Consider the following 60,948-nt stretch of genomic DNA (forward strand, 5'->3'; position numbering starts at 1 on the left):
CTCGGCTAACTGCAACCTCCACCTCCCCGGTACAAGCAATTCTCGTGCCTCCCGAGTAGCTGGGATTGCAGGCATATGACACAACACCCAGCTAATTTTTGTATTTTTAGTAGAGTAGGGGTTTCGCCATGTTCGCCAGGCTGGTCTGGAACTCCTGGCCTCAGAGGGGTGATCCACTTCTGTCGGCCTCCCAAAGTGCTGGGATTACAGGTATGAGCCACTGTGCCCAGCCATATGTTCGAGAATATTCTTAACAGCAGTGTTGAAATTATAAAAGGACAAATTAAATCAGTTGGGGACTGATTAAATAAATTGTGGCATATTCATTAGAATATAATTCACACTTTTAAAATAATGAAGTAGATATACAAGTAGTGTAAGGATATCTGGATAAAAAAGCAAGTTGCAGAATAATGTGTTAGTTATGATACAATATGGTTAAAAAAATAATGTATGTCTGTATTTTACAACAAAAGGTATAGCAGGATAGAAACTGAATTGTTAAAAATGGTCACATCTGGCTAGGTGTGGTGGCTGATGCTTGTAATCCTCGCACTTTGGGAGGCTGAGGCAGGATGATCACTTGAGCTCAGGAGTTCAGGACCAGCCTGGGCAACATGGTGAGACCCTGTCTTTATTTTTAAAATAAAACAAACAAACAAAAAAATTAAAGAAAAAGAAAAAAAAAGGTTACATCTGAGGGAAAGTTGCAGGAAAAAGTAAAGAAACATCTTAATTTTGGTAAAATTTACTAATTTTCAACTATTATCATAAAAATATTTTTAAGTAAAAAAGATAAACTTTTATTATTTTATGTTTTATTGTACATTTTTTTGAGACAGGGTCTTGCTCTGTTACCCAGGTTGGAATGCAGTGGCACTAACTCAGCTCACTGCAGGCTTGACCACCAGGGCTCAAGTGATACTCTTGCATCACCCTCGTGAGTATCTAGGACTATAGGCAGATGCCACTGTGTCTCAGTAATTTTTGCTTTTTTTTTTTTTTTTTTTTTTGTGGAGACTGTATTTCTCCATGTTGCTCAGGCTGGTCTTGAACTCCTGGGCTCAAGCGACCGGCCTATCTCTCTCTCCCAAAGTGCTGGGGTTACAGGCGTAAGTCACCACACCCGGCCTGAGAGAAACATGTTTAAAAGTGAGAGAAATACATTCCTAAACGTGTTGCATGGATAGAAATTGATTTGAGAAAAATCTCAAGGAGATCAAGTTAAGGAGACAGAGTTGCAAACCATTTAGTCCGATTGTCTCACAGTTAAAATTCCTCCAATCTGAAGATGCTATCTTCTGTTACCTGACTTTCTCATTGAAATTATTGCAGCGTAATTTATATACAATAAATTTCAATCAGTTTGAAGAGTACAATAAGTTTTTACAAATGACAGAAACACTACTATACATTTAGTTTTAAGGCTTCTGTGTCACTCTTGCTAAGGATCTGATAACTCATTATTTCAGGCACATTTACACTTTAACAGAATTCTGTTCACATCCTTTAAACCAAAGGGATAAAACTCTTGTTAGGATTCTTCTACTGAAGCACTTTAAGTCAGGACAAACTATCCATGTGCCATAGCCCAGGCCACTCATGAAAGTAAGATACAAATAAGTATCTGTGAGATCTCTAGGGTCTAGACGAGTACTCAGATTCTAGAAGATAAATTACCCACTGGAATTCCCATTCATTTCCTATTTGTTCCCAATTCACTTGCCCCTGTCAATTCTCTATGCCCCAGCTTCTCAGTTCAGTAGCCTCAGTTTGATAGTTCACTTTTTGCTCCCTTTGATTTTGGGTAACCTGTGAACCCTCCACCTATTTGCAGTTTACACCTTGGCTGGCTTCTACAGTATTTGCTCACTTCATTCACAGTTGCATCTTCTACCCCCACCTAGCCACTTGGAATAAACTGTCTAACCCCCAGCATGAACACTTAGAACTTAGCTCAATTTTTTAAGGATAAAAAATATTTGGGGACTTTTCCCTGTCAACTCACATCATACTGTGAAGAACTCTTCTGTGTTCATGGCTAAAGCTGATCCTCTGTTCTTCCTTTTACATCTTTTAATTTTATATTTGGTTTGCTCTTAATACTGACTAGGCTCTTTGACCCAATCTCTAACTGAGCAATCTTTAAACTTAAATTCATATTTGGGGGTAGAGATATATTATTATTATCATTTCTTAGACAGGGTCTCACTCTGTTGCCTGGGCTGGAGTATAGTTGTGAGATCCTGGCTCAGTATAGCCTTGACCTCCCAGGCTCAAGCAATCCTCCAGCCTCAGCCTCTCAAGTAGCCAGGTGTGGTGTTTCACGCCTGTAGTAACCCAGTTAATTTTTTTGTATTTTTTGTAGACAGGGTTTTGCCATATTGGCTAGGCTGGTCTCGAACTTCTGGGCTCAAGTGTTCTGTCCGCCTCGGCCTCCCAAAGTGTAGGGATTGCAGATGTGAGCCATGGTACCTGGCCTAGGAAATGACATTATAAACATCTATTTCAGTTGACCTTTTTTTCCCAAGCAGCCTGCATTACTTTTGCAACTTATTGTATTAAGAAAAATCACTTTAAGACAAGAAGAGTAAGACGGAAAGTCACAGCTATTTCAAGGGAATCATTTGCCAGATCTTGACTTTATCTTCATGTGAACTGTTTCCCAAGAGATCTTTACCATGGCTCATCTCCCTCATTACAAAAGAAAGGCAAATTTCTCAATCATCCTGAACTTTACTATAATGCTTCAAGTATAAACACCTCCAGCATACAAAACGAAAGGAAAATCTGAAGTAGTAAAGTTGGCGTTGAGAAAGTGGATTATTCTAATGATAGGGTAACAATAATCTTTGCAAGTGAGGGGTTTTCCCATTCTTTTTTTTTGAAACAGAGTCTCGCTCTGTCAACCCAGATTGTGCAGTGGCACAATCTCAGTTCAATGCAACTTCCACCTCCTGGGTTCAAGGGAGCACACCTGCCTAATTTTTGTATTTTTAGTAGAGACGGGGTTTCACCATGTTGGCCAGCCTGGTCTCGAACACCTGACCTCAAGTGATCTGCCCACCTTAGCCTCCCAAGGTGCTGGGATTACAGGCATGAGCCACCATGCCCAGCTGGGTTTTCCAATTCTTTGCTTTCAGCAGAACTGGAGGAGGACATAATCTATTATGTCAGCTGACATATATTAAAAATAACTTTTTCCTTTTCTTAAAACTACATGTTAGAGTTGTGAGAAAAAAATAACTTAAGTCATTATGTGGGTTTTCTTTTTGATGCATAACTTGGAAAGACTTCAAAATGACATAGCTACAGTAAAACTTTTTACATTTGCATCTACTTATATATGTAAGCACAGTTTCTCAGGATGTAAAATATGCATATTAAAAAGTAAGAATGGAATTTATGCTGAACCTTGTCTCATTCTAGCAGCTAGTAATATTCATCAAGGTAAAATTATCCTAATTTGAAATTTAAAAAAATAGATCCACCCATCTCCTTAAGGGTGAAATTCCAATAAAAATTTAGCTTTTGTTTCTAATAATTGCATACATTTTATATACTATACTTCTCTTATGTACCAATGTATTATTTCATTGAAAACTCGAGAAAGAAACTTTAACACTCAGAGCTTCAGGATCACAAAATGTCATTTTATAATTCAATTAATATGGATATTATTGTTACAGAAAAGTATGATAGGGTGATCAAAATAACATTTTCAAGATTAAAAACTACATTAAGATAACAGTATAAAGGGAGAGTAGAATGAAAATCTGAGCTCAAAGAGAAGGAATTATGTGGTAATTACGACTGCTAAAGGGGAAATTGTTCGTTCATGTTTTTATAACACTTTTATTATGGAAAATTTCAAACATATACAAAAATAGAGAATGATATAGTAAACCCCTACCACCTGGCTTTAACAATTACTAGTATTTTGCCAATATTATTTCATCTATTCCTCCTTTGTTTTTTTGGCTGAAGTTTTAAAGGCAAATTTTAGATAACTGTTTATAATAAATCATGTATTTGTAAAGCAAATTACGATAGGTATCAATTTAGTATTATACTTTGAGTTAATTAGAAACATTACAAAAGAGTAATATTTTTTAAAGTCCATTTTTTTTTGAGACAGGGTCTCACTCTGTTACCGAGGCTGGAGTGCAGTGGTGCCATTTTAGCTCATTGAAATCTCTGCCTCCTGGGTTCAAGCAATTCTCCCACCCTAGCCTCCTGAGTAGCTGGGACTACAGTGCGCCTGGCTAATTTTTTGTAGTTTTTATTGAGACGGGGTTTCACCATGTTGGCCAGGCTGGTGTCAAACTCCTGACCTCAGGTGATCCACCTGCCTTGACTCCCAAAGTGCTGGGATTACAGGCGTGAGCCACCACACCCAGCCTAATGTCAAGATTTTTAAATGTCAATATTTAAAATATATAATATACAAAATTTACAATATACAATAATTAGACTATTTTGTTGATTCTAAGAAGGACATTAGTTAAAAAGGATAAGCATGACACATTGCTCTTCTTAAATTATTTTGCTTTTAAAAATACATATTTTGTTTTGGACATAAGTATAAATTATAACGAGAAGAATATAATATTTTGCAGCTTTAGATGCCTTGTGACATCATTATAGTCTGTCCCTTCTTTACAATTCCAAAATACAAGAATTCTGAACACTAAATTTTTCGTAAATTTAGTGTATGCTTATTGGGCAGCAGAATCTACCAGAAATGATGTGAAGTTAATTCACTTAATGTGAATATATTTTTTATTGCAAATATATTCACTATGTTTGACTAGAGAGTGCTGCCTGAGACCCTGATGGAGTATTACATGCATGATGAAAGGTAGCATATGTTTTTTAAAATGTCTGAAACATTTTTAACATGTGACCTCAAGGGTTTCAGGTAAGATGTTCTCACTTGTAAGTGGGAGCTAAACTATGAGGATGCAACGGCATAAAAATGATATAATGGACTTCGGGAACTTTGGGGGAGGGCGGAAAGGGGATGAGGGACAAAAGACTACACATTGAGTACAGTGTACAATGCCTGGGTGAAGGTGCACCAAAATCTCAGAAATCACCATGAAAGAACTTATCCAGGTGACCAAAAACCACCTGTTCCCCCAAAACTATTGAATTAAAAAAAAATTTTGGCCGGTCATGGTGGCTCACATTTGTAATCCCAACACTTTGGGTGGCCGAGGTGGGCAGATCACAAAGTCAGGAGTTCGAGACCAGCCTGGCCAATATGGTGAAACCCCATCTCTACTAAAAATACAAAAATTAGCTGGGTGCGGTGGTGGGTGCCTGTAATCCCAGCTACTCGGAAAGCTGACAGGAGAATTGTTTGATCCTGGAAGGCGGAGGTTGCAGTGAGTTGAGATCGTGCCACTGCACTCCAGCCCGGGCAACAGGGCAAGACTCTATCTCAAAAACAAAAAGCAAACAAACAAAATTTATTTTTTAAAGTTTCAGGTAACGGGTTGTGAACCTGTAGTCATATATTTAATTTAGCTGTAAAAAACTGACATGGTATATTTTCAAACCATTTATTGCATTATTTACTTTGCAGTTGGCAGTCTGCTCTCTGTTGAGTTAACGAAATGGAATATAGTATAAAGCAAATAAGCACCATATTCACATAGCCGAGGGCCACAGAAGCAGAAAGAACTATGCTTATAAGTAAAAATACTAGGATCTTTAAATGTAACTCAGCTAACACATGACAACTTTTTTTTTTTTTTTTGGTATTAAACTTATTTTGTCTAAAATATAATCAAATGCTAAAAGCCTGCATTATTATTAGAACCATTTCCATCTAGAAATAGCAACTGATTGGTGAAATCACTAAAGAAACTCCATGTTGGAAATCTTAACCATTTGAGTTATTTCTTAAACTCCTCTTTGCTTCAAATACCTCATACTTCCCAAGCCCTACAGTCCCTCCTTCAAATAATATAAATGGGACCTTTATGGCTTAAGTAAACAATGAAACACGCTTTGTCTTTTAGAAAAACGTTCTGCAGAAATTTTCCAAAATAGAAATAGTATGCCTTCTTCACATTTTGACTGTGGCAAATGTTCTATTTGTACAATCTAAAAAAAGTTTCAATTGTTCAGTGTTATATCTGACAATCTCCAAGAACCAAAACCATAGTGAGTGTCAAAAATAGGCTGGGCACAGTAGCCCACACCTGTAATCCCAGCACTTTGGAAGGCCAAGGCAGGGGGATCACCTGAGGTTAGGAGTTCAAGACCAGCCTGGCCAACATGGCGAAATCCCGTGTCTACTAAAAATACAAAAATTAGCCAGGTGTGGTGGCAGGCACCTGTAGTTCCATCTACTTGGGAGGCTGAGGTAGGAGAATTGTTTGAACCTAGGAGGCAGAGGTTGTTGCAGTGAGCCAAGATAGTGCCACTGCACTTCAGCCTGGGCAACAGGGCAAGATGTCATCTCAACAACAACAAGAAGTAATAAAATAAAATAAATAAAGCCACAGCAGTAAGCATGTGAATAACAAAAGAATCTTAAAATTTGTTAGGCCAGGCGTGATGGCTCACGCCTGCAATCCCAGCACTTTGGAAGGCTGAGGCGGGTGGATTGCTTGATTTCAGGAGTTTGAGACCAGCCTCGGCAACAGAGCAAAACCTCATCTCTACTAAAAAAAGCTAGTTGTGGTGGTGCATGCCTGTGGTCTCAGCTACTCTGGAGGTTGATGATGGAGAACTGCTTGAGCCAGGGAAGGTCAAGCCTGCAGTGAGCAGTGATTGTGCCACTGCACTCCAGCCTGGGGGACAGAGTGAGCCTGTCTCCAAAATAAATAAATACATAAAAATAAAATAAAATTTGCTTAACAAAGAGCATAACACTAAAAATAGCAAAAATTAAAGTATTATTTAAGCCAGCTTATTGGATTTATGCTTTTTCTTAGGTGTTCAAAAATCAATTCTAGTTCTTAATAAGAATTACCTAAGTTATGGAGTTGTATTTACTAAGATATCTAAAATTAAAATAACATCATCAGGATGCTAATCAAAAGTTGTAAATTCTAAGATCAGTGAAAAATGTGAACCATAAGGTTTTATACTTTCTTCTAGTCTGGCAGGAGGTTTGGTTATTATTTTATTATAATTCATTTCTAGTCTCAGAACTGTTGTGTTAACTGAATAGTCACAGGACTAGGAAGAAGGGAAGATACTTTTTCTCTCCTCTTTCTCTAGCCTAATATTCTGGCTAATTTTTAAGTGATTTTTCTATTAATTGCATGCCTACTGCTGTGATTTTACTTTTCACTGGACTATACTGCCTCCAGCCCTACTTCAGAGTGATCACTCTATCCCCTTATCCTCACCATTTAACAATCTCTCCCCAACATTTGTCCCTAATCTGTGGCAGTGCAAGAACCATGGCAGTCAGAGGTACCAGGGTAGTTGCAGTAGCAGCCACCGATTTAAAATAAAAAGCAGTGGAGAAGCAGACCACAAACCAGCACCAAGTCAACCAACAGGCATAACCAAACTCCTCTTGACTGCTGTCTAATGTTCACTGTCCCTTGACCCCATCTTGTCCTAAAACATACACTCTGAAAAAGGCATGTAAAGAGTCAGCTCTGGGAGTTCCAACAGTAGTGAAAAGTAGTAACATAACATCATCATCAAGGAAGATATCATAACTGCTAGATATTTATGCTTAAAACAGTATCTTGTAGCATTATACAGGTTCATATATATAAGATCATTTCCCATGCTCAACAATTTTCTAAGGCAGGTAAATCCGGGGAGGAAAAGTAGAGAAACTGAGATATGCAGTGATTTGTCCAACTATACATGACTAGGTGCATATGGCACTGATGTTTTCAGAGTATAGTGGTTTAGAGTGTACTGGGGGTCCAGACTTTGAAGGTTGGAATCTTGACTTCACCATTTCTGAACTGTGTGATCTTGAGTAAGTGATTTAATCTCCTTATACTAGATTTTCACTGGGTTGTGTCAGGGATTAAATATATTAATATACGTAAAGCACTCTGGGATAGTGGTCAAGCAAAGTGTGTGCTTCTATTCACTTCCCAGGAAATAGCATTTTCTAATCCCTTGATTTGTTTAAGTAAAAAGAAAAGTCAACATTTTTGCTTCTGGCTTATACTGCTTGTCCAATCTTTAGATAAATAGCCAGGTAAGATTCTAAAAGAAGCAACTAGTCTGGGAGAAGCAACTATCCTAGGAAGGCACTAAATATAGAAGGTAAAAAAAGTAATCACTCACCAGTAATAAGCTCAGAAGGCAAAAATCCACCTGCTCTCAGAATGTAAATGAGAAGCCTGGTCGCTTTCTGAGCTGTTCAGGCTGCACCCTCTTATTCTGCATTAAGTAGTAATCCACCCATCCTTTAAAAAATACTGTTATCACTCTATTATCTGAAGGTAACTCAAGAATTAGATCCTCCTTGGCTTCGTTTATGTCCAATGATATACAAACATGATTTGTTATTATTAGGAATAAAATATATTTTATAATAAAAACATTTCCTTGGTGGTGTGAGGCTTACATGGATTAATATGTATAATTAGAAGTGTTTGATGAGTATTCCAGAAGTGTTAATTATTAGTATGTGCCCTCTTCCTTATTTTCACCCACTGACCCCTGACAATCATGCCAGTCACACACTCAACCCTGCTTTTGGCTGTTTTCACTAAATTAACATAATACCTCTGGGACAACAATCTCAAGATGTAGTTCACTGTTCTAACTTCCACATTATCCGAGGTCTCATTAAAGGTTCATCTAGGGAAGAAGCCTGTGGGACATTTGAGATATCTGGAAGTGGCTAGGTGTCCTTGCTGTAAACCCAGTCTGTGTCCTAGGGTAGAGCCCTCCCCCATTTCAGTGAGGAGCGGAGTCCTTGCTGAGGGCTTTAGGAATGGACTGTTGTGAGCTTTCCTTCTCACTCCCGTTCCCATCCAGCCCCTTGTGCTCCCATTACCAACCACATTTCTAAATTTTCATTTGGATTGCTTTATTTCTGATGTAGCTTAGCTAGCCATGAAGCTCTGTCTTATTTACATAATTATGAGATTGATTTTTAAAATATATATATAAGAGAAATATGAGTCTTAAATTTTTCTTAAAAATTTTTTTCTAGCTGTTTGTCCACGTCTACATGTTTCCATTTTCAGAACAAATTAGTTTTTCTTAAGACATTCTCTGCAGAAAGACAACACTGCATACTCAAATTCTTTAATTCATTTAAAGATTGTGTGATTCCAGATAAAGAACTTGTTTTTCTGATAAGAAATAACTTACCTTAAATGAATTCCTTACTTCTCTTAAAGCAGGGAGGAGCCTGATCTCTAATATAATCTGTGGATGTAACATTCGTTAGAACATAACATGGTTTGCTTTCCACTCTTTCATTTAAAGAGTTTTTTATTAGACCTTGGCCATATATTTGGAGAGGAGGAAGAGAACTGTGATAGAGATATGGCCATGACCATCTAGTTTTCTCAGTGGAAAACTGGATTTGATACAAAAAGACCTCAACTCTGAGCCAACCCAAACCTGTAGTACACTGGGGGATAAAAACACAGAAAAGAGCCAGGCGTGGTGCCTCATGCCTGTAATCCCAGCACTTTGGGAGACCGAGGCGGGTGGATCACGAAGTCAAGATATCAAGACCATCCTGGCCAACATGGTAAAACCCCGTCTCTACTAAAGTACAAAAATACAAAAATTTGCTGGGCGTGGTGATGCGTGCCTGTAGTCCCACCTACTTGGGAGGCTGAGGCAGGAGAATCGCTTGAACCCAGGAGGTGGAGGTTGCAGTGAGCCAAGATCGCGCCAGTGCACTCCAGCCTGGACGGAGCAAGACTCTGTCTCAAAAAAGAGAAAACAAGCAAACAAACAAAGAAACACAAAGAAAAGAGTTCAGAATGGGACTTACCTGGTTTAGATGTTTAAGTTAGTAAATCCCATGTTTTATGCCTAAAGGCTCAACAGGAAGGAACATAATTAAATATGTTATGATATAAAACAATAGTGTAACTATTAGGAAATTATTAAAATAAGATTTTAAGAGAATATTAATAAAAGCCAAATTTTGAAAGTATGTGTATATATATCTAGTATATGTTTATATGGGTACATATATGTATATTACAGAAGGAAATATACAAAAGTATGAACAGTTGTTACATTTAGCAGTATGATTCTTATATCTCTAATTTTCTTTTATTCTTTCTTTCTTTCTTTTTTTCTTTTTTTAAAGAGTCTTGCTCCGTCACCCAGGCTGGAGTGCAGTCACGCCATCTCAGCTCACTGCAACCTTTGCCTCTCATGTTCAAGCAATTCTTGTGCCTCAGCCTCCCAAGTAACTGGGACTACAGGCATGCACCACCACACCTGGCTAATTTTGTATTTTTTTGTATAGATGGGATTTCACCATGTTGGCCAGGATGGTCTCGATCTCCTGACCTCCAGTGATCCACCCACCCTGGCCTCCCAAAGTTCTGGAATTACAGGTATGAGCCACCACATCTGGACTCATTTCCTTTTTTTTACAGAAATATATACCCTTTTTCTTAATTTTCTGTAATAACCATATATTACTTCTAAAGTAGAAAATTAAATATATGTTAATGGAAGAGGGTTATTAGCTTAAACATGTTTGAAAATTATAGAGAATAAAGGTTTTTTTTTTTGTTTTTTTTTTTTTGAGACGGAGTCTCACTCTGTCGCCCAGGCTGGAGTGCAGTGGCCGGATCTCAGCTCACTGCAAGCTCTGCCTCCCGGGTTCACGCCAGAGAACAAATGTTTTAAAAACATTCCAGGCTGGGCATGGTGGCTCACGCCTGTAATCCCAGCACTTTGGGAGGCCGAGGCAGGTGGATCACAAGGTCAAGAGATCGACACCATCCTGGCCAACATGGTGAAACCCTGCCTCTACTAAAAGTACAAAAATTAGCTGGGTGTGGTGGCACACGCCTGTAGTCCCAGCTACTTGGGAGGCTGAGGCAGGAGAATTGCTTGAACCTGGGAGGCGGAGGTTGCAGTGAGCAGAGATCATGCCATAGCACTCCAGCCTGGCAACAGAGCAAGACTCTGTCTCAAAAGAAAAAACAACAACAACAACAACAACAAAAACAAAAAAACCCCACTCCAGATATTTGATAAAGCCACAATGTCTCTTCCTAATAAAATTCATTTTTCAAGAATTACTAAACTGGCCAGGTCAGCGGCTCACACCTGTAATCCCAATGCTTTGGGAGGCCAAGGCAGGAGGATTATTTGAGGCCAAGCGTTCTAACCAGCGTGGGTAATGCAGTGAGACTCTGTTTCTATGAACATTTTCTTTTTTTTTTAATCAGCCAGGCATGTTGACGTGTGCCTATAGTCCTAGTTACTCAAGAGGCTGAGGCAGGAGGATCACTTGAGCCTAGGAGTTTGTGAGGCTACTGTGTAGCCCGGGCAACAGGGTAAGACCCTGTCTCAAAAAAACAAACAAAAACAAACAAAAAAACAAGACAATAAAAAACAAACAATCCAATAATGGGCAAAAGATGTGAATACCCACTTCACTAAAGAAGATATATGAATTGCAAATAAGCACAGAAAAAGATGCTCGGTCAGGCGCAGTGGCTCACGTCTGTAATCCCAGCACTTTGGGAGGCCAAGGCGGGCAAATCACAAGCTCAGGAGTTCGAGACCAGCCTGGCCAACATGGTGAAACCCCATCTCTACTAAAAATACAAAAAAGTACCTGGGCGTAGTGGCGGACACCTGTAATCTCAGCTACTGGGGAGGCTGAGGCAGGAGAATTGCTGGAACCCTGGAGGTGGAGATTGCACTGAGCCAAGATCGTGCCACTGTACTCCAGCCTAGGCAACACAGTGAGATCCATCTCAAAAACAAAACAAAACAAAAAGATTCTCAACAGTATTAATAATTCATGAAAAGCAAATTAAAACCACAATAAGATGTCACTACATATCACCAGAATGTCTAAAATCAAAAGAGTGACTAGCATTAGGTGTTGGCGAGGACACTGAGTGACTGAAACTATCAAGCATTGTTGGTGAGGATGGAAAATGATATTGGCACCTTGGAAAAGAGTTTGGAATTTCTTATAATGGTAAACATACTCTTGGCTGATAACTCAGCATTCCCACCCTTAGGCATTTCCTCAAATAAAACAACATATATATTTACCCAAAGACCTGTATACAAATGTTTAGTTTTTAAAATTTGTATTTATGAGCCCCAAACTGGAAACAACTCCAATGTCCTTTAACTGGTAAATGGGTTGTGGCAGTTCATACAATGGAATTCTACCTCATAATAAAAAGGAGGGCATTCCTGGAAAAAAGGATGCCTGGCACAAAGGCTCAAGACAAGAAATAGCTTGGTGTATTGATGTAACTACTAGGATTTCAGGATTGCTGGAAGGTTGTGTAAGGGGGTAAGCCATAGTTAAAACAGACTACATACATTGTAGAGTATGCTAAGACATAGGGCTTGTATTCTTGGTGAAGGGCATAACTTCTACAATGGGATTTGGGCAGAATAAGATAAACAGGCAGACACCGAGATGAACAGAAAAGAAAATATTTGTTCAACGAGCATGAGTTAGCATATTATCAAGGAATCCTAACCTGCACAGGTAGGCTAGGAAGTCAAAGACAGGGAAGGGAACAGTGGCATCCTTCCTAATTTTCCAGAGAGTGTAATTTACATATATACGACAGGTAAGCTCTACACGTGTTTCTATGTAATTTCTGCATGTTTGCATTAGATTTACAGTTTCTCTTTCAATGTTCAAGTTAACACATTATTAAAATCAGAGTAGTGACTGTATGGACACTATCAGAAATTCAATACTTTCCAAGTAATCAAAAGACTATTGAGGGAAAAAGAACATAATATTTTCTTCTGTCGATAGAGTTAACAGGGCAAGTGCAGTGGCTCACGCCTGTAATCCCAGCACTTTGGGAAGCCAAGGTGGGCAGATCACTTGAGGTCAGGAGTTCGAGACCAGCCTGGCCAACATGGTGAAACCCCATCTCCACTAAAAGTACAAAAATTAGCTGGGCATGATGGCATGAACCTGTAATCCCAGTTATTTGGGAGGCTGAGGCAGGAGAATTGCTTGATCCCCAAGAGGCAGAGGTTGCAGTGAGCTGAGATTGCACCACTGCATTCCAGCCTGGGTGACACAGCGAGACTCTGTCTCAAGATAAAAATAAAAAATAGTTAATAAAGTTGTAATGCTATTTTAATCCAGGTTTTGGCAATAAAATATGTCTTCATAAGATGAAGCTAAGAAGCATAACGCATTTCTATGTAAATGAATTACACAGAGTTTATAGGCCACCATTCAATTTAAGAAATTTGTTGAACAAATAAAGCCCATTAGGATGGGTTGGCCATAGCTATAGGAGTGTCCCAGATAGAAATCTAAAATAGGAAGAAGCTGGATCATGGTCATCAGGGAAAAGCTGGAACTAAAGAAGCAGAGGAGCTAGGGGAAGCAGCCATCAGAGCTGTTCCCAGAAAGACAAGTTATAGTAATGGAGACTTCTTGCTACATGTTGCCTTTACACCAAGTTTCCCTGGCAGTCCTGCGTGCTCTGCATCATGTGAATGGAGTAAACCAGAGGGCCATGCTGGAAGGAAAGAATGCATATCTAAAGGAATGAATAAGTAGGGGACTGAAGAGAGAGTGTAAGACAATGGATCAGTTCCAATGGGCTATACCACTTCTCTAAGAATATTTAACTAATTGGACTCATGTAACTTGTGGCTGTGACATGTATGTCTAAACTTAGCTCAAGCATGGCTTTGTCCACCTTGTGTCCCAATTCTGGTAACTAGGTTTCTATTGCAAGCCAAAACTCTTGTGTCCACTTTTACTTAATTCAGATTTAAAAATAGGTCTGCTTTGTTCCATGTGTCAGTGTCAAATGTATTGGTTTTCCTAACAGTTCGGTCTATTTAGAACTTTCTTGGCTTTTGCTAGTCCTACTCTCATGGAATGGAATTCTGACTCTGAGTAATGAATAATTAAATGTAAATGATTCTGCTAAAGTGGTTTCACTGGCTGTAACTAGATGCCAAATAATAATAAAGGTATTAAGTATTATGCATACCAGTAGTGATTTCAAGTTCAAAGTTCTGGCCTGATCCTTTTGGAAAAAAAATAATTTTACTGTGCCCGAGGAATGATGGTCATTTAGAAACCACATAATATTAGACTAAACTGAGCCAACTATTTCAAGGGGGGGGAAACAAAAAATTCTTTACTTATCACCTTTGTATCCATGATACAAGTAAATGTTATTATAATTAATAGGAAATGATTAATAAATCCAATCAGAACTCCTAAGAAACAATAATATAATGAAAGATTAGAAAGACTTGCAAATATTTAATAAATAAGTGAATTGTAGGTTAACATATCAACACAAGCTGATATTAGAAAGACCTCTTCCTCTCATTACAAAAACATGGATCAAATATAATAATGGAAGATTTGGTTGTAATGTCAAGCTTGAAATTGACAGGAAAATCTCCAAACTAAATTCCCTGCATACAACCAGGAGTAGTAAGGGGCTGACCATCCCATGAAATGGAAGAAGTTCAGCCACTGACCCTGCCTAGAAAACTGCAAGTAAGCTTTGCCCCCTGTCTAAAATATTGGGTGGAAAAGAAGTCACCCACTGGAAGCCAGCACCTCTGCCTGCGGGTAACTGTGGAATGATCCTAAACTGAGATGTTTGCATTGTAACTGGTCCAGGTATGGTGAAATCCATCAGCCTAGGCAGGGGCAAATGTAAAACTACCCTATGGTTCAGATTCCATATCCTGAGTACATAACAAGAACGCCCAAATCAAACCCCTGCTGGAGAAGAATTTACAGTTGGAGATTATAATCTGCTTCAGGAAATGAATGAATCACTGTAAGACAGTATTAGCCAGACACAACAAATAGGAAAATCCGTAAGCCAAGGAAGAGAAAGAAGGATATAGTTTAGTTGTAAAGATACTTTGACATAAATATTTGTAAGGAAGGAAAGAATACAATGACAATGAAAGAACAAGGCTGTATGGTAAGAGTAGGCAGATTTGTACAGGAGCCAAATAGAATCCTTCTGCAAATAAAATATATACTCATGAGAAAAAAAAATACTTAAATGGATAGAGTTCAAATCTCTTTTCTTTCATTAGTTTATCTACAGCTCTGGTGGTCTTTTGTTACTTAACTCTGGAGATTAACTCTTACATACATGTTTTTTTAAACAGGAAAGACTAATTTCCCCTGCCACCCTGGAATTGCACATAGAAGACTAGATACGCTTTACACCCTTTTTTGGAAATTGATTGCTAACTCTAGTTTTGAGCGCTGGATGCCACACTAAATTTCCAGCATACTTAGCAAGAGTTTTCATTGAATTCTACTAAATTAACATAAAAATACACACAAGCACATTTCTTAGCAGTCTCCCAAAAAGACAGACTTTTCAAACATTCTAGTTATAGTAACAGGTAATTAGTTAATCAAATCATTATTTTAACTGTGTTATGACTGGTACATATTCTAAAACAAAATTTTAAAAATAATTTACATTTATAATTAAAGCTATGATTTCTGGTACTTATAAAATCTGTTTTTAGTCTCAGAACAAGGAAAAATATGGATATTCTAGTAATACTATGTAATTGATAATATCACTATTACATAAATGAAAATTATCTTATTTTTAAAAGAGTTTCACAATTTAAATACCTTAAAATGCCAAGTTAATAATTACTCTCCTACCATAGAAACGTATCAAGAATATAATGGTGGAAATTCATGTTTTCTTTGCAAATAACCTTGTATTTGGTATATTTGGCATTACAGTTCCTTCAATTCTATAGAGAATAAATGCAAAATTGTAGTGGATGTTCAACAGGAATGAGAGTCTTCCAATAAATCACTGTTACTTGTTAAATACCTCTTGTGACTAATATTCAAATCAAGAAGCCATGTAACAATGAATATACATACTATACATATGCAAGAACTGCTAGGTCATACAAACTTTGATTGACTGGGGAGACTAGTCTTTTAAAATTAAAAGAGAATAAAGGGCAAAATAGCAAAAATATACTTAAATGGAAAAAAAATAATATCGGTGTCTTTATAAAAAGCATCCTATTCAGTGGCATAAATTTAAATTCTGAAGACTCTGGGGTGAAATGTGGAAAATGGGTCCCTTTCCAAATATAAGTTTGCATCTTAAAATTTTCCCTGATTTAAAGGACAAATTAGCACTGAAGAAGATGATTAGGTAAAAAGAACATCAAAAATACAAAGAACAGTTTTATTCTTTTTTTTTTTTTTTTTTTTTTTGAGACGGAGTCTCGCTCTGTCTCCCAGGCTGGAGTGCAGTGGCGCAATCTCAGCTCACTGCAACCTCCACTTCCCAGGTTTAAGTGATTCTCCTGCCTCAGCTTCCTGAGTAGCTGGGATTATAGGCATGTGCCAACATGCCCAGCTAATTTTTGTATTTTTAGTAGAGATGGAGTTTCACCATGTTGGCCAGGCTACTCTCAAACTCCTGGCCTCAAGTCATCCACCTAACTTGGCCTCCCAAAGTGCTCAAAGTGCTGAGATTACAGGCGTGAGCCACCGTGCCTGGCCAAGTTGTATTTATTCTAACGTTTTTTAAAAAAAGATAAAACAGATTAAGGGAAGGTAATGCACTTTGCAAAATACTGATTAGATAGGTTTATACAGCACCAACCATACAGCAATATTTAAATCAAATTCTGATTAAAATAAAATGAAAATAATCAATTTTCCAATGGTGAATATTCTTAATAACTTTGCTAATAAAGGCTGAGAGACTGAATATGCAAATGGACAATGGCCAGAACATATATAAAAATCAAACTTTGACCAACAACCTTTAAAAAACCTGTCCAGGGAAGCAAGCCCCTTATCTACAATAAACAGTCCAGAAAGTCAGTCTGATACAAGTCAGAATTGCAGGAAGCCAGGTTGCTCTCTCTAGTGAAAAACCAGGAAGCTAAACAAAACCATCAGTCCCAAATCGTTAGGACTTGATTAATAACTGACAGCTTCCCTAATTGTTGTCCACACTTCCAACGTAGAATCAACTAGAGAAAGCCGAATATGCACCCTAATCAATCACATAGATGCTTTGCTTCTGGTGTTTGCCTGTATCCAGCACCCCCATGCCAACAGTCTCTGATCAGGGCATCCCAGAAGCTTGTTCACTCTTTTGCCTGCTTCTGATTGTCTGCCAAAATGCCAGTGAAAATGGCTGACTCCCTTGCTATAGCAAGCTCAGAATAGCCTTTACTTTCCTCATTTAATTGGTCATCATTTATTTCCACAAACGCATGTAAACAGAAGGTATTACTAAAGTTGGTATTTCATAAAAAGTTAACAATCATTTAGCCTTATCATGAATCATTCAATGTATTAAATGTTTTTGTACGAGTTATCTAATTTAATTTCATAATAAATATAAAAATTGTTACTGAAATTGATATATTACTATATTCATTTTACAGATGAGGGTATTGAGGCAGAGAATTGAATAACTTGTTTAATACTGAGATAAGGGTCAGCGCAGTGGCTCACATCTGTTGTAATCCCAGGCCTTTGGGAGGCTGAGGCAGGAGGACTGCTTGAGTCTAGGAATTTGAGACCAGCCTGGGCAACACAGCAAGACCCTGTCGCTATAGAAAAATGAATCAAATAAATAAATAAAATTATAGAAAAAATACTGAGGTTATAAGTAGTAAATCAAGGGTTAAAATCAAGACAATTTGATTCCAAAGGGGATAGCTCTTAACTACTGTAGCAAATTGTACTTGAAATATGGAGATAGGTGCATGTTTTAATTGCTTTCAGAAGAAAATAAAAGCCACAAAATTAACATTTTATTGCATTTCAAGCTCATATGTGGTCACAAAGTACTATATAATAGTAGAGGAAAAAAAATTGGAATTCATTTATATCAACCTCTTTCTTTTATAAATAACCTAAGTGACACTGAGAGGAGTGAAGTACTTTGATCAGTATTATATACCTATTTAAACAGACAACATGAGATTAAAGCCCAGATCTTCTGACAGCCCAGATATCCAGCAGGCTTCACAGGGGTACAGAACATTTGCCTGGTGAGATATATAATTCTTCAAAAAACTTTATGCAAGTGTGTAATGCTAGCACATTCCAAACACATTACATAACATGGGTAAACACTTATCTTTCATGGAAATAATGAATTAATGTTATTTGAGAGGTCACTGAAATTCAGCAAGTATTTATTGAGTGCCCAATCATGTTCGGTATTGTTCTAGATACTTAAAGTTTCATCAGTGAACGAAATGAAAAATACCCGATCATATTTGTTTATATTCTAGTGGGTGGAAACAAACATTACACAATAGGTACAAGAAGTGGGCAAATTCTATGTTAGACACTGATAAGTGCTATGATAAAAAGAAAGTAGAGCAGAGTGAGCTTGGGAGTACCATTTTGGGGCCTGGAGGGCAGGTCAGTCTCACTGAGAAGGTGAGGTAGTTAGCTATGCATATAGGAAGGGAAAGTGTCTCAGGCAGAAGGAACAGCCAATGCACAATTCTAAGGAGCAAGTTCTCTTCCTTAGAATATCACGTTGAAAATCGTTGACAAAGTGGTTCAATGCTCTAATTGGTTTTGCCCAATTCAATCAATTGTGCAGAAACTGCAGGTGACTTTTTTATTAATGATTTGAATCATGGCACTGAGGTCCCTTCACTAGATTTTCAATTTATTTGGTAGTGGTGGGAGTTGGAAGAAGAGCGTCAAAAGGGGAAGAGGTGGTGCCTGGGCACTGATGTTTTTAAAAGCTCCTTGGGTGATTCTAATATGCAGTCATGGTTGAGAACCACTATTCTGGTATAGGTGAGAAAGAGAAGGGTGTTGTTTTTGTTTGTTTGTTTGTTTTTCATTCCTGTTCTTAGTAGTCTGCTCAATATGCTCATCAGGCTTGCTGCTCCAGTTGTCACCGTCTGGAACTTCAAAACCACAAATTCCCTTCACAGAAATCCTGGGACCTCCCGTCAACCCCACTGGAGGTGAAACATAGGAGAGGTCATATTTCTCCTTTATGGCTCCACTTGTGAGTTCCCCATAACACCAACAAACAAGACTGTGTATGGGTGTGAGACGACTGAAAAAGTTGTTAGAGAATGAGAATATAAGAGTAACAGAGAGAAGACGGTAGCAACATGGTTGGCATAAAGTGCCTAGCAAAAAGTTTTAAGAACAAGTCTCTCTAATATTCAATTTTAAATCTGGCACTGTGGTGACAGAAAACATCTCATCTCCCCAAATCTTCAGTAGAGTCATTTCATTTACATGTGTTTGGCACATTTTTGGCATACAGTAAGTGTCTGTTAGATGAAAGAACAAATGAACTCAAGGGGGCTGAATGCAAAAAGCAACAGGCCCCCAAGCCATCCCTTTCCATTCCCTCCAAGGTTGTTTCCGAGAGGCAACCACACTAATCTCATTGTTTTTAGTTACCCTATCTGTAAACAATCTGCTCATGCTGTGAATTTTTGATGTCTCAATCTTAGATGTTGCATACTCACTTCCTGCCAAGAGAGATAAAGATTTAACTACATTAAGCCACCACAAATTTTCCCTACTCATAACAGCTAATAAATTATATCACTAGTTAGCATTCCACTTATTACATTTGCAATTTTAAATAATATAACTAAACTCACAGTTCTTGCTTCAACATAAACAATATCTCTTCACTTTCCCAGATAAGAATTTTGTATCCCTTACCCTTGTCTTCATCTTTGGTTCCTTTATCACACTATCATGCTTCACATTTACAACCTGTTGTGTAACTATAGTTAAACAATTCTTGCTTTGCCTATAGGTGGACGGTATTTTTGAAAATCAGTAAAGGATATTTATGCCACATCTGTGAAAACAGTATTCACTGTCCGGGAAAGTTACCTTCTATGTCTCTACTTGTTTTTTTGGTATAGCTTCTTGTCATATACCCCACTCAACTAAATTATAAATTGCCTTTTTACTTTGTCTTGAATTGTCTTCCTTTATGGCATTAGACTAGGTTCTTCTAACATTTCCAGAATACTAGCAAATCCAGGAATTCCTTTTTTTTCTACAGGCAGTTTTTACAGTGCTGAAGTCTTTCAATCTGTATAGGCAGGCTTCCTGTTGCTAACTATCCTGGAAGTTGCATTCATTGCATTTCTGAATTTGTTCCACTGTTTCACAGACCCAATCCACTCCATTTCCTTCAACAAGTCCCTTGTTTGCTTGGCCTGTATTCTCAAGAAGCATCCTAAAAAAGAATATTAGTGAGGCAAAGCTTTCTCAAAAGTTTGTGTTTCATTTTCTTTTTCATTCTGTCCACATATTTTATCAATAGTTTGGCATGGTATAGAATTCCAAGTTCAGGAGGCGTGGTGGTTCACACCTGTAATCTCAATATTTTGGGAGGCCAAGGAGGGAGGATGGCTTGAACCCAGGAGCTCATGACCAGCCTGTGCAACACAGTGAGACCCTGTCTCTAATTTTTTTTTTTAAGGTGGAGTTGTGCTCGTGTCTCCCAGGCTGGAATGTAATGGTGTGATCTTGGCTCACTGCAACCTCCGTGTCCTGGGTTCAAGTGATTCTCCTGCCTCAGCCTCCCAAGCAGCTGGGATTACAGGTGCCCGCCACCATGCTTGGCTAATTTTTGTATTTTTAATAGAGACGGGGTTTCACCACGTCCACCAGGCTGGTCTCGAACTCCTGACCTCAGATAATCCACCCGCCTCGGCCTCCCAAAGTGCTGGGATTACAGGTGTGAGCCACCATGCCTGGCCCTGTCCCTATAAAAAATAAAAAAATTAGCTGGCATGGTGGCTCACACCTATAGTCCCAGCTACTCAGAAGGCAGAGAGAGAGGGAGGATCACTTAAACCCAGGAGGTCAAGGCTTTAGTGAGCCATGACTGGGCTGTTGTACACCAGCCTGGGCAACAGAGTGAGACCCTGTGTGGACAAAACAAAACAAAACCAAAAAAACAAAACAAAACAAAAAAATGGAATTCTAAGTTTAAAGTCATCTCTCCTAGGAACTTTTAGGGTTTCTTGTATCTTAATACTCACTCAAAAGTTTGTTGCCAGCCTGATTCTCATTCCTTTACGGAGTACTTGAACTTTCTCCCTGGAAGCTTTTAGAATCCTCTCTTCATCCTTGCTATCCTTAAATTTCATGATATATCTATGTATATACATATTTTTCTTTTTTCTGTTCAGTACTCAGTAGGTCTTCTACATTTGCAGAATCATGTCTCCCTTTAGTTCTGAAACTTTTTTCTTATTGAGCAAGTTTCATTCAACCACTTTCTCTTTTCTAACTTTCCGAACTTCTACTTTTCTGATGTTGAAAATGTACATTCTTAGGATTTATCTTTTCTTTCTCTGTTGTTCTCTACTTTTCCTCTTTTCTTTAATCTTGTAGTAATGCAAATTGAGCCTACCAACTGACCTTACAGACTATGAAACAGAGAAATAAATCTCTCATGACTTATGTTTATTCCCTCCATTTAGTTAAAAGGTTTATTCAACATCAGCCCTGCTGGGTTTAGTGGGTGAGTGCTACCTATGATTGTGAGTATTCACTCCTACTACAAGTCAAGATTCATTCTCAGTGCTGTGTATACAGCAGTGAACAAAGAAAAAAATTCCTGACTTCTTGAACTGACTTTGTAGTAGAGGGACACAGACGATAAAAAAATTAAAACGTTGCATGTCCAGTATAATTCTGGAGTCAGCAGCTGTAGCTGCAGCTTTCTGATTTTGTAGGCAGCTTTTTGTTCAGAGACAGGCAGCAGCTTCTTTGGTGGCTTCCTCTTATAGTATGACTCTAGGAATTTTTCTCAGAGTTCTACGTTTCTTCAGCCCTCCTATGATTCAGTAGAATATGTAATACTTGTTGAGAAATTCTTTTTATCCTTAAATTATAGAGCACATAGAGTGATTTCTATGAATTCTATTCTCTGTAACTGAACCTGAACCTGAATGCTACAGTAGTTACAAAAATAAATTGTACTTTTCAGCAAGAAGCCTCCTTGGTATTTTTCTGTCTGTCCTCTGAGACCAAACTGTAGGGGCAAAGCTCATTTAAGTTCCCAGCACAGGCCCTGACCTCAATTTTGTATGGACTCAGGGAAGCTTTCCTACTATTTGCCATCTAGACAGATAATTTAGCTGATGAGAATTCCAAGCTGACAGCTAAATGGAATACTGTACCAAAAAGTATCAATGAGCAATCTGTGAGGCTGGGGCAGGCGGATCACAAGGTCAGGAGATCGAGACCATCTTGGCTAACACGGAGAAACCTCGTCTCTACTAAAACTACAAAAAATTAGCTGGGCGTGGTGGCACACGCCTGTAGTCCCAGCTACTTAGAAGGCTGAGGCAGGAGAATGGTGTGAACCCGGGAGGCGGAGCTTGCAATGAGCCTAGATCGCGCCACTATATTCCAGTCTGGGAAACAGAGCCAGTATCAATGGGCTTGAGGATTATAAATCTGAAAGGCATATGAGCTTCCCAGAGCTTCAGGTTAATAAAGGAGAAATATACAAATGTAACCAGGTTAAGCCTAAAATTTGATACACCCACTTTACCATTTGATCTGAAAATACTGCAAGAACACTCAAAATGAAAATGAAGACATCAAGCAAAAATTTATATATGCTACTTATAAACATTCTGAAAGTGTCAGATATTACGTTTACTAGAACCCGCTGAGTTTTACACTGTCAAATTACGGCCTTTTATGACATGGCCCGTTGACAGATTTGCCTAGAATTTATGAAATACAACAGTTTATCCTGAATAGTTTACATTAGATTTGCTTTTGAAAAATGCATAAACATACCATCTTAGTCACCTCAGGCTGCCATAACAAAATACCCTAGACTGTGCAGCTTAAACAACAGGAATTTATTTACTCACGGTTCTGGAAGCTGGGAAATCCAAGATCAAGGATTGGTTGATTGCCAGCCAATTTGGTTCCTGGTGCGTGCTCTGTTCCAAGAAATGGTCAGTTTGTCCATTTCTTGGAGAGCCAGAGAGAGTGAGCGCTGGTGTTTCTTCATCTTCCTATATGGCACCAACCCTATCAGATTAGGACCCCACCCTTATAGCCTCGTTTAACCTAATTATCACCTTATAGTCCCCATCTGCAATACAGTCGACACTGGGGACTAGGGCATCAACATAAGAATTTTGAAGTAGACACAGTTTAGTGCTCAGCACATACTTTCCAGAATTTTGCTTTTAGAAAATGTACAAACATTTTATAATATTGATAATCGTAAAAATTAACCTTTATTTAGTGATTAACATGAGCCAGGTACTATGATGTCTTATAAATGTTTTCTTATTTAATCTTTACAACCAATGAGATAAATTCTATTATCCTCATTTTACAGATGACGAACTGATGCGCACAGGTGCTAAGTAACTTAACCAAGATCACATGGCTAGTACAGTAAAGATTCCAACACAGAGGATCCTCTTAGCTACTATGCTATAATTTAACGTATAAAATGCTCTTACATCATATATCAGTAAGAAGAGTTGTTCAGTAAGGATTTTACAACAGGTGACACTGGAGACTGAGAAGGTACCATGAACTGCCTCAGTTGAGTGTGTGAGATAAGCCCTACTGTAAATATACTACTGTGGGCACTGAAAGGAGGACTCAGTTCCTATCATGTAGGTATTGGGAGTTTTAGCTTATATACCAATTTGCACTCTCATCAACAGGATCTGAGTTGTTTCTCTACAATCTCACCAACTCTGGGTTTTATATTTAAATAAGACCTTACCTACAACTTCAAAATAAAAATATGAAAATACCGATATAACCCATCTGCTGTAAGAATAATCCTCTATGTAGTCATTGTGGCCTGTTTTAATCATGTCATTATGAAGTGCAAACCACGACAACAAATTCACAAGGTGAAACGCAAAGCTAAGATTAAGGCTAAAATTTGATATGCTCGCTTTATTATTTAACCTGAAAATACTGCAAGAACACTCAAAATGAAAACAAAGACATAATGGAACAATTTATACAAAGGTCTTATAAACACTCTGTAAGTGTCAGATATTATTTAAATTATCTGGATTGGGGAGAAGGCAAAGCAAGATGGCCAGATAGAAGCCTCCACCAATCTTCCTTCCTGCAGGAACACCAAATTGAACTACTACCCCTACAAAAAAGTACTGTCATGAGAAACAAAAATCATGTGAGCGATCACAGTATATGTTTTGAACTTCGTATCACTGAAAGAGGCCGTGAAGAGGGTAGGAAAAACAGTCTTCCATTGCCAACACAACCCCTTCCTCATTCCCTAGCAGGGGCCCTATGGTGCCAAGAGAGAACCCATGCACTTGGAGCAGGAAGAGTGCAGTAATTGTGGAAACTGGCATGGGAACACAGTGCTCCCCTGTAACAATGGAAAACACCACCAGGCAGAACTCAGGCAGAACCCATGAAAGGGTCATCTGGACCTGCCCTAGCCAGAGGGCTCAGCCCATGCCAGTGCTCAGAATGCATTCTGGCAGACCTCATACCACAGGCTAAAGTGCTCTGGGGTCCTAAATAAAGTTGAAAGGTGGTCTAGGACATAAGGACTGCCATTCCTGGGCAAGTCCTGGTGCTGTGCTGGGTTTGCAGTCAGTGGACATGGGGGGCACATGACCTAGTGAGACACCAGCCAGGGCAGCCAATTAGAGTGCCTGCACCACCCCTCCTCATAACCCCAGGCAGCAGAACTCCAAAGAGACACCTTCCTTCTGCTTGAGGAAAGGAGAGGGAAAAATAAATTTAGAGGACATTGTCTTGCATCTTGGACACAAGCTCAGCCACAATAGGACAGGCATCACGCAGAGTCCTGAGGCCCCCATTCCAAGCTCTAGCTCCAGGATGACATTTCTAGATATACCGTGGGCCAGAAGGGAATCTGCTGCCTTGAGGGGAAAGACCCAGTCTTGGCAAGATTCATCACCTGCTGACTAAAGAACCCTTGGGCCCTGAAAAACCTGCAGTGGTAACCAGGTAGTACTTGCTGTAGGCCTTGGGTGAGACCCAGTACTATACTAGCTTCAAGTGTGACCAAGCATATTCCCAGGTGTGGTGGCTACAAGGACAGACTATTGCTTGAGAAAAGCAGAAGAAGAATAAAGGGGTCTCTGTCTTGCAGCTTAGGTACCAGCTCAGCCACAGTGGGGTAGAGCATCATGTGGGCTCTTGGGGGTCTCAGATTCCAGGTCTTGTCTCTTAGATGGCATTTCTGGACCTGCCTTGGGCCAGAGAAAAGTCCAGTGCCCTGATGAAAGAGTCCCAGACCTGGCAGCATTTACCAAATTGACTGAAGAGCTCTTGGGCCTTGAATGAACAACAGCAGGTAGCCAGACAGTACTTGCTGCATGCCTGGGGTGGTGGTGGCCATGGGAGAGACTCCTATGCTTGTGGAAAGGGAAGGGGAGAATGGGAAGAACTTCGTCTTGTGGCTTGGGTGCCAGTTCAGCCACAGTAGAATAGAATACCAGGTAGATTCCTAAGGGTTCTAACTCCAGGCTCGGGCTCCTACATGGCATCTCTGAATGCCCTCAGGACCAGGGGGATCTTACTACCCTGAAGGGAAGGATATAGCCTAGCTGGTTTTGCCACCTGTTTATTGTAGAGGCCTACGACCTTGAATGAACCCAAGTGGTAGCCAGGCAGTGATTATTGTGGGCCATGGATGAGACCCAGTGCTGTGCTGGATTTAGGTCTCACCCAGTGCAGTAACAGTGGTAGTAGCCACAGGGGTGCTTGTGCAACACCTCCTGCAGCTCCAGGCAGCTCAGCAGAGAGAGAAAGACTCCATTTGTTTAGGAGAAAGTAAGGGAAAAGAACAAGAGGCTCTGCCTGGCAATCCAGAGAATTCTACCGGATCTTACCCAAGACCAGCAAGGCAGTACCTCTTTGAGTCTGCAAGAGCCATAGTGTTACTGGGCTTGGAATGCCCTCTAATCCAGATACAGCTGTGGTGGGAAAAAAAATTAGATCACAATTCTCAAGTCCTTTTGAATAACTGAAAAGTCTTCCCAAGAAGGGTGAGTACAAACAAGCCCAGACTGCAAAGACTACAATAAATACCTAACTCTTCAATGTCCAGACACTGACGAACATCCACAAGCATCAAGACCATCCAGGAAAACATGACCTCATCAAATGAACTAAATGAGACACCAGTGAAAAATCCCTGTCCCACAAAGACAGAGATATTGCGACCTTTCAAAAGGAATTCAAAACAGGTGTTTTGAGAAATCTCAAAGAAATTCAAGATAACACAGAGAAGACATAGAGAAGGAATTCAAAATCCTATCAGATAAATATAACAAAGAGACTGAAATAAGTAAAAGAAACGAAGCAGAAATTCTGGAGCTGAAAAATGCAACTGACATGCTGAAGACAGCAGAGCCACTTAACATCAGAACTGATCAAGCAGAATTAGTGAGCCTGAAGACAGGCTATTTGAAAATACAGTCAGAGGAGACAAAAGAAAAAAGAATAAAAAACAATGAAGCACACATACAAGATCTAGAAAACAGCCTCAAAAGAGCAAATCTAAGAGTTATTACCCTTAGAGAATAGGTAGAGAGAGAAATAGGCATAGAAAGTTTATTCAAAGGTTGTGCAGGATCTGCATTTTATGCAAAAGAAAAAAAAAAGTTTATTCAAAGGGATAACAACATAGAACTTCCCAAACCCAAACTTAGAGAAAGATGTCAATATCCAAGTACAAGAAGGCTACAGAACACTCACAGAATTAACCCAAAGAAGACTACCTCAAAGCATTTAATAATCAAACTCCCGAAGGTCAAGGATAAGGAAAGGATCCTAAAAGCAGCAAGAGAAAACAAACGAATAACATACAATGGAGTTCCCATATGTCTGGCAGCAAACTTTTCGGTGGAAACCTTCCAGGCCAGGAGACAGCGGCACGACACATTTAAAGTGCTGAAGGAAAAAAAAAATTCTACCTTAGCATAGTACATCTAGCATAAATATCCTTCAAACATGAAGAAGAAATAAAGACTTTCACAGGCAAACAAAAGCTGAGGGATTTTATCAACACCAGACCTGTTTTATAGGAAATGCTAAATGGAGTTCTTCAATCTGAAAGAAAAGTATGCTAATGAGCAATAAGAAATCATTTGAAGGTACAAAACTAACAGGTAATAGTAAGCACAGAGAAAACACAGAATATTATAGCACTGTAATTATGGTGTGTAAACTACTAATATGTAGAAAGAGTAAAAGATGATCCAATCAAAATAATAACTACAATTTTTCAAGACATAAATATTACAACAAGATATAAATAGAAATGAAAAAGTTAAAAAGCAGGGAGACTGAATTAAAGGGTAGAGTTTTTATTAGTTTTCTTTTTGCTTGCTTGTTTATGCAATCAGTGTTAAGTTGTCATAAGTTCAAAATAATGGGTAATAAGATATTATTTGCAAGCCTTATGGTAATCTCAAATCAAAACATACAATGGACACACACACAAAAAAACAAAAAGCAAGAAATTAAAACATACCACTAGAGAAAATCACCTTCGCTAAAAGGAAGACAAGAAGGAAGGAAAGAAGGAAGAGAAGACCACAAAGGAACCAGAAAACAAAATGTCAGGGGTGAGACCTTACTTGACAATAGTAACATTGAATGTAAAAGGACTAATATCTCCAATCCAAAGACATACAGGGCTGAATGGATAAAAACAACACCTAACAATCTGTTGTCTACTAGAAACATACTTCACTTATAAAGAAATACATAGGCTGAAAATAAAAGGATTCAAAAAGATATTCCATGAAAATGGAAACCGGAAAAGAGCAGGAATAGATACACTTCTATCAGCCAAAATAGATTTGAAGACAAAAACTACAAAAAGAGACAAAGAAGCTCATTATATAATGATAAAAAAGTCAATTTAACAAGAGGATATAATTTTAAATACATATCACTCAACACTGGAGCAATCAGGTATCTAAAGCAAATATTATTAGTGCTAAAGAGAGATGGACTCCAATAGGATAATAGCTGGGGACATCTCAACACTCTACCTTCAGCACTGAATGAATCATTCAAACAGAAATTCCACAAAGAAATACTGGACTTAATCTGCATAATATAACAAATGGACCTAACAAATATTTACATAACATTTCCTTAAAACATTCAAAAATTTAAAGTATAATAATGTAAAATATCTTCTCAGACCACAGTGGAATACAATTAGAAATTAATAACAGGAGGAATTTTTGAAACTATACAAACACATGGAAATTAACAATATGCTCCTGAATGGCCACTGAGTCAATGAAGAAATTAAGATGAAAACTGGAACTTTTTTTGAAACACATAATGGAAGTTCAAAATACCAAAACCTATGGAATACAGCAAAAGCAGTACTAAGAGGAAAGTTTATAGCTATATACTATTATCAAAAAAAGTAGAAAAACTTCAAATAAACTAATGATTCACTTTAAAGAACTAGAAAAGCAAAGGCAAACCAACTGCAAATTAGTAGAAGAAATAATAAAGATCAGAGCAGAGATCAACGGAATTGAAACGAGGAAAACAATAAACAAGATCAATGAAACAGAACGTTGGTTTTTGAAAAGATAAAATTGACAAATCTTTAGCCAGACTGAGAAAAAAGAGAAGACCCACATAAATAAAATCAAAGACAAAAAAGGAGACATTATAACTAATACTGCAGAAATTCAAAGCATCATTAGTGGTTACTATGAGCAACTATATCCCAATAAATTGGAAAACCTAGAAGAAATGAAAAAATTCCTAGACACATACAACCTACCAGAATTTAACCATGTAGAAATCCAAAAACTGAGCAGACCAATAACACGTAATGAGATCAAAGCCATAATAAAAAACTCTCCCAGCAAAGAAAAGCCTGGTACCCAATGGCTTCACTGCTGAATTCTGCCAAACATATAAAGAAGAACTAATACCAATCCTACTCAAAGAATTCCGAAAAATAGAAGAGGAGGGAATATTTGCAAACTCACTCTATGAGGCCAGTATTACCCTGCTACCAAAACCAGGCAGACACATCAAAATAAATAAACAAATAAAAATAAAAAATAAACCGCAGTGAATACTGATGCAAAAATCCTCAACACGAAATACTAGCAAAGTGCATTCAACAGCACATTAAAAAGATCATTCATCATGACTAAGTGGGATTTATCCCAGATGCAAGAATGATTCATCATATGCAAAACAATGTGATACATCACATCAACAGAATGAAGGACAAACACCATACGATCATTTTAATTGATGCTGAAAAAGCATTTGATAAAATTCAACATCCCTTCAAAATAAAAACCTTTAAAAAACTGGGTATAAAACTCAACATAATAGAATCTATATACAGCAGATCCACATCTAGTATCATACTGAATGAGGAAAAATTTAAAGCGTTTCCTCTCATACCTGGGACATGACAAAGATGCCCACTTTCATCACTGTTATTCACCATAGTACCGGAAGTTCTAGCTAGAGCAATCAGACGAGAGAAATAAATAAAAGGCATCCAAATTGGAAAGGAAGAAGTCAAATTATCCTTTGCAGATGAGGTGATCTTATCTTTGGAAAAACCTAAAGACTCCACCAAAAAACTATTAGATCTTACAAACAAATTCAGTAAAGTTGCAGATAAAAAATCAACACATAAAAATCAGTAGCATTTGTACTGCCAATAGTGAACAATCTGAAAAAGAAATCGAAGAAGTAATTCCATATACAATACCTAGAAATAAAATTAACTACCCAGAAATTAACCAAAGTGAAAGATCTCTACAGTGAAAATTGTAAGAAATTGATGAGGACACAAAAAATGGAAAGATATTCCATGTTCACAAATTGGAAATATCCATATTGTTAAACCGTCCATATTATCCAAAGCAATCTACAGATTAAATGCAATCTCTATCAAAATACCTATGACATTATTCACATAAATAAGAAAAAAAAATCCGAAAACTTATATAGAACCATAAAAGACTCAGAATAGCCAAAGCTATCCTGAGTAAAAAGAACAAAACTGGACGAATCACATTACCAGGCTTCAAATTATACTACAGAGCTACAGTGACCAAAATGACATGGTGTTGGCATAAAAACAAGACATAAAGATCAATGGAAGAGGGCCAGGCACAGTGGCTTATGCCTGTAATCCAAGCACTTTGGGAGGCTGAAGCAGGTGGAACCCTTTGTGTCCGGAATTGATGGGTTCTTGGTCTCACTGATTTAAAGAATGAAGCCACGGACCCTCGCGGTGAGTGTTACAGTTCTTAAAGATGGTGGATCCGGAGTTTGTTCCTTCAGACATTCAGATGTGTCTGGAGCTTCTTCTTTCTGGTGGGTTCGCGGTCTCGCTATCAGGAGTGAAGCTGCAGACCTTGGCAGTGAGTGTTATAGCTCTTAAAGACAGCGCCTCTAGAGTTGTTCATTCTTCCCGGTGGGTTCCTGGTCTTGCTGGCTTCAGGAGTGAAGCTGCAGACCTTCGCAGTATCACAGCTCTTAAAGGCAGCATGGACCCAAAGAGTGAGCAGCAGTAAGATTTAGTGCAAAGAGCGAAAAAACTAAACTACCACAGTGTGGACATGGACCCCAGTGGGTTGCCACTAGTTGACTCGGGCAGTCTACTTTTATTCCCTTACCTGGCCCCACCCATATCCTGCTGATTGGTCCACTTTACAGAGAGCTGATTGGACCGTTTTGACAGGGTGCTGATTGGTGCATACAATCCTCTAGCTAGACATAAAAGTTCTCCCAAGTCCCCACTAGGTTAGTTGGATAGAGTACCAATTGGTGTATTTGCAAACCCTGAGCTAGGCACAGAATGCTGATTGGTGTATTTGTGATCCCTTAGCTATACATAAAGGTTCTCCAAGTCCTCACTAGACTCAGCAGCCCAGCTGGTTTCACCTAGTGGATCACGCATGGGCGTTGTAGGCGGACCTGCCCGCCAGTCCCTAGTGGCCCCTGCACTCCTCAACCCTTGAGTGGTTGATGGGACTGGGCGATATGGAGCAGGGGGCGGTGCCGGTCGGGAGGCTCGGGCTGCGGGAGAGCCCACTGCGAGTGGGGGTGGGAGGCTCGGATATGGCGGGCTGCAGGTCTCCAGCCTGCCCTGCTGGGAGGCAACTGAAACCTGGCGGGAACTCGAGCGCAGTGCTGGTGCGCTGGCACCCTCTGCAGCTGCTGGCCTGGGTGTTAAGCTCCTCACCATCCTGGGCCAGTGGTGCTGGCTGGCTGCTCCGTGTGCAGGGCCCACAGGGCCCGCCAAGCCCGTGCCCGCCAGAACTCGCGCTGGCCCACGAGCACCACGCGCAGCCCCGGTTCCCTCCCGCGCCTCTCCCTCCACACCTCCCCGCAAGCAGAGGGAGGCGGCTCTAGCCTGGGCCAGCCCAGAGAGGGGCTCCCACAGTGCCGTAGCAGGCTGAAGGGCTCCTCAAGCACTGCCAGAATGGACCCGAGGCCCAGGAGGTGCCGAGAGCGAGGGCTGCTAGCACGTTGCCACCTCTCACCTTGATGTCAGGAGTTCGAGATCAGCTTGGCCAACAGGGTGAAACCCTGTTTCTACTAAAACTACAAAAATTAGCTGGGTATGGTGGCTTACACCAGTATTCCTAGCACTTTGAGCCCTTTGGGAGGCTGAGGCAGGCAGATCACTTGAGGCCAGGAGTTTGAGACCAGTCTGGCCAACATGGTGAAACCTTGTCTCTACTACAAATACTAAACTTAGCCAGGTGTGGTGGCATGCACTTGTAATCCCAGCTACTTGAGAGGCTGAGGAAGAAGAATCGCTTGAACCCGAGAGGTGGAGGTAAAAGTGGGCCAAGATCTCACTACTGCACTCCAGCCTGGGCGACAGAGGCAGACTCCATCTCAAAAACAAAAACAATGGAACAGAATAGAGAACCTAGAAACAACTCCATACATCTACAGTCATTTTTGACAAAGGTGCCAAGAACATACATTGGAGAAAGGCCAGTCTCTTTAATGAATGGAGCTGGGAAAACTGGATAGCTATATGCAGAAGAATGAAACTAGACCTCTATTTCTCACCATACACAAAAATCAAATCAAAACGGATTAAAGACTTAAATCTAAGATCTGAAACTATGAAACTACTAAAAGAAAACATTGAGGAAGCTCTCTAGGACATTGTGCTGGGCAAAAGAGATGTTGAGTAATACCCTAAAAGCACAGGCATTCAAAACAAAAATGGATAAATGTGATCACATCAAGTTAAAAAGCTTCTGCACAGCAAAGGAAACAATCAACAAACAGACAATCCACAGAATGGGAAAAAAATATTTGCAAACTATCCATCTGACAAGGGATTTGTAACCAGTATATATAAGGAGCTTGAACAACTCAATAGGAAAAATTATAATAATCTGAGTTTAAAAAGCACAAAAGGGCCAGGCACAATGGTTCACACCTGTAATCCCAGCACTTTGGGAGGCCAAGGCAAGAGGATCACTTGAGGCCAGGAGTTCAAGACCAGCCTGGGCAACATGGTCAGGCTGTTTTTTTGTAGAAACCCCATCTCTACAAAAAAAGAAAATAAAAAAATAAGAGAAAATTTAGCTGGGTGTGGTGGTGCATACCTCTAGTCCCAGCTATTCAGAAGGCTGAAGTGGGGGGGATTACTTGAGGAGTTCGAAGCTGCAGTGAGCTATGATCAAACCACTGCATTCCAGCCTGGGTGACAGAGCAAGACCCTGTCTTAAAAAAAATTTTTTTTAATGGGCAAAAGATGTGAATAGACATTTATCAAAAGAAGACATACAAATGACAAGTATATGAAAAGCTGCTCAACATCACTCATCACCAGAGAAATGCAAATCAAAACTACAATGAGATATCATTTCATCGCAGTTAAAATGGCCTATATCCAAAAGACAGGCAATAACAAATGCTGATGAGGATGCGGAGAAAAAAGAACCCTTGTACACTGTTGGCAGGAATGTAAATTAGTACAGCCACTATGGAGAATAGTTTGGAGATTCCTCAAAAAACTAAAAATAGAGCTACCACATGATCCAGCAATGCCACTGATAGGTATATACCCCAAAGAAAGGAGATCAGTATATCTAAGATATACTTGCACTCCCATGTTTATTGCAGCACCGTTCACAACAGCCAAGATTTGGAAACAACCTAAGCATCTATCAACAGACAAATAAAGAAAATGTGGTTTATGTACACAACATAGTAGCATTCAGCCATAAAAAAAAAATGAGATCCTGTTATTTGCAACAAAATGGATGCAACCGATGTCATTATGTTAAATGAAATAGGCCAGGTACAGAATGACAAACTTTGCATGTTCTCACCTATTTGTGGGAGCTAAAAATTAATTGAACTAACAGAGATAGAGAGTAGAATGATGGTTACAAGGCTGGGCAGGGTAGTGGGGAATTAAGGAGTGGAGTGGGGATGGTTAATTGGTACAAAAGTATAGACAGAATTGGATCTAGTATTTAACAGCACAAGAGTGACTATAGTCAACGATAATTCATTAAACATTTAAAAATAACTGAGTATAATTGGATTGTTTGTAGCACAAAGAAAGGATAAATATTTGAGATGGCTACTCCATGTACCCTGATGTGATTATTATTGTATGCCTGTATCAAAATCTCATGTACCTCATAAATATAAATACCATGTACCCACAAAAAATAAAAATAAAAAAAATTAAACGGATTTTGTGGATTAGATTGGCACAACTTTCAGGAATTTATGTGTTTATTTTTAATTTTTGTGGTTACATAGTAGGTGTATATATTTAAAAATATGGAACCCTTTCACGAATTTGCATGTTACCCTTGGGCAGGGGCCATACTAATGTCTGTACTGTTCTAATTTTAGTACATGCGCTGCAGAATTAAGCACTGCTTTCAGGAATTTAAGTACTTTATTTTATTATTATTTTTTTTGAGACGGAGTCTCACTTTTTGGCCCAGGCTGAGTGCAGTGCCGGATCTCAGCTCACTGCAACCTCCGCCTCCGGGCTGAAGCGATTCTCCTGCCTCAGCCTCCTGAGTAGCTGGGATTAAAGACACGTGCCACCACGCCCGGGGCTAGTTTTTGTATTTTTTAGTAGAGACGGGTTTCACCATGTTGGTCAGGCTGGTCTGGAACTCCTGACCTCAGGTGATCGACCAGCCTTGGCCTTCCAAAAGGAATTTAGGTACTTTAAAATGCTGTTATGTATGTTAATGGAAAAGTAACTACATGCTTCATTTTCAGAACCAACCACATTCAAATGAAATGAGCGCGTCGAACCGACAAAAGCTCAAAAAAAAAAAAAAGAAAGAAAAGAAAAACATATAATTCTTAAAAGTGGTTAATATACTTTTAGATTGCATAACCCTGGTGGCAGTCTGAGTCCTGATTTTCTTTTAAGCTCCCAAGACTCCAAAATACCTGCTCATTACAAGTCTGTTCAGTGACAACATTCAGTAAAACTTAACATTTGTTTTACAAAATTATATTGAAATATATAAACGAACGTGTATTTTAAGCACAAAAATACGGCTTTTTTGGAAGCGGAGCTAACCATTTCCGTAGAAAAGCAGATGCAATCAATCTCTCCTGGGTTTTGTCCTCCCCACCTCTGATTTTTGACAAACCGAATAAGGACACTCACTACTGAATACTTTTCTGACTCCCTATTGCATCACAAACGCCTGCAGGGGCTTAAAAAGCAGCAAGCGTTCCCGCCCTTCCCCACAGACCGGTGTGGTCTGGGGCGGGCCTGAGCACCTAGATTTTCACCCAGCGTGCTGGTAATTCCTACACTTGTGTGTGTTTGAGAGACATAAAGAAGAGAGGATGACCTCTTCCCGGAAGCGGGACTTCCATAAAAGAACCGTCGGGGGCGGGTCCCGGGCACCTGTGGTTTGGTGAGTCCCCCAGGTGACTGTGATGCGGGGGTCAGGGGTGGAGGCACCCGGAAGCTCCCGCGGTCTGCACCCCAGCAGCGCGAGGAAATGCCCAAAGGTGGGTTCTCAGGCGTGGGAAGCTCGACCCTTCCTGGGGTCCTCGGCGAGGTGGCCGAGGACGCGCCTTACGCCAGGACCTCCGCCGGGCCGTCTGGGTGGCCCGAGTTCTCAGCAGCTTCTTTTCCGCTCGTCCCTCGGCCCTCGGCCCTCTCGGCGCGCACCCACCAGCCTCACCAAGTCGCACACGGAGGGGCGGCGGGGACCAGACCGAGGTCCAGGTCCCGACTGCTGCCGCTGGGGCCGCGCGGTTTGCCGGCAGACCTCGGCTCCCTGCCCGCGCAGCCTCGGCTCCGTCAGGCCCGGCCCCTCGCCCAGGCCCCGGCTCCACCAATCGCAGACTTCGCCCGCCGCCGCCGCACCTGCGAGGAGGGGCCCGCGCGCCGCCGCCGCCGTCGCAGCGTCCCCGCCCTGCTCCGCCCCTACCGCGGCGCCCGGAGATCACCCGCCTCCGGCGCCTGGCTCCCCACAGGCGAGGAGCGGAAGCCGCTATCTGGAGGCGGACTCCGGCGCCACAGAGCCGGGGCAGCCGCGGCAACGGCGAGGTGCGGGGCAGGGGCGCCCGGCAGACCCCGCGACCCCGAGCGAGCGGGCGCCCGGAGCGGGCAGCCTCGCCGGGGGAGGCGGAGGCGGCCACGGCGGCCGCGCTCGGGCGCCCCTCGCGCAGCGCTCCATGCCCGTGTGGTGCTGCCGCTGCTCCCTGGCCGGTCATTTCAGGTGACTTCCTCGCCGAGGATGGGAGGGGAACAGGCGGGGATGCAGCGCTCTCGAGCTCTTTGGCCTGGCCGGAGTCGGGACTGGGGTGGAGGGCGAGCGCCGGGACCGCAGCGTCCTACCGCCTCAGCCGTCCTGCTGGGCGTGGGGGTGGTGTGGGGTGCAGTGTGGCGGGGTCCTTGCTCCGGGGAGCCTTGCGCTGTTGTTCCCTTTTCTCGCGCTGGACCGCGCGGGTCACGGGACTGCGGGACTGGCTAGGCCCGGGCTGAGTCGGTTACGGCGAGCTGAGACTTCCCAGTAGTGCAAAGTTTTAGCGAAGGTTTCTACGAAGTGCCTACCTCCCTAAAAAAAATTATTTCTTAAAAAGTCTTCTAAATAATGTAATGAGTGGGAGGAAGGTAGGGAACTACATTTCAGTGTCATCTAGTTACAAATAGATTCTGCCTTGGTTAAGATGTTAGCCATGGTAAGTCGTGTGTGTTGTAGAAATTTAAAGAATGAGGCGATTTTACACTCACCTTATGGAGAAAGTTTTTAGGGATGATAAAAGATAATACGTTTCTAAAATAAAAGTATGTTTTCTAGATCTAGCACATTTGGTCAACACCTCAGTCATTGGTGGAAAGACCAGACATTAGAAACTGATTTTAACCCTGGGGTGAAGAATTGTTAAGCTTAGGGAATACCGTAGTACCTTGCTTTACATATACTGATGTTCCAGAATAATTCTATGTAAGACTTCTTTCCTGGTAAAATATGAAATTCTGATCAAGCGTTCCTAAATTACGGGTTTTCTAGATAGAATTTAGGTAACACATGAACTTAGATGGAAAGAAAGGTATATCATTTCTCTAAATTTTAAAAACTAATATTCAGTTACAAATATAAGCAACAAATCACAGTAGTATGTGTGACTGTCATCAGTAGAGATCATAAATATGTTTATATCACATTGCAGTTGTAAATATAGAAATGCTGTGTATACTTATTCAAAATTATAGTAACACATTACTGAATTTATTGAATGCAGTGGAGAAGCACATGTACATACATATCACGTTTACTTTTTATGACTGTTTTAATAGAATTGGTTTTCTTGTAAATCCTGTGTATATTTAAGAACAGTATTCAGAGAAGCGGTCAAGAAGCGTCATCCTGTAGTAAAAAAGATGTAAGGCACAGAGAAAGTTCGGAACTTCTTTTGTAATAGTGATAATCCAAGCTTGTCTAACCTCTCAGTGAGTTTAGAATGAGTCTCTTAAGTTGTGGATATTAAGGAAAAATAGTTTCATATAATAAACTGCTTGATTTTAACTTTTAGGTGAATTTGTTGACTACTAAGACAGCGGTTTGAGAGTATCAGATTCTCTATGGAAAGTTTTAGGAAATAGGTTCCCCTAGTGAAACTTGTTAAACTAAATAAAGCCCATGAGAAACTAGCATGCGTTTCAGAAAAATATTGAAAGCTATTTGACACCCTTTGATATACAGTGTAGAATTCATATTGTTTTGACTAACTCTGGGTGGTGAATACCATTTGCTTCCTGCTGTGCACAGAAATTTGGAGTAGGGAGTGAAAACCAAGTATTTGCTATGTTTTGGTCTTGAGGGACAGAAAGGAAAACAAGCTAGCTGCCAAAGATAAACATTATGATTAATAAACCACACTTTTTATTGCAAAATAAACAGTTCTGTTGTGTCTAAAGTTTTTTTTTTTTTTTTTTTTAATTGTTTACCAGCTCCTTCAGGAATATGTTTCTGATTTACCAATGCTATTTCTCGAGCAGTTTCAAGTCAGGAGTTCAGGTCAGCATGGCCAACGTGGTAGAAATCCCGTCTCTACTAAAAACACAAAAATTAGCTGGGCATGGCGGTGTGTGCCTGTAATCCCAGCTACTCGGGAGGTTGGGGCAGGAGAATAGCTTGAACCCAGGAGACAGGTTGCAGTGAGCTGAGATCGCACCACTGCACCCCAACTGGGCGACAGAGTGAGACTCTGTCTCAAAAAAAAAAAAAAAATACAGATTATAAAACAGATTGTGGCATCTGTATTGTCTAACATCTGAATGGATAAGTAGTGAGAGAACTGTCCTAATTTTCCAACGGAAAAATCTTCCTTTGTGTTCTGGAAGATGAAGAGTGTGACTGACTTCATTTGTGGCTTTAGAACCTTCTTTCCATGTGGTAGTATACATTTGATAAATTTTAGGATCATGGTTCCAAAGACTATAAAAATGCAGTTAGTAAAACATTTCATTTTAGTTTGAATGATCATTTAAACACGTGCTTCTGCTATAGTATGGAAAAAGTCTTTTTGTTGTCCAGATACTATGTCTACACTCTCCTTTGAAATGTTCTCTGAAACTTTGTGCTGTAATGTTTCAAAAACAAAAAATGGAAGGCCTCTAAAAGCATCTTAAATGTCAAATAGGCTTTTAACTTGCTTCCTAACAATAGAATAACTAATTTTGCATGTAAAGTGCTGTTCTTTAGTAGTTGCTAAATGTAATTGTGCATATTTTCCAATTTTAATTTGTGTCTCAAAGAAAAAGTGGATTTTTATTACTCAAAATAAGTACTTGTTCTAAATAGAATATCAAATTGGAAATCTAGAGATTAACACTGTTCATAGACTTGTGATATACTGTGCATGTACTATAAAACATGTACAGCAATACTGAGTTTACAACTTAAGCTCTGAATTTTTTAGAAAGAATAATTATTAAAAGTCTTGTTTAATTAATGTTTTATGTAAAACCAGTGAATCACACTTTCTGTTTTTTGTTTCCTTGTTTTTCTTTGTGTTAAACCACTATCAAATAGTAGGCAGGTTTACTGCAAATAGTTTATCACACAGTTTATACCAGTGGCTCCTGAAAAATCAGAGCAAATTACCTATACTGTGTAAATTTAGATAAACTAATGTGTAGGAAATTTGAATAAACTAAACTTTGGTTCTTCATTGCTTGAGGGCTGCACACGCAAAAAACTACTAGACCTAATATATAAATGCAGCGATATTGCAGGATGCAAAATCAACATACAAAAGTGAATTGTATTTCTATACATTAACATTGAACAATCTGAAAATTAACAAAGGAATTTCATTTATATAATAGCATCAAAAAAATGAAATACTTAAGAATAAATTTAATAAAAAATGCAATACTTGTACACTGAAAACTACAAAATGTTGAGAGAAATTCCATGCCTTTGCTATTGTGAATAGTGCTGCAGTGAATGTACACATGCATGTGTCTGTATAATAGAATGATTTATATTCCTTTGGGTATATATCCAGTAATGGGATTGCTGGGTGGAATGGTATTTCTGTCTTTAGGTCTTTGAGGAATCACCACACTGTCTTCCATAATGGCTGAACTAATACACTTCCCCCCAACATATAAGCATTCCCTTTTCTCTGTAACCTTGTCAGCATTTGTTATTTTTTGACTTTTTAATAGCCATTTTGACTGGTGTTAGATGGTGTCTCATTGTGGTTTTGATTTGCGTTTCTCTAATGAGTGATGTTGAAATTTTTTTCGTGATTGTTGGCTGCAGGTATGTCTTCTTTTGAGAAGTGTCTGTTCATGTCCTTTGCCCACTTTTTTATGGGGTTGTTTTTTCTTGTACATTTAAATTCCTTATAGATGCTGGATATTAGACCTTTGTTGGATGCGTAGTTTGCAAACATTTTCTCCCATTCTGTTGGTTGTCTGTTTACTCTGTTGGTAGTTTCTTTTGCCATGCAGAAGCTCTTTAGTTTAATTAGATGCCATTTGTCAATTTTTTATTGCTTTTGTTGCAATTGCCTTTGGCGTCTTCCTCATGAAACTTTGCTTGTGCCTGTGTCCTGAATGGTATTGCCTAGGTTGTCTTCCAGGGTTTATACAGTTTGGGGTTTTATATTTGAGTCTTAAATCCATCTAGGGTTACTTTTTGTATGTGGTATAATGAAGGTATCTAGTTTAGATCTTCTGCATATGGCTAACTAGTTATCCCAGCACTATGTATTGAACAGGGAATCCTTTCCCCATTGCTTATTTTTGTCATGTTTGTCAAAGATCAGATAGTTACAGGTGTGTGGTCTTATTTCTGGGTTTTCTCTTCCATTGGTCTATGTGTCTGTTTTTGTACCAGTACCATGCTGTTTTGGTTACTGTAGCCCTGTAGGATAGTCTGAAGTCAGGTAAGGTGATGCTTCCCGCTTTGTTCTTTTCACTTAGGATTGCCTCGGCTATTTAAGTTCTTTTTTGGTTTCATATGAATTTTAAAATAGTTTTTTCTAGTTCTTTGAAGAATGTCATCGGGAGTTTAATGGGAATAGCAATGTATCTATAAATTGCTTTGGGCAGTTTGTATGAATTTGTATGGCCATTTTAATGATACTGATTCTTCCTACCCATGAATATGGCATGTTTTCCCATTCGTGTTAGCTCTGATTTCTTTGAGCAGTGATTTGTGTCATCTCTGATTTCTTTGAGCAGTGGTTTGGAGGTTTCTGATCAAACTGACTTTGATCAGAAGCCTCCAAAGGTACAGGAGAACCTAACCTTTGCACATACTTTGGAGAAATATCAGGGACAGAGCAGAATATAAAACATGTGAAATGCAGTTGCCAAGAGGTGGAAGCAGGCACAGGCAAGACAGCTGATGCATCTGGATCTGATCAGAGGCAGTAGTTGGAATGAATCAGAAATCGATGGATTGAGCATATAAAACTTCCTCCCAAGGGTAGGCTTGCACTGTGAGAAGGGTTTTCCCCTAGTAGCCATGTCTGATTGGTGTCTGTTTTGGTCAAAAGAGGCTATGTAAGAGGAAACCAAATATTTGGGGTACAGGTCAAGAAAGCTCTCAGTGTGTCCTGAGTAAGTCTGCCCTATCCTAGGGTAGATTGGGAACTCTGAAGTTTATAGGGAAGTAGAAATTCCTGTCTCTGCCTGATTCTTTTCTTTGTGTCAACCTCCTCTGGGATCAGTGAGTTCAATCCTGTGAAATAACTGATCCATCCCATGCTTGTTTATCATTTGAGAGTAGTAATAAACACACCCACTAGTAGGTACTTAATTTAATACTTCCAGACATTGTGGTTGTTGCTGACTGTATGAAGATAAAATTAAGGGATTCTATTCTAAAGTAACTGTAGTATAATGCAGAACATTAGCTGTTCAGGAGATACTCCATGTATTGCATGAAAATGTGAGAATGCTAAAACTAATTTCTAGAGAGCCAATTGAGAAAGAAAAATTGGAAAATAACATTAAGATATAATTTTAATATATTTTTGAAATATATTTAATATATTTTTGGTAACATAGTGAGATCCTGTCTCTACCAAAAAATATTTTTAAAATTAGCCAAGTGTGGTGGCACACCTGTAGCCCCAGCTACTCTGGAGGCTGAAGGAAGAGGATCACATGAGCCCAGGAGGTGGAGGCTGCAGTGAGCCATGCTTGCGCCATTGCGCTCCAGCCTGGGTGACAGAGCAAGACCTTGTTTCAAAAAAAAAATATATATATATATATACACACACACACACACACACATAGTATATATATATAGTATATATGTAATACTTTTCTGAGTAAAAATGTATACACCTAATTTCTTATACCAAAATGCACAATTTATAATGTATAAATACTATAACTTTTTCTTAAAATGTGTATGACTATATATTGTCTTTAATGCACTCACCTTTTAAAAAGAAAAATGTAGAGGAGAAACTAGCCCTTTCTAGACTAGTTTCAGAGAATTATGAACTCCCCAACACAATGCTGTCTTTGATCTTGAGAGAGGCACGTGCTTATTTCATAGGGACTTGACTACAAGATACTTGTGAGAGAAAAGCAGCTATTAATATTTGGAATTTTTGAGAAAAGCAGCTATTAATATTGGGGATATTTGGCGTTCAAGTTGGTATAGGTTGACATGTAGCGAAGCTATTAATTTGAAAGCATTAGTCGGAAGGATTTTCTTTCTTTTATGAAACGATTAAAATATTTTATGTCAAAATCAACTCAGAGATTGATTTTTGTAAAGGCTATATTGACTATATCTCTTTTTATTCCCTTTTTTTAAAAAGAAACTATAGTGACACTGAAACTGAAGGAGAGATTTTTAATTCCTTAGTGCAATACTTTGGTGATAATTTGGGGCGAAAAGTTAAAGCGATGCCATTAGTTGAAGAAACTTCTTTACTGGAAGATTCATCAGTGACTTTTCCTGTGGTAATAATAGGTAAGTTATTGTATTTTATCTTTTAAAATTACATTTATGACCCTTAATACTTTTATAAATCTACAGTTAGTACAAGTTCTTAAGATTTTATTGAAAAGTGTTCTTAGGTGGTTTGATATGCTAAAAAACTAATAACCAAATCTTTGGAGAGTAATTGGTTTATCTGATTTTAGCATCTGTGTTAAAATGCAGTGTCTTTTTACTGAAGAACTGATGATATTACTACATTCTTTTAAAATACCTCCTACATTTGTATTAATTATATGACAGTGTCATGGTGATGTGATAATATTATTAGAGCTCTGAAGAGTGTTCTATGTATATTATTGGATAATACCTTACAACTTTGTAGACTTCTGATGTTGGTAGGGCAGATACAGAGAGAGAAACTGACACAGGTATTGAGTAACTTGTGCAAGTTAGTAACTGGTGCTCAATTAGCAATGACATTATAGTACTCTAAGGTGATGTTTATAATTACTTTAACCACAACATTACTATTTTATATCCTTTGTATCACCTCAACAGATAGGCATATAAGATATTAAAAATTTAACTATTAATACAATCTAGTTCAGATTTAGAAACTTTTATAATTTAGTTTTATTGCATGCATTTAATTACTTGTTATGTATATTTTTCATCTAATATACAAACGCGAGGAATTCAGACAAGGAATATAGGGTGAAGCTAACTAAGACAAAGGAGAGAGTTAAGGAATATAGGTGGCTTGGTGGCTTATGACTTCCTATGTTTCTTTGATAGTTTGTTTCAAAGTTAGTAGGAAGGGGAGAAAATTCATGTCTTCTGGCTTGTGGGAGATACTGTAAAGGAAGGAAAAGAGGAGAGCAAGATTGTTCGTCTATACTAGGTTCTATACTAGATTCTCCTCTACAGTATATGATAGAGATGACAGTTTTTGTAATAGTTCTCAACCAAGAGATATCAGGGACCATAACGTTATGTTTCATTTTCCCCCTTACGTCTAACCTTGGTTTTCTGTCCTGAATGAATGGAGGAACCCTGTCTTCTTGTGTGGCTAGGCTGTGGGAAGGTCAGAAAAGAAAAACTTAACCTTCATTTGCACCTGCCCACTCCACTCCCCACAAAACAGCCTATCCCCGTTTTGCCTCAGCTAGCTATGAGTAGCTTAACCTCATGTGTATTTATATAGTGTCATTACTGTTGACAATGGCACCACCAGCCTGAGCATAAAGAGCTAATTAATATATGTTTTCTGTTGCTGCTGTAACAAATTACCACAAACCTAGTGGCTTTAAACAATGTGAGTGTGTTATTCTACTGTTCTGTGGGTCAGGAATTCAACATGGGTCTTCCTGGGCCAAAATCAAGGTGTTGACAGGACTGTGTTGCTTTCTGGAGGCTCTAGGGAAGAATGTTTCCTTTTCCTGGCTCCCTTCTGTAGCTTCAAAATCAGCAATGTTGTTTCTTAACCTTCTTTCATTGTCATGTCCCCCTTTCACCACAACTGAGAAAAGTTCTCTATTTTTAAGGACTCTTGTGATTAGATTGGGTCTACCTGGGTAATCTAGGTTACTCTCCATCTCAGGATCCTTAGTCGTATCTACAGATTCCTTTTGCTGTGTAGTAACATTTGCAGGTTCTGGGGGATAGGTCTGGGACATCTCTGGGCGCAGTGGATCAAGCCTGTAATCCCAGAGCTTTGGGAGGCCAAGGTGGGCTGGATCACCTGAGGACAGGAGTTTGAGTCCAGCCTGGCCAACATGGTGAAACGCTGTCTCTACTAAAAGGACAAAAATTAGCCAGGTGTGGTGGCGGGCAACTGTAATCCCAGCTACTCGGGAGGCTGAGGCAGGAGAATTGCCTGAACTCAGGAGGTGGAGGTTGCAGTGAGCCAAGATGGTGAGAACTTGGGCGACAAGTGAAACTCTGTCTCAAAAAAAAAAAAAAGAGGGCTGGGCCTAGTGGTTCACACCTGTAATCCCAGCACTTTGGGAGGCCGAGGTGGGCAGATCACAAGGTCAGGAGATTGAGACCATCCTGGCTAATAGGGTGAAACCTTGTCTCAACTGAAAATATAAAAAATTAGCTGGGTGTGGTGGCGGGCGCCTGTAGTCCCAGCTACTTGGGAGGCTGAGGCAGGAGAATGGTGTGAACCCGGGAGGCGGAGGTTGCAGTGAGCTGAGATTGCGCCACTGCACTCCAGCCTAGGCAACAGAGCGAGACTGCGTCTCAAAAAAAAAAAAAGAAAGAAAGATTAGTTCTAAATATTTTTTAATTTTTCTTTCAGTCTTTAAGGCTTCCTATTCTAGTATTATAAGTTGAAATCTTCCTCTGCTTTCTCTATTTCTAGTATTCTTATGGTTTTACTTTTCTTACATCTTTGAGTATATTTTATTTGGGGTAACATATTAGGCAAGGAACAGGATTTTTGCTTTGTGGCTAGCAATTCTCTCAGTTGGATTAAATTTTTAAAAGGCAGAGATAATAAAGAAGTGGCAATCCAGAATAAAGGAATTGTTAATTCATAAATGGAAGTAGTTCAAGTAATCCAGTTTGGTTTTAGTTAAAGCATATAAACATATAGGAAGGCGATATCAGCATTTAGGACTGGAAAGATGGTTGAGACTAGAACGTGTGTAATCACCTGGCGGTTTCTTGCCTGTTGCACAGCCAAAACCAGTTCACTGAGATCATGGCATTGCAGTAAAGAGTTTGACACAAGGCCAGCCCATATGAGAGAACTGCAGTTATTCAAATTAGTCTCCTTATAAAACTCCTGATTGGTCGGGTGCAATGGCTCATACCTGTAATCCCAGCACTTAGGGAGGCCATGTTGGGTGGATCACGAGGTCAAGAGATCAAGACTGTCCTGGCCAACACGCTGAAACCCCGTCTCTACTAAAAATACAAAAATCAGCTGGGTGTGGTGGCACACGCCTCTAGTCTCAGCTACTTGGGAGGCTGAGGCAGGAGAATTGCTTGAACCCAGGAGGCAGAGGTTGCAGTGAGCTGAGATTGCACCACTGAACTCCAGCCTGGTGACAGAGCAAGACTCCATCTCAAAACAAAACAAAAAACAAAACAAAAAACGAAACAAAACTCCTGATTCCTCCTGATGGCTTGGAGGTTAGAATTTTTCAAGGATAGTTGGGTGAACAGGGGACTAGGAAATAGGGTGCTGCTGATTGGTTGGGTATGCCGTGCTAGGGTTTCGAAAATGATTCTCTAGTGCTGAGTCCAACTCTGGGTGGGGAGCCACAGGACTGGTTCAGTTGAGTCTTGGGTCTGAGTCTTGAATCTTGGGAACAGTAGAGTCAGACAGTCATCAGAAATGCAAAAGTCTGAAAAGACATTTCAAAAGGCCAACCTCAGGATCTACAATAGCGATGTTATCTGTAAGAGCAATTAGGGAAGTCACACATCTTGTGATCTCTGGCTGCGTGACTCTTCAGCAGTACAGAATTACAGACACTCTGCCTACATCTTAGCAGAATTCAGGCACCTCTCATAATCCTAACCTTGTGGCCTTTCATTAGTTTTAGAAAGGCAGTTTAATTTTGGGAAGGACTGTTATCCTTCAACTATAAATTCCTTCCTTGGTTAGCTTTGCCTATACCTAGGAATGAGTGAAGACAGCCAGCCTTTGAGGCTAGAAGCAAGATGGAGTCAGCCATGTTAGATTTCTCTCACTGTCATAATCTTTGCAAAAGTTATTTCAAATGGAGAACACTGGATAGTCAGAAACAAACTATTAAGACCTTTAGAATGGAAGGGTAACATGATGAGGATTGTGTGTTACCAAAACTTACCTGAATGGAGTATGTGAAATGATTGGAAGTGGGTGAATCTCAGGACAGAGAAACAGTAGGAGACTTGTCTTTTAGGTGAAAGTACAGGAATGAGAATAGCAAAGACAACTGACAGGATATGGGGGGCAAACTAGGTTTAGAACCAGAAACTGATTAACTTAGAAGTTTGCTAGTACCGTATTTTGAGATAGGATAGGGTTAGAAGGAGAGGGCACCTCAGTGAAGGGACTTATGAGCTTGCTTTTGAGCACATTATGTTTAAGTTATTAGTGGGCCACTCTGTCAGGTAGAGTCAAGAAATAGAATGGAAATGTGGAATATATCCTTGGGAAATAGGTCAATTTAGAGAACTGATTTTGGATGTCAGTAGCATAGAGAGTTGAAGCCTTGAGTAGATGAGATTCCCAAAAGAAAATAAGAGAGAAGGCAAAGGTAAAAATCTCATGAAATATCTGGTTTTAAGAGATTAGAAAAGGAAGAATTGGTGAGGGAAAAGAGCCATTTTCAAAGTAAGAAAAAAGCCAAGGAACGAGAGTATTAAGATGCATGACCTACCCCTTTCCACCTTTTATTTTTAATAGGAAATGGACCCTCAGGAATATGCCTTTCTTATATGTTATCAGGCTACAGACCATATTTATCATCAGAAGCAATACACCCAAATACAATCTTAAATAGTAAATTAGAAGAAGCAAGACATCTTTCCATTGTTGATCAGGTATTATTTCTTACATGTCAATTAAAAAAATTTGTTTATGCTGAAACAAGACTAGTTTTTATTTATATAAGCTTTGTTTCTTAGTTGAAACCCTTTATTCTAAATAACACCTTGTATCATTTTTATTTTAGATTCGTAAATATATTCTGAGTTACTTCTGTTTATTTTCTTGAATTTATTAGAGCAGAGTTTTCTGAATTATTTCCTAGTGGAGATTTAGTAGGTGCTCTGTGGTCAAGTTTGGGAGTACTGCTTTTTATCATTGGAGCATCATGGTAGACATTAGAATATACTATCTGGGAAATGCTGGCTTTTTTCAAACTCTGTCTTCCTTTTGTTCATTCAGGACTTAGAATACTTGTCTGAGGGCCTTGAGGGCCGATCATCCAATCCAGTTGCAGTGCTTTTCGACACACTTCTTCATCCAGATGCTGACTTTGGGTATGATTATCCATCCGTTTTGCATTGGAAATTAGAGCAACATCATTATATCCCTCACTTAGTTCTTGGTAAAGGTCCACCTGGTGGAGCTTGGCATGTGAGTATATTTTTCAGCATTTTAGTGTATGTGAATTATTTGTCTTGATAAGACCAAGTTGATTCTTAAGCATTATGATAATGTTATAAATGATGTTTATAACATTTTTATTTGAGAGAATTTTAATGCTGTTCAGTTAGTTAAATATGGGTTTATTACTAGTAGCAGTAAATCAAGCCAAATTTTATTACCGGTACAGTCTTAGAATAAGCATGTCTCTATACTCTCTTACAAGAATTATGTAGAAGACATTTCAAGAATGTTTTGTTTAATAAATATTTAAAACTCACTTATTCATTTTAGACTTTACAGAATCTCACGTAGTATTTCAAAGCAGTATCCATTATTTTCTCACATTTGCAGAATCTTAAGTGAAAAACGTAAAGGAGGTTGTATTAGTCTGCTTGTCTGCGATAACAAAATGCCATAGAATTGATGGCTTAAGCAACAGACTTCGTTCTCACAGTTCTGGAGGCTGGAAGTCCCAAGATGAAGGTTCCAGCCAGTTCAGTTTCTCATAAAGGCCCTCTTTCTGGCTTTCAGATAGCTGCCTTCTCAGTGTGTCCTCACATAGCAGAGAGAGAGAGAAATTTTCTCTTCTTATGAAGCCAGTAATCCCTTTCTGAGGGACCCACCCTCATGACCTCATCTAGCTCTAATTACCTCCCAAAGGCCCCGTCTCCAAAAGCATCACACTGGGGGTCAGGACCTCAACATAAGAATTTTGGGGGCAGATACAATTCAGTTCATAGCAGAGGTTAAACCAGAGAACCAGTGAATTAAAGATTCACTCAGTACATTTCATTAGTGGGCCAATGAGTAATAATTGTTCATCCTTCCTGTGTTCTTAGCAGTTAACACTGTGTCTAGTGTGTAGTGAGTGTTCATTGGTTATACAAATTGATGTTAAATAATTTAGTTTGCTATGTTATGAATTACAGACTTCATGGGAACTTTAATATATCACATACGAAATTTTTAGTAGAAACTTCAGTTGGCTATTCGTATATTAGTGCACTTTTGCACATCTGAAAAGTTGTTTATGTTTATAAAATGACTGTTTCAGGATATCGGGACATTCCTAGATTAAATATATCATGGGTTTCTTTTAAAATCTTTATTCTCTTTTTAATAATGAGTAGCAGCTACTAAATTATTTGTTGCTTTTAGCTTAAGTTTTATGATGTTTACTTTTTAATATCAACTTTAAGCTTAATTTATTTACAGTAAGCTGCATCCATTTAGAATGTATAATTTGATGAGTTGTGACAAATGCCTGTAACTGTGAAACCACCAATACAAGATAAGAAAGAATTCTGTCATGCCCAAACCTTAAGTGTTTATATTTGCTGTTAATTAGTAGCATTCTTTAAAAAAAAAAAAAAAAAAAAGCTGTAATGTATTTGGAGGTGGGGAGGGCATTTAGACTGCCTTCTCTGAATTCCTGAGGTTTTATTTTACTTACATTTTTCTGCTTTGAAGAATATGCAGGCAATAATTGATGTTTCATTTCTTTCACTTATGTATAAAAAAGTTAAAGTATGGATAAACCCTGATTACCAAAAACACATTTTGAGCCAGTGGTAAAAGTTAAAATATACCTAAAAGTTGCTGATTTTTTTCAGGCATGTATTCACTAGAATAGGGCTGTAAGTAAGTAATATTTCAGCTGTGTACCAGTTGTCAGTCATCACCTCTGTGAAGGTTATTGAAGGTCAAGACATAATTACTTGATCCTATCTGCATTCCATATCTTAATCTTACTGTGCTTGCCTGTAGTACTATTTATCTGTTTATGTGACCATCTCCCCTGCTATGGTTTATGTACATCCTAATTAACCTGAGTCATGGCTTAAGATGTAAACTTCTTGAGTCATCACCCCTCTCTCCTACTTATCTTCATGTAGTTCTCTGTTTCTCTTGTGATCTAGTTTCTCATCACTCTTCTCTCTTCCAAACTTTCTGTGGCCCCTTGAACCAATTTAGTGGTAAACAACTTGTTTGCTTTGCCATATCTTTAACCATTCAGTCAGATGCTGCTTCTGCTCTTTTTGTTGAAAGCTTGCTATTTCCTAAAGGTACCATTCCCACTGCAGCCCTCTGAAGTGGAGCCTATTCATTCTCCCATAGCCCCATGTCCTATCAGGTTGGCTAATAAGTTTGGTCTTCTCTTCACACCCCTATGCACTTGTGTAAAAAGCCCTGTTCCATTGAACAGGTCATGCCATTTTCTAGCTTTTCTACCATTCCAGACTGTCTCCAGACTGTGTCCATTTCTGACTTTTTTTACCATTCCAGACTGTCTCTAGTTACTGAACCTGTGGCACCTAATTCATGGTCTTCCATTATATCCCAAGTTTTATTATCACCTTGAATAATTTTACCTCTACAAACATGACACAGAACCAAGATCTTAACCTTTTAGTTTCTTGGTCTCCTCATTCTCGACGATGTTGTATTCTTCATTGGCTACTGACTCCAGTGGCTCCATTGTAGATCTTACCTCTCGTAACTACTCAACTTGTAAAAACCTAAATTCTCAAATGTCTTCCTTTCTGATCACAGTTTCCTGTTCTTCAAGCTTATCACCCAGTTATGCACACTATACATAATCTTTGAATACAGAGCATGCTCCTGGCCGTGATCTTCATATTACTTATCCAGCCCAGCTTCTATAGTCCATTGAGTTAACTATTCTCTTTCATTCCCTTAACCCATTGTCCTTCTATCACATGGGTTTGTCAGATAGGCAGTTCATCTAACTATCCACTTGATCTTTTCTTGAGCAGTCAGACCCCCAGAAAAAAATATATATATATACAACTGTGAAAATATTCTCTACTCTCAGTTGGGGCCAAAACATTACTATAAGCTTTGATATTTCCTTCTTTTCAAACCTTATCTCTTTTTTCTCTTTCATGCTCAGATAGAAGTGCTCTTGGTTCTTATTTTACAGAGAAAATGTAATCCATTAGGATTGAACTTCCACAATTTCACGCTCAAACCTAAAACTTACACATTAATGCTAATTCTTTTTTTTTATCCCGTTATAACGGAAGAGATATTACTACTATCTAAGGCTCACCTTCCAGCTACATTGTGGATCCCTATCTTCCCAAGAACATTATTTATTTGATTTTCCCCATTTCTTTTATAGCTTCAATTTATCCGCCAGCTTCTATTGGTCAGTATGTAAACATGCTGAAATTATTTCCATCTTTAAAAAAATTTTAGGTGCCAGCTGATCCTCATCCTTTGGTTTCTAACTAACTTCCTGAAAGAGTTGCCTATACATCCTCCTCCCTGCTTTGCCTTCTGCTCCTTAGCTTACTCAGTCTACCTTCTGCCACTGGTTTTCCTTTGGAACTATTTTTTCTGAAAGTCAGTAACTTCCTTTTTTGCTTAATTTGATGACGAGTCTCTAAATTTATCTTTTCTGACCTTTGCAGCTTTTGACAGTGTTAATATCTTTCTTAGATTCTCTGAATCTTCAGTCTCCTTGTTTTTCTTCCTGTTTGGTCACTCCTTTTCTGATACCGTTGTGGATTCTTGTCTTTTTTGTTGGTGTTTTTGAGACAGCGTCTCACTCTGTCACGCAGGGTGGAGTATAGTGATACAGTCATAGCTCACTGCAGCCTTGGACCCCTGAGCTCAAATGACCCTCCTGCCTTAGCCTCCCAGTGCTGGGATTGCAGGCATGTGCCACCACACCCAGCTGACTCTTATTCTTTAAAAATGTGCTTCTGTAGACCTTATCCCAAGCCTGGGTCTTTTCTTCATGCTCTTCATTCTCCCTGGGTTATCTTACCTATTTCAGTGGCTTGCATATTGATATTAATTGATTCCCAAATCAGAATTCCCAAAATCAAAACCAGCCCAGATTGCTGTTTCTCATATATTCCCTTGATTATTCTGCAGGTGTCCTGAGACTTAATGTGCCTAAAGCTAACTATCTTTATCATCAAGTTCCTTCAATTTCCTTGTCATTAAATGACATTCTTATGTAGTTACTCAAGCCAGGAACCTGAGAGTCCTCCTTGATTCTCTTTCTTCAACTCTCATTTCAAATTAATCACCAAATCTTTTTCATTTCTGATTTTTGGGTCCATCTATTTCGTTGCTAATATTGGTCACCACTGTCTTTCACCAGAATTACTGCAAACCCTTTCTAAATAGTTTTCTTATCCATTTTGTCTCCTCCAATCCATTATCCATACCAAAGCCAGACTCATCCTTCTAAATTACCTGTCTGAGATGTTACACCAATGCATAAAACTCTTCAGTTGCTCTCCATTCATCTAATATCTAGTATGTAGACTTTGTAATGTATCTCACCATAGTCCAATCTAGCCCTTACTTAGGTTTCTTATCATATTCCTCTTTTTATCTCTGACATTCTGTTCTCTAGCATGCTTTTGTTGGGGAGTCCAAGTTCATTCTCAGACTTGAAGATTCAGTAGGATTCACAGGACTCAGTAAAGATGGTGTACTTGTGGTTAAATTTTACTACAGTGAAAGGATACAGATAACAATCAGCAATGGGAAAAGTCTCACGGGGCAGAGTCCAAGTGTAAGTTTCTAGATATCCAATCATAGTAAAGTCACAGGTGTGGTGTCTAGCGATGTTTTCTGTGGGGTCAGTCATATAGGCCAGCAGCTCCCATGTGACTTACTTCTGCCTCCCAGAGCAAAAACTGATATTCACATAAATCACATTGTTACGATAAACTGTCAGGGTTACATTGGTATAGCATCGCCAAGGCCTTAGGCATGCAAAACCCATGCTCATCAGGTAGAGTATTCAAGGGCTCAGAAGTTATTTCTGAGAAGGTGGCAGCCAAGCTTGGTCCTGAAGACAGGCCGTTCTCGGTAATGTGAAAGGTTGGAACAACGCAGCCCTGCTGAGTTAATCTTATCAGGCACAAGGCTGAATTTCTTTTGTCTTCTTGAAGGACATTCATATTCGCTGTCTTTATTAAGCTGCCGCGTGAATTTTTATTTGGCCTTGAATGTTTTCCCTTTCTATTGGTACACTCCTCAGCCCATTTGTGTCCTTGAAGAACCAGATGCTTTCTGTATGCTCCTACAGTATTTCTATTTAGTTTGCATCCTGTAATACTACAGTCTCCATGACAGCTTGTCATGGCATATAGGTTACATGGGGAAGAAAGAAAGGTAGGAGAAAAGAGATCAAAGCACTAGGGCTCTCAACCAACTGGAAGAATTTGTGCAGTGGGAATAATGTTAAGAAATTGTTGTCAGAAAGTGAAATAGTGGTTTTTTAAGGTTTTAGAGTTACAGGTGACACTCTCAGGTTCCAAATAATCTCCTATAGATAACACATTCTTAACAGCTCCTTTTATGATGATTCCAGGTTCTGAACCTGGTATCAGGGCTAGCCTCCCTCAAAGCAGGGTGGCAGCTTGCTGCATTCTCTTTCTTGGGTGATTTGTATACAGTCACAAATGATGCTTCACAGGGCCTAGCACATAGTAAGTACTCTGTGAATGTCAGTCAGTTATAATAATAATAGTATGTCCTGTTTTCAAACTGGGTGTTATAGAAGCAGGGCAAGAAGTTAGGAGAAAAGAAGCTACTGCCTAAAAGAGTTGATTGAAAGAGATCATAAAGGTCAAGATATAATAGATAATTGGCCTTTGGGCTTTTCTTGCTTTGTATTGAACAAAGCAGAAATAAGTAGGTCAAAGGAGCTTGATGGCAAGCAGTGCCTTAGCAGTGGGTATGTTTCTCAGGCATCCACTGCCTATTTCTGTATCTTTAAGAAGAGATGCTGCTGTATCCACATCAGCCTAGATTTTAGAATTATAATTGATGGAGGGGGCAAAAGCTTTGTTGCTAATTTTTAAAAAAAGTTAATATTAAAATGAAAAGCCATCTAAAATTTTGGAACTTAATGAACATTTTTCCTTTTGTTCAAAAAGTGAATATAGTGAATTTTTGTTTCCCTGACATAATATTGTACATCTGAATTATGTTGATCATAGACCAAAGTTATCAACATTGTGTAGGCATTGGGTAATATTGTAAATCTGTTTTCTAAATGTGTAACTATATGAAAGAAGGTTGTTGGGATAATATCAAATGATGAAGGCATATGAAAGTTTATTGGAGTAATGTTTTTGAGGTAAGTTATCCAACCATTTAGGACTGTGGGAGCGTACCTTATCCAGAGTCATAATTATTGTAAATGAGATGGATTTGGTTAAAAAATAGACAAACAAACAACAACAACAAAAATGTTACTTCTTGTTTTTTGATTGTACTTTTTTTTCCCCTTTAACTCTAATAGAATATGGAAGGCTCCATGTTGACAATCAGCTTTGGAAGTTGGATGGAGCTACCTGGACTTAAATTTAAGGACTGGGTATCAAGTAAACGAAGGTAAAGATTAAACTGTATTAAAATTCTTTGGTGTACATTGAAAAAGAGAATGTGGAAAAATTTCAAAATATTTGTGATTTTGTCGTGGCTGAAGAATATAAATGTACATGTCTTTCAAATAAAAATGTGTCCTTGAAGCAGTGATTATAATATGCTAGTTTTCATTTAGAGATGTTATAAAACTAAGCACAGAGGTAAGGGATTATTGCAGATTGGTTTCCTGTGACTTTTTGTTAATCATGGATTTATCTACTCTTTTGTTAAATCACTCTCTGTTTAGTTACTTTCTCATCCATCCATATATTATTTTTCATACTTTATGAGTTGATATATAACTTTATGCATATTTCTTATATGAATACCTAAACTCTGCATACCTAAAGTGTTTGACTTTTAGGGTAAAGACTGTATATTGTGTGATTGATAATTTAAAATTATGGATAAACTAGAATCTGGCTTATGGATAGCTAATTGGGTATGAAGGGACATATTTAAAAAAAAAAAAAGTATAAGAGTAGAACTGAGGGCCTGGCACAGTGGCAGCATTTTGGGAGGCTGAGGTGGGAGGATCACCTGAGGTCAGTTCGAGACCAGCCTAACCAACATGGTGAAACCCCGTCTCTACTAAAAACACAAAATTAGCGGGGCGTGGTGGCACATGCCTGTAATCCCAGCTACTCAGGAGGCTAAGGCAGGAGAACTGCTTGAATCCGGGAGGCAGAGGTTGCAGTGAGCTGAAATCACGCCACTGCACTCCAGCCTGAGCAACAGAGCAAGACTCTGTCTCAAATTTAAAAAAAAGTAGAACTGAGAAGAAATCTCATCTTGGAAAATTATAAATTTATTTATTTTAAGGGAAAGATCCCAAAATTTAAAAAGAAATATGAAAATTCTATCAATCATTTTCAAGGATAGTAAATATTAGAGAAGAATTACTAATACAGAGAATCTACTCTAATTTGACTACTCACAAAAACAATAAGTGAAGCAAGAAGTCACGTAACCTTTGTTAGAACAGGGATGTAACATTTGAGAACTTCAATTCCTGCTAGATAACAACCATGTTAATTCATAGAAATTTTCCTTAATTTGAGGAAATTCAGAGAGAGCAAATTTATATCATCATGGGTAATTGAGATTAAACCTTTCAAAAAATTCATTTTAGATTTTTCAAAAGAATTGTATATGGGTTTGAAACTTGAAGTAAAATTAGGCAGGTTGTACAGTTCTTGATCTTCGTAAGTTGGCAAGTGAAATTGCTTAACACATTCTTCACTTTGTAAAAGGGTAAGAAAGAGAAAGTTTTATGATTTATGTACCAGAAGCATTTACTTTTCTAAATTATGAATATTGTGTTGAAGTAATATGTGCAGATGAATTTTGTGATAAATTTAGGTTTAGTTGCTGCCTTTGCATAGTGTTGAGAGAAGACTCGTAGGTCTCTAGAGATTGGTGGAGTTTGAGTTCTGACTCTGTGACTTCTAGTGTTGTGATCCTGAACAAATAAACTAGTCAGTTTTCCATTCTGTAAAATGGAGATGATAATACAGCCATGTATTGCTTAATGATGGTGATACGTTCTGAGAATTGAGTCATTAGGTGATTTCATTGGGCAAACATCATAAAGTGTACTTACACAAACCTCCATGGTATAGCCTGCTATACACTTAGGCTGCAGGATATATCCTGTTGCTCCTAGGCTACAACCCAGTACAGCATGTTGCTGTACTGAATACTGTAGGCAGTTGTAACACAATTGTGTTTTTGTATCTAAATATAGAAAAAGTACAGCAAAAATATGATATAAAAGATTAAAAATGGTATACCTGTATGAGGTGCCATACCAAAAATGGTATACCTGTATAAGGGCACTTACCATGAATGGAGCTTGGAGGGCCGGAAGTTGCTTTGGGTGAGTCAGTCAGTGGTGAGTGAATGTGAAGGCCTAGCACATTACTGTACACTAAGGTACACTTTATAAACACTGTACACTTAGGGTACACTGAATTTATTTTTAAAAAAGTAATTGTACCACAACTTTAAGATGGCTATGATGTCACTAAGCTGTAGGAGTTTTTCAGCTCCTTTATAATCCTTTATGGGACCATTGTTGTGTATGCTGTCCTTTGTTGATTGAATTATGTGACACATGACTGAAGAAGTAAAAATCGAAAGTTAATACTAACTCTTAATTATAATTATTAAATTTTAAAAGAAAAATTTTTGCGAACTTCCCATTACAAGTTACAAACAGTCCCTGATTAATCATGGTTTGACTTAAGGTTTTTAGACTTTAAGGTGGTGCCAAAGTGATGTGCATTTTATACAAACTATACTTTGGGTACCAATACAGCTATTTTGTTTTTCACTTTCAGTATAGAATTCAGTAAGTCACATGAGATATTCAACACTTTATTATAAAATAGGCCTATTGTTAGATGATTTTGCCCAACTGTAGGCTAGTGTAAGTGCTCTGAGCACATTTAAGGCAAGCTAGGCTAAGCTTTGATGTTCAGTAAGCTAGTTATTAAATGCATTTTTGACTTAAAATATTTTCAGCTTACATGATTGGTCTTTCAGGATAAACCCCATTGTAAATTGAGGAGCATCCACATCATGAATTATGTCAAGTAATTTGTTTCTTATCTCTGATTGGGGCAGGGGATTTTGCTTGTTGCTTTGAACTTTGGAAAATGACATATAGACTAATGCAAGTTTTTCATAAAGAACAGTTATGTTTTAGCTCTGCTTATGAGTAGGAAAACACATAGAGTGAAATGTCATCTATTATTTACCTAGATGTAAGATGACTTTGTTTAGCAAAAGACAGATCTGAATTATTTTCAGTTATTAGGAAAACAGCAGTGTATTAAAATTCATTTCAAGATGGTATATTTAATTTTAAGAAGCATAGATATTACAGTTAGACCTGCTCAGTGATTGTCATGAAAATAATTCAGTTGATAGTTATAGATTATAATTGTGAGATAAAGTAGTCCAATTTTCAAATATCCACATTTTAATACCTTCATTTAATGAAAGTTTATCAAGCAGTGTGTTTGAACAGACACTATTCATGGTATTGGGGAAACAAATGCATTAAATATAGTCTCTGCTCTCATGGAACTACTTCTTTTACTAAAAGTAATTCATGAAGATTTTTTACTAAAAATAGAATTTTTTTTTTTTTTTAAGTGTTAGGATAATGTATAGCTAAGACAGTCCAGCGGAATTAAAAAACTATAAAAGCTTACTAGGTAGATAATAATCATCTAGGTAGATAATAATCATGTAAACTGAAAGTAGTATCCTTATAGGATATTTTTCCTTTTCCTTTTTTAGGAACCTAAAAGGGGATCGAGTTATGCCAGAGGAAATAGCTCGCTACTATAAACATTATGTAAAAGTCATGGGTCTTCAGAAGAATTTCAGAGAGAATACTTACATAACTTCCGTATCAAGACTCTACAGAGATCAAGATGATGATGATAGTCAAGACAGAGATATTTCAACAAAGATAGAGAAGTCAAACTTTATCAAGAGAAACTGGGAAATTAGGGGTTATCAGCGAATAGCTGATGGTTCTCATGTTCCCTTCTGCCTCTTTGCTGAGAATGTAGCACTGGCAACTGGAACGTTGGATTCTCCTGCCCATCTGGAAATTGAAGGGGAAGATTTTCCTTTTGTGTTTCATTCAATGCCTGAATTTGGAGCTGCTATAAACAAAGGAAAGTTGCGTGGCAAAGTGGATCCAGTGTTAATTGTAGGTTCTGGGCTTACTGCTGCTGATGCAGTACTGTGTGCTTACAATAGTAATATCCCCGTGATTCATGTGTTTCGCAGACGAGTAACTGATCCAAGCTTAATTTTCAAACAGCTTCCCAAAAAGCTGTATCCTGAATATCATAAAGTTTATCATATGATGTGTACTCAGTCATACTCTGTAGACTCAAGTCTTTTATCTGATTATACCAGCTTTCCTGAGCACCATGTGCTTTCCTTTAAGTCGGACATGAAATGTGTTCTCCAAAGCATTTCTGGATTGAAGAAAATATTTAAGCTGTCTGCAGCAGTAGTATTGATAGGTTCTCATCCTAATCTGTCTTTTCTGAAGGATCAAGGGTGTTACCTAGGCCATAAGTCAAGCCAACCAATCACATGTAAGGGTAATCCTGTGGAAATAGATACATTCACCTATGAGTGTATAAAAGAAGCCAACCTTTTTGCATTGGGTCCTTTGGTTGGAGACAATTTTGTTCGATTTTTAAAGGGAGGGGCACTGGGTGTTACACGCTGTTTAGCTACAAGACAGAAGAAAAAGCAGCATTTGTTTGTTGAAAGAGGAGGAGGAGATGGGATAGCTTAAAGCAAGTTTACAAGTAATTAAAATGGACAGTTTGCTGTTAAAGATTTTTAATAGTGGTTTTGCAGTGTGCTGGCTTGAATTTTCTGGACTTAACTGAAGGAGAGCCTCAAACTATAGTAACTTCATTTTTAAAAGTTACTAGAATTTGGTATCTTGATTTATATTGTAATGTTTCAAAGGTGTCAGTGTCAGACAAATAGAAACACTGCCAACTTGGTGTATCTTAAGCTTTCACTTAACTAAAACATTCTTTTCTTCCAAAACTTATTTTTCGTGATCGTTTTTGGTTATTTATTATACTCGATTCCAAAATAGTACAGCCTTGAATCTATAAAACTGTGCAGTCATTATGCCAGAAATTATCTTAAATATATAATGGGCCACCTTGCTGTTCAAAGGGTGGTGCAAGGTCCTGCAGCATCTTCTTCATCTGTAGCTTGTTAGAAATGGGCCCTACAGCTTACTTCCTGCATTTTAACAAGATCCCCAAGGGATATGTATGCTCATAAAAATTTGAGACACACTGTGTGTTAAATGAAAATGATATAAGGTATGTATACTGGGGGTGGGGTGAGGGTAGGAGGCATTTACAACTCAGATTTTATTTATTTTGAAATTATCAATTGTATAAATCTAATTTATTACCAAATAGGGTCTTTTAAAAAATATTTTTATTGTTGAAACCTTGACAGGTACTTCATATTCTAATAATTTCAACAGTCCAATAATGTGTTATACACTTTGACATCCAAGAACTCACCAAGATATTTTTCAGAGATTTATTCTAGATTTAACTATCATAGCATTTAACGAGTCTGATTTGTAGTTCAATAAATTGTGGGTTGAACTACTTATCCCTGTGTGAACACTGAATTACTTTCTGTCACTGAAACTAAGGTATTTGGGTGTGGTAAGTACTTCTAAAATTGTTATACTGTTTGGGCACTGTCTGAATTATTAAAGGTTAAAATAAAAATAAAGTCAACATTTTTCTTTTCCATTCCAAAGGTGTACTTAGAGATCTATAATAGTATTCATTGGAGATGACATAGCAGCTCATATCATGGTTTATTGGATTTATGTGTTCTAATTATCTTTATATAAGTGTGTTTACTGTCTGTGTTTTCACACAAACCGCTAGAATTTTTAATGTTAAGACAAAAACATCTTCTGAAGTTCTCCATTGCAAATTGAATTTTTCAGTCATTTTCTCTCTTTTTTATTTTTTGGTACAATTACTTCATCTGGAATGTCTTCGTTGAACTTCTCGTTATTCTGTTTTTCTTAGAATTAAAAGTGGATTACGTGTGTTTTTCTGTTCATTTTATTGCAGTATTAAATGCTTAGCTTATTACGACCATAATTCACTATACAAATATTACTGTATAGAATATATTTGCGTCAACTAATTGCTTCAGATGAATTCTTCGACTCTTGATAACATCACACCTAATTTAACTTGATTTTACAAGCTGTACAATCCAGTTTTAGTTTTCTATTGTGATAACTTTTTTCAAACCAGTTTCACATCTTAATGAAATAACATTCTCTGACTGCACTTGCTTCAGTACTCTCTTGCTTGCCTGTTTTTGACCTCTGCATGAGTTGGATTAGATGTTTTTCTTACTGTCACTTCTAAATAGAAAATGACAGTGTTATAAAAAAGGGAAGGATAAAACCTTTGACATCCCCTTGTGTCTCAAAAGTCCACACTTATTCAAACAATGGCTTTTTTGTGATGAGGGTATTTGTTAAAAAAAAAAAAAAAAAGAGACTTCGAGAAAAATAAAGGTTCAGTGGAGCTGCAGATAAACCTGGTGAATCATTTCATCTTTGGTAATCTCCCATTTCCTGAGTTCTTCCTCAATCCAGGCTGTCCTGTATGGTATATAACATTCAGGCATTTTCTCTGATGTACTATACTTTCATACTCTATAAATTTCTGTCCCATAATTCCAACACTTTACATTTTTACTTTAGTATCGACTAGCTATTCATGGAAGGGAAAAATCACTAGATACTTGTCTAGTTATAGCATGATGTGAGCATCTGCTCCTTATCCCTCGATGCCTGGCTTGGTGTCTGGCAAACAGTCCATAATTAGCAGATGTTGAAAGACTGTTTACAAAGCAGAATTTATTTGGGGATTTAAAGTGCAATGATACAACAAAAAGATTTAATTACAGCTTCCAGTGTTTTGAGTATGTGAACCATATCCAACTACTTTTTTGAAAATCTAAAGTTTTATGTAATACATTGCTGTGGCATCAAATTTTAGTTGGTTGTATTAGTCAATAGGAAGTGGTGGAAAATTTCTAAATAAATTCAGCTATTAAATAAAAGCAACTTCCACTAAATCTCAGCATTTGGAACACTGGAGAACCCAGAATGGAACAAAATTAGACTGAATGTAAATGTCATTTAAAAATCTTAACAGGCTGGGCACAGTGGCTCACGTCTGTAATCCCAAAACTTTGGGAGGCTGAGGCAGGTGGATCACCTGAGGTTAGGAGTTCAAGACCAGCCCTGCCAACATGGTGAAACCTCATCTCTACTAAAAATACAAAAGTTAGCTGGGCGTGATGGTGGGTGCCTGTAGTCCCAGCTACTTGGGAGGTGAGGCACAAGAATTGCTTGAACCTGGGAAGCAGAGGTTGCAGTGAGCTGAGACTGCACCACTGTACTCCAGCCTGGGCCTCAGAGTGGAACTATCTGAAAAAAAAAATACTAAAAATCTAACTCAGTTACAAAGGCTGCTTGTTGCATAGAGCCATTTTGATCTGATCATACAGTCTTTTAAGTTGTGTACATTCCTTGGTGTGGGGGGATAAAGGGTCCGAGTCCCCTAAGGCTAGTCTGAAGAGTATGTGAAGTAAGGATTAAAGAGATACCCTGATTATTTTGAACAACCCCCTCTCTGCCCCCCGCATGCAGGTTATTCAAGAGAAATGGTGTC

At 38.7% G+C, this 60,948-nt stretch overlaps 1 protein-coding gene and 1 non-coding gene across 6 annotated transcripts; one reads left to right on the forward strand and one right to left on the reverse strand.

The window, feature by feature from the left end:
- Window positions 1-34,006: 34,006 nt before the first annotated feature.
- On the reverse strand, window positions 34,007-34,111 carry LOC116268713. Its single transcript, XR_004175885.1, has one exon. It is a non-coding gene; the product is annotated as a U6 spliceosomal RNA (small nuclear RNA).
- An 860-nt stretch (window positions 34,112-34,971) lies between these two features.
- OSGIN2 (oxidative stress induced growth inhibitor family member 2) lies at window positions 34,972-59,314 on the forward strand. 5 transcript variants are annotated; one of them, XM_031669971.1, is made up of 7 exons: window positions 34,972-35,221; window positions 42,020-42,174; window positions 46,550-46,686; window positions 47,033-47,224; window positions 51,633-51,794; window positions 53,535-53,626; window positions 56,969-59,314. In XM_031669971.1, the coding sequence occupies exons 2-7, from the start codon at window positions 42,108-42,110 to the stop codon at window positions 57,990-57,992; spliced, it is 1,674 nt and encodes a 557-aa protein (XP_031525831.1). In that variant the 5' UTR covers window positions 34,972-35,221; window positions 42,020-42,107; the 3' UTR covers window positions 57,993-59,314. The 5 variants fall into 5 exon arrangements, with proteins under 5 accessions (XP_031525831.1, XP_031525830.1, XP_009211552.1 ...); XM_031669970.1 differs by having other exon boundaries at window positions 34,972-35,124; XM_031669972.1 differs by lacking the exon at window positions 34,972-35,221 and adding an exon at window positions 36,076-36,400.
- Window positions 59,315-60,948: the final 1,634 nt, after the last annotated feature.

This window comes from Papio anubis, chromosome 8, assembly GCF_008728515.1.
Source record: "Papio anubis isolate 15944 chromosome 8, Panubis1.0, whole genome shotgun sequence".
Lineage (NCBI taxonomy): Eukaryota > Metazoa > Chordata > Mammalia > Primates > Cercopithecidae > Papio > Papio anubis.

Bases quoted from the DNA above. Each gene is read 5' to 3' on its own strand.
- OSGIN2 (XM_031669971.1), top strand. From the start codon at position 42,108: ATGCCATTAGTTGAAGAAACTTCTTTACTGGAAGATTCATCAGTGACT. The intron at 42,175-46,549 runs GTAAGTTATTGT...TATTTTTAATAG, and splicing joins TTTTCCTGTGGTAATAATAG to GAAATGGACCCTCAGGAATA. The intron at 47,225-51,632 runs GTGAGTATATTT...TCTGTTCTCTAG, and splicing joins CACCTGGTGGAGCTTGGCAT to CATGCTTTTGTTGGGGAGTC.